The sequence below is a fragment of the Athene noctua genome, chromosome 9 (assembly GCF_965140245.1).
Source record: "Athene noctua chromosome 9, bAthNoc1.hap1.1, whole genome shotgun sequence".
Lineage (NCBI taxonomy): Eukaryota > Metazoa > Chordata > Aves > Strigiformes > Strigidae > Athene > Athene noctua.
The window spans coordinates 21,794,580-21,866,668 of NC_134045.1; the positions used below are offsets into that span (position 1 = coordinate 21,794,580).

General features: G+C 39.0%; 1 protein-coding gene across 2 annotated transcripts; it reads left to right on the plus strand.

Moving 5' to 3' along the window:
* Nucleotides 1-40,336: 40,336 nt before the first annotated feature.
* Nucleotides 40,337-52,078, plus strand: DYNLRB2 (dynein light chain roadblock-type 2). 2 transcript variants are annotated; one of them, XM_074913268.1, is made up of 5 exons: nucleotides 40,337-40,355; nucleotides 45,073-45,110; nucleotides 45,875-45,950; nucleotides 49,689-49,856; nucleotides 51,772-52,078. In XM_074913268.1, the coding sequence occupies exons 1-5, from the start codon at nucleotides 40,337-40,339 to the stop codon at nucleotides 51,813-51,815; spliced, it is 345 nt and encodes a 114-aa protein (XP_074769369.1). In that variant the 3' UTR covers nucleotides 51,816-52,078. The 2 variants fall into 2 exon arrangements, with proteins under 2 accessions (XP_074769369.1, XP_074769370.1); XM_074913269.1 differs by lacking the exons at nucleotides 40,337-40,355; nucleotides 45,073-45,110 and adding an exon at nucleotides 45,720-45,740.
* The last annotated feature ends 20,011 nt before the right edge of the window (nucleotides 52,079-72,089 follow it).

Here is a 72,089-nt window from a genome sequence, read left to right on the forward strand (position 1 = left end):
CTATGCATCTCCTCAGAAGGTGAATTTTAGTGGGACAATTAGCTAAATGCACAGGGACTGGCTTAGTCAAGAGCTCCAGAAGACATTCAAAAGAGAATGCAGGAGTGCTTTCTCCTCTTGTATACAGGTACCTCCTGAGAAGCTGGAGATAGACAAGTAACCATAACCCTTGACAAATCTCAAATTCTGCTGCAGCCTGGGAATTGAGAAGACATACCTGAGTTTTCACTCATGCCTGCCCAGTTCTCCTTCAAGGCTTTGAAGAACTTGAATATAGTATTTGGGCTCATCTCTGTCTTAAAAGTTGAATTAACCAGTACCTTGTTTTCCATATATAAAAGAAAATGTAATCTTCAGTCAGAAGCATAAGCTTCTTTCCTTTTACCCTTGCACTGTTGGCTTGAAAGCAAAACAATTTGTTCCAACTATTTATTTGTAAAGACTATTTGCTTTGTTTCTTCTTGAAAACATGGCCAGAGAAATTTTACTCCAAATTTCATATGCCAAAATTCTCTCCACAAATGAAGCTCGATGGAGTGAAGGGAACTAATTGCAAATTTAAGTATATTTCTTCTGTTCTTGCCTGAAAACACAGCAGAGACATTTTATTCCAAAAATATGCAAAAGTTACATTCAAAATAGAAACCTAATTTTAGCCAGGAAGTTTTATTCCTCACCTACCAGCTCCGCAAAAAATCGCAAGCATGTACAAAGAGAAGTACAATCTAAACTGAGTCTGCCACCAGCGTTTACAGTTTTTGCTACTGAGGAGTCCTCGAAATGCCAACTGCACACTAAGAACCAGCGGGAGCTACCACAGGCCACTTCACACTGAAGAAGTCCTGGTGGGATATTGTGACTGATCACTGAATCCCTACCATGGAAGGTGGCTCAGAGAAAACAGGCAAGGATGACATGTTCATGAAGCTCAGAATGGAACACAGGAAGTGATCACAGCCATCTAAAGGAAGCTGAACCTACCTCAATGCAAAGGGGATTGTAGGGTGGCCTCTGTTTTAGACAGACTGTACCAGCTGAGTGGGTCAACTGGTAAATGAACTTCCTTGAAATAATCACTAGAGAGTATTATCTTCCTGAATCAATCAGACCAGCGTGGGGAAGCACAGATGTGGCTGAGGTCAGGGTGTAAAAATTTAACCACCCAAGCGAACTTTGAAGAAAGCAACAGGCTTGAGGTGGCTTCAAGCCACACATTCCTTCCCAGAGACCAGGGATGCCAAGCTTCCCACCGGTCAGTGTGTAGAGGCCAGCAAAGGGTATTACACTTGTATTGTGATCCAGCTATAGGGTGCAATCACTATACTGTGTTTGTGTTGTGATTTCGGACTATTGCTGCATCAGTCCACTCAAAATCCCATGCAACATCGAATACCTACACCTAAGTAAGTTTTATATCAAACACTAAACCCTCCATATGTGTAATATCTAAAAACCTGTCCAGACAGTACTGACCCCAAACTGGAGCTCCTGGATGCTCAGCCCTCTTGAAAATTAGGCCACTGCTTTAGAAATCTAAACATAGGATAAGGATCCTAAATGTAGGCTCCTATTTTTGAAAGTCCTTGGTCTTTAATTTTCATAGCATGGTAAACAAAGCATCTTTTTTCTTCCCCACTAGAAAGTACTCAGAGTTCAGAAGTTTATTGGAAACATAGCTGACATCCAAATCAACACAGACTGCAAAAACAACAGGGCTGACAAGACAGAACACTTTCAAAACATCACACTGATCATTAGAACAGCAGAGCAAAACATTAATATCATAAGCTTTTGCAGTCAAGGACTCTGCTGTAGGGGTATAGCTCTTTAAGCAACAGAAACCTGGGAAAATAGACTTTGAAGATAAATAGATGGATTTGCTTTCCAGCAAACAAATACAGGATCAACAAAATTGAACACGATGACTATTCCATAGGCAACAGTGATGCTGCCATGCAGATTTTCAGAAATGTCACTATAGCAAATAAGCTTCTGTTTTGCTCTTGGGAGGAACAGAAAGTGAGAAAGTAGAGTAGATAGCAAAGGACATTTTGGCAAAAAATAGATGAAAAATAGAGAAACTCTCCCCATCATTAAGCTCAACTTTCAGCTGACTCAGTCTCAGGTCAGTGGTAGGGGATTGGAGCTTTAACAAAACAATATATTTTTAAAAATACCTTCAAGCAGAGAAGCCATTATTTTAGCACTGTAGAAGAGAGAAACAAACCCTCAAAAATAGTAATTCAGCTCTAATAAAGGAGGGTCTTACAAAAGATGTTTAGGAGTAAAACCAGCCCTATTCCCCCTAAATTCAAACTCTGAAAGCCTCATTTGTCTGATCCAGACTGAAAGAAATGACAGCTTTTTACACTGATAAGACTGGAGATATATTTTTTTGAACACTGAAGAAGCTTTCTTTTCAAGTTCCACATGTGAAATAACTCCCTACAAATATGAACTTCATACATTTTAGTGACATGAGTGCCTGTAGTCCTTTCACAAGCAGACCTACTAATGACCTCAATGGGAGTTACATGCATAGCGAATCGATACTGTTGACACTGAATTAATGGTGTGCAGATATACTATGTTTGATACATGAGCATAAGAAATAATAATTTGGCAGTTTGGTCTTCAAAGCTGATAACTTCTACTGGAGGTGCTGGGTCCTTCACTATTTATACTATTTCGTTATTGCATTCTTTTTCGGAGCAGTAACTCTGACCTGGCAAACACCTTTTCCTTGCCAAAGTATGCATATTTACAACAGGGAAACTAAAAAGCATTATTCCCCTAATGTCTACACAAGACAGTTTGGCAGTAAAGCATATCTTTATTATCGTGTCACACACTGTGCTGTTATAGTTAAATATCTGAGTTTGTCAGTATTTCCATTATAACCCTGACCATAAAAGTGTGTTTTGAGTGAGATTTAGAAGTCAAAGGCCCTGATTCTCTTCTCACTTGAAGTGACATAAATTAGGAGTCAGTGCACACATGGCATGCGTGAGAAGGGAGAGAGACTCAAGCTTCTGAGAACAAACAAAGAAAAAAAAAGAATAAAGGATTTTTTGCTCAATTTGCAGACATCTGAATATACAAGGGTGAGTCCATTTCAGCCCCATTCAGCTCACACATTCATTGCAATATCATCTGCGTGAGTTCTATGCATAATCTTCTGCATATTCAACAAATATGAAAATGCTGTGCTAACTCTAAGCTTACCTGTCTCTAAAAAAGTGATATCAGTTAATTGAACAGGTCAAGTTTGAAAATTGTGTTTTCAATGAACAGCAGATCTGATCCAGTGAAACAAACATGGGACTATAAAGACAGGAATGCCCAGATCTTTATCCCATTGCTGCCAATGATTTGATGAATCACTTTATGAGAGTTCACTTACCATTTAGATTATCACACATTCACCAATTTTTAACTGAGGATACTAGCACTTGCTTACTTTTCATACTGGGGTGTTGTGAAGATTCAATAACATTTCCACATGTTAAGCATTAGAGAAGTGCTAAGCAGTTATAGTGTCTGATTTAATGCTCCCTTTTCTGGAAGCTGGTATAGAGTTACAATTTTCATTCTAAGCTTACCTCATATTGCTTGTCTTGGTAGAGAAAAGGTCTCTCTTTAACTACATATCTCACAGCACATATTCCAAAACCAGAACCAGTGAGTTTCAGGCCAAAAAAGAAAAGATTTAGACAGCCCTGACGTGCATTCTGGTGAACTTTAAAGAACAAAACCAACCCCACACACCAATGTTTTATTCTTATCTTATTAAAATTCATTCATTTTTCCTGCATATTTTTCCATTTTTGCTGCCTTAGTTATTCTGTCCATCTCCATCCTTCACCAGACTCACTGGCTCAACAAGGTCACACTGCTGTATATGACATCACACGTCACAATCCCCATGGTAACCGACATGTTGTCACAAACAGTATCATAGAAAGAGGAGGGGGGGAACAGAGTTAGAAAAGAGTATTTAGACACAAATATCTTGGCAATCAAAAAGACTGGGAAAGGAAATGCACAAAAAAAGCCTATGACAGCTTAATGAGGTTTTGGTAACATGCTGTAGTTTTCCAACTATGTTCAAGTGTGATCTTGGTTCTTAAAATCTGATTTTCCTTACTTTTATGGACTTAAAAGAACTACATCCATTTTGCTCAGCACAGCAATCTGAAAGTTCACATGTCTGATTTTATTATTTAATGTGTAGGAAGAATTGCATTTCAACGCCTGCTGAAGAAACTGCCTTTTATAAAGACAGTCTACAGAGATATGTTTGGAATTTTAAATCCTAGTGTTTTGCTTTTGCTTTAATCTTTTATTAATGGTTTGTGTTCCCATTACTCCAAACTGAGCATTAGGTTGCTGGGGAAAAGCGCCAATCAAATGTGTACAGCGACTGGAACTTATTTGAAAATGAAGGAGGGTTAGCTGATCAAAATCAGTATTTCTGAGATTTAGGCCTGTGATGGACATCTTGTATTGGAGGAAAAAAAAAAAAAAAGAAAACGGAGAATCATTTTGACAGCAGCAGGTCGGGAAGCAGCAAGAGAGACTGGAAACCAGCTTCTGACCAATCTCAAGAGATTATGACAAAACCAAATTCAAATGCCATTTATTTTTTTGTGACAGAGATGGGCATAAATTAATTGTGCCAGCTGACCTGACCACAGCTCTTCCTAGGGTCCCTCCTTGCAACTCACTCCTGCAAAGGATTTGTGTAATTTGAATCATGAGGGATAATGGCCATGATTTGCTTATTTGAACACGGCCTATGAGAAAAAGAAAACCAAAACTTCTTCTGTCAATACTGACAGCTAAACCTTCATTTTCTGTCCTTCCGCTTCAAACCTAATGGCAAACAATTCCTTGCCATTGGGTTATAACTGTATGTCCAAAAATTATAGGAAAAAAATATGAAATAGAACCGTGCAGCAGTAAAAGGTTACTTTCACATACCCACCTACCCTTCCCAAGCACAAATGCAGCCCTGGTTAATCAGGTTGCACAGTAACCAAGTTTCCTCACTATACACAAAGTCCCAGGACAAGAGGCAGTAACTCATTTGCTATTTCCCCATAAGACGACAGCACAGAGCAGAGATGATGGTAGGGTGACATCCCTCTGCAATATGCCCTCATATTTGAGGGAGTGGAGATGCAGGTCTACCCCCTAGGGATTGACAGAACTATGTATATTCAACTGCTAATACCACTATTAGAGCACACTATTCTTGCTTCTCCTCAGATTTATTATTATTATGAAACACCTTATAGCATTTAATAGGATGTTTTATCACTGCTAAGGAATTCTGGATTTAAAATTATCTACCAGAGTCACTTTAATCTGGCCAGTGACAGTGCTCACCGTGTCCTGATTCTAAGGTCGCTGTTGTTTTTAAGTAATGTTAGGAAAATATTGACTTTGCTTTTTTCTTTTGCTCACCTGAGGAGCTGTGTGGGTACCAGGGTGTGCTCCACATGCGAATCATACATAGGCATAACCTTTAGAAAAGTAATTCATACAGAAGGAAGGCAGCTGGAGGCAACATCATAATATTCCCCTCCTCAGAGTTCACATGAAAAAAAGCTTGTTGAGGTGTTGGTCAGTGTGCACAGTGGTCACTTGAGAGGGGAAGGCAGGGTAACAGGTCAAAGATGTGCATAGTATTAAAAAGAAAGAAAGAATAATGAAATCAAGGCCATTATGTTCTGAAGACAACAAAAGTTGTTCACAGGACAAAAAGAATCCCAAACCAAATCACTGAGAAATCTTTAGGAATAGTTTAGCATTTAAGCACAAAAATACCCAAACACAAACCACAATTCCAATTTATATTTTTATCAAGAGCCTTAAGTGCCCAGGGAAAAAAAAAAAAAAAGGCATTCCTATGATGCTGGGTATTTGGTTTTAATTGAAACACGCATTACAGGTTCAGTAGTCACTATTTACCACATCCTACTTCAGGATATTCTCTTAAAACCTACCTTGTGTCTTTGTTTTAAAGATACATACTGTACAGCAAAGGATCAGCTTGGCCTACATAGAATTAGGAGCTCCTGAACTGCAACATACAAAATGTTTTTAAAACATATTAAATTAAGAAATTGGAGTGATTCAAACTGTAAAACTGGAGGGTATAAAAACAAGAGTTTGCTGCTCACCTAATTGAATTTATCTGTCTTTCACTATACATCTAACACTGCCTGCTTCCAAGACATATGGTAGTCCAATTAATAAAAAATTATATTGAACAGATAAAATGTATAATACAAAATAAAGTTAAAAATTCGGAGATGATATGATGTCTCCTGTTTTCCCAGCTAACATCTCCATGTTAAAGCTAAAAATGAGTAAAAACAAAGTAGTACTGTAGCAGTAATGCAGTGTTTGAATACTCGGATGAAATATTCTCTATTACATGCAACCTACAAATGATTGATTAAACACTACAAGATATATACTGACAAAATCTTAAAACTGTGAGGAATGACAAACCTACATGTAGCATGAGAAAATCAAAATGATTAATCAAAGATGAGGCGTGTTGCAATAAAAAATGGCCTTTAGTTATCTCAGCAAAATTCTACAGAAGTCATTTGCAGCTTGAAAACAGACTCCTTAAACATAACTAAAATGCATTTCTAATAAAACATTATTAAAAGCAGATATGCTCATAACATCCTTTTTTCTCATTTGGTAGTAGGATCAGCTCTCTGTTCTGCAAGTTTATTCTGCCCATAGAAATCTGCTCATTTTTCAGTGGTTGAAAAACAACGCACAAAGTGCTGTAATTGCACCCAGAGTATGTGAAACGTGATACAGGAGCCAGAAGAAGTGCAGAGAGTTTGAGCTATTCTACACATTTTTCACTGCTGAGTTTACCTGCTCACTTCTTCACCTCACTTTGCTGCTGCTGCTCACAGCTGCTGCTGTTTTGCTTTTGAATCTTCCCAGAATTTAAGAACATTGTAAGAGTTCAGACTCAAGGTCTAGACTTTGCCTACTTATGCACATCCCGGAGTGCCACAAAATCTTGTGAGCACGCATTTCTGTTGATCACAAAGTACCCAAACACGTCCCTTTAGATCCCCACACACATAACACAGACATTGATTTAAAGTGATATTAAACATCCCGAGTGTAGATTTTAAAGCAAACTCAGCAGCAAGTTTTGTGTTCTGTAACTACTAGTACACTTCAAAGGTTGTGGCATGCTACTTTGCAAGCATACATCACATTTAAAACAAACTATTTTGATGTTGTGATACAAATTTTATTCTGGATTCACCTACACAGCGCTGCACAGGAAAATCTACACATTGTAGACCCAGAGCTCAGGAATTATACAGTCTATATCCTCACAGGTGCAGAAAGCATTTCCAGTGGAAATGCATCTGTCCCTCAGGCAAAAAAAAGAAGGATTTTTAGGATCCAAGACAGAAGATGACACAAGTCAGCTGGTTTAACTGGGGGTGGGGGAACTCTGGCCAGGGGAAGAGCAGGTCAGAGGGGCAAGGGAGGAACTCGGAGCCCAACAGACCAACAGGGACACACTGTGGGTTTTCCCGTGGGGAATCAGGGACACAATTCTCTGACAACCTATGCTGCATAGAGTGATATTCTTATACGAAGACAAAGATTTTTTAAAAAAACTTTCATTAAAATTGTTAGTGGTAGAATTGAACAATGAGAGTAATTTATCCAATGAGGGGGGGGTGGGGGGGGGGTGGGGGGTGTCCCCTTTTCTTTTTTCCTTCATTTTGAGTAAATCATCTGAAACCATTTTTTTTCCCCTGCATATAAAGTCCTTCCTCTTAGCCCCCACAATGTAATTCTGCAAATACTTTTTTAATTTGAAGCGCACTGGTTTAACAGTTAATTTTAAAATACCTGCCTGAAATTTTTTATACCCAGATGTTGAGACAGGTTGGTGTGACAGCCATTTTCCTTGTTCTGAGTGGATGATCATATCATATATAGACTCAGACTTTCACTGTAACTCTTTAGGAACAGTAATTGGAAATATCATCTACTAATAGTCAAATAGCTCCTCTTAAAAATCCCCTGCATCCATGAACTTCCCCAAACTGATATCATTTGTGAGAGTATTCCAACAAAGCAAGAGCAAAGTAACCACACAAAGATCTGGGCTAATTCATTTAAAAGACAAACAGGTATTCACTGTAACCTTCTGCAGTATTTCTCCATCACTTTCTATACAGAAATGAATCAAAAACTCCTGGTATGAAGCCCTGTGTTCAGACTGCCTTTAAAATCACCTTCTCACACTCCTGTGAAATGTCACATTGCATGGCACAATTTCTTTTTCCAATTCTGAGGCTGAATAAAATGAGCCCTTTCAAAACATGTAGGCAAACTGACCCAAATATATTATTTGAAACAGTCAATGAAAGCCACGTGCAGCTGCAATAACATACAGTATTCTTGAATAAATTTTACTTTGCTCTAATGACCTGATAATGGTTATCAATAATCTTATCCTCACCTGAAAAAAGGGAACCTGTGGCTCACCCTAGTGAAGAGATTTGCCCAAGACCAGACACCACCAGTTAATTTTGACCTCCTAAATCCATCACCTCTGTGCTCTATCCACTTGCCAACAAAACTTTGTGCAATAAGAGATACTGTGCATCCCATTTAAACAACGAGATCATGTCATGTCTGACTTTTCTGAAAAGCGCTGCAGTTGAACAGTAACTTTTGCTATTGCAAAAGACAGAACATTTTCAGGTTGTCTCATGGCTTACTGCTTTAATCACCTGCGATATTTCTGCGATTCCAGGCAAGCAGCTTATCTGTATTACACAGGACATGAGCCTCTGCTCCACTGAGTCTTTTATTGTCTCACTTGGCTGAAGATTACGGATGGGCTTCCCCCCTTCCTTTTTGCTTAGTTAACTAATGCTGTTCCTTACTTACACGATTCTCTAATTCTGTAACATATTGAGCAGTCCTTGAGTGACCTATGCCAAACAAGAGTAGTGCTTCTATGAATTTACAGTACTAATAACAAAGGAAACACTACCATCTGGTGGTCTGTGTGGGGAGAAAAAAAAAAAAAAAAAAAAAAACAACCCAAAACAAAACACCACACCACATTAAAAGAAGAAAAACCAATCCACTGTTCTTTCTGGACTAACACCTTATGAAAATCCAGTTTCTTTTCCTAGGTCTGAAGAAACCTCAAATATTCAAATCAGAGAAGCATGCATCCTTTATGACATTTCTCCCTCTCCCTTCCCTCACCACCATCATATAAAAGATTTGATTGAAACCTATCCTGAAATACTGGGATAGCCCACATCTTGTACAGTTGCATTCAGTAGAGTTTTTACTTGCATGTTGCACTCACTCCACCATGGAATGAGTTACAAAGGTGGGAGAAACTTGCCTGATGTGACAAGCTCTCTTGTCCCTTGACATCGTGAGCAAAGCAAGGCTTCAGCAAGGCAGAGGTTTCTCTCTGGCAGATGGGGCTGAGCTGCCACACTCCTGCCAAACCTTCCCAGATGTACAAGACTGCAGGTTGCACGCTCCAGTCTGAATTTCACTGGTGCTACCATGACAGACTAGAAAACAACCCCCAAAACAAACAGGTTTAATGCAAGTGTAATTTGCCACAGGAGGTATGGCCCAGTTTGTTCAGTTTCAGTCCTGTTGCCCCATTCACACTACATAGCTCTATCCAGGCACTGGGAAATTTTACTTTTTCCACTTCAAGAAGCAACCTTTGCTGCACAGGGTTTTGTAATTTATTTCCTTCTAAAAATCTTATTCTTTCAAGTATACAAGGTATGCAAAATTCCGCACCACCTGTCAGTACCCAGGGAACAGCTTTACAAAGACAATCTCCTTAGATAATATAAACCCCTATTGTTTCTCTTCTTTAAGCCATTAACTATTTTCATACCCTTTACATCAGCTGGGAACTATATATCACAGACAAAGACAATCTCATTTGTTTTAATGGCTAAGTAAATTCAAAATGGAAATGACTAGGCAATTTGTTCTTGTGTTTTTTTAATTTTGGTCTCTTTACTCCCCATCCCCCTCACCATCACCCCCTAACCTGCTGCCCCCAAAAAATCCTTTCAGTCAAGGTCTAGACTTCTGACAAACCAGCTTATCTCCACTGAATTCAATATAAATCAAGTTTAAGAAAATCGAGGATTTGGCCGCAAAATTTCTTTAACTTCCTAGTACTAGGTTAGGATGCTTTATTACTGGCATTCTTCATTATAAGTCTTCAAAGTTCATCTTTCAAACAGTAATATCTTCTGTAATGGTTAACAGATAAAAGTATAATAGATAAATAAGTGTAGCAGTTGCTGTTAAAGCAATAGTTGTATCAGGTGCTGTGCAGGCAGATATAGGTCAGTCCCTGATGGATGCACTAGCCTGCCATTTAACTGGGGCACACTAATCCTTGGCAGGTAATTATCAGTCATCTGCCATTCCTACACTTGAGTTAATCTTAATCTGTGTTCTGCAGTGAGTGACTCAACTGGACTATCATTTGTTTTCAGCACTTCTACAAACTGAAGTACTTTAGAAGACAATCCAAATAGTAAGAAGGAAGACACGTTTTTATACCATTACCTAGAGATTCAAACATCTTGGAGACTCATGATTTTGTAAAGCTTTGTTTCCTTTTACAGAAGCTTCTCCGTCTCAGGCACATGATTGCTGATACATCCAGGCCTGTGGAACAGCAGATACACACTTCATGCTTTCATTATTTTCAGGCTACTTGGCACACCTTTAACTTACTGTGCACAACATTTCAGACCTGCACAAAAACTGATCAGAACATGCCAACAGTAGACTTTAATAAAACAACTACACAAGAAGTATAGAGTATCTCCGAAAACTGCTCTTTCATTATGATAAAACATATCAACCAGTTCTTGAGAACAAAGCAGTGGTCCAGCCCTCTACTAGAAGACGGACAACTTTAACAGATTTTGATGCAATTCAGACTTTGCCTGCCTTGAGCCGCTTACCATGAGACACACGCCTACCTGGCACTGGTAATATGGTGCTGCGCTGTGTTTCACACAGCATGGACTTAAACATACTGGTTCATCTGATTCATAATCAAACACCAGTTATGTACAGCTTGGTGTCAATTAAAGGATCTGAATTAGGCTTTAATCCAGTCAGTATACATGCAGAGAGAACCAGCCTTCATTTGAACCTAACACTGCTTCATATTCTTAATGTACTGCCATGCAGCAACCAATACTATGCAAACTGGAAGGAAAACCAAACACTTTTTTTTTTTTGTTCAGTCAAAAATCAGTCTGCTTCACTGGTGTTCATAGACTTTAACAGAAGAAAATTGAGGCCCAAAAGCCAAAGACAGGAAAAAGAAGTGTTAAGTGACTGGGTGGCAGAGGCAGAATGAGCAGGATACAACTGTTTCACCCCGAAGTACAAGACAGATATAACTTAGACTTGTTGAGGAAATCTAACAAAGATGGGTTTTTGAGCAGATGTACAAGACAGACAACAGATAACTGCTAGCATACTCAACTAAAGCCATATGTGGAAAACATAAAGGTACGGACAAACTGTGAAAGAGAGAGGTCATTTCTGAGCTGCAAAATGGATTTATTTTGATTAAGAAATAGAAGAAGGTAATACAGAGAGCAGTGACCAGAGTTTCAGATCATACAGCAATAGAAAAGGAACTCATAAGCCCCTTAGGGACATAAGGCTACCCACCCACACACAGCTTATATTTCAAGTCTTCATTTTAAGGCCATGACTTGACCTCTGTTCAGAGACATATTAAGGTCTTGGCACAGTATCAGATGCCTAGAATAGTGAAGTATCGTAAACAGATTTAGTGTATGGAATTTTACACTGGCCAAAATTAATTGGCCAAGAGGTCAAATTACAGCCGTTAATATTTTGCAGTAGGAGCCAAAGCCCTCCGATTGCCCTGAAGTCTATTAACTGTTTCCTTCGTTGATTTTTATGTCTCTAGTTACTTTGTTGGAAAAAGTCACAATTCTAAGGTTTTCTAAAAGTGACAACAAATATTAAAATGTAGCTCAGCTTTGTGCAAATCCTGCTTTCAGCCAGCTGCAGGAGTCACAGGGCCTGAAAGAAAGCGAGAGGACGCAAGGTCTGGGGTTTATAATACTAACCTAAAATCCTCGACGATCTAAGTTAAAACTGTTCTTGCAACACCACCAACTTCTTAATGAATTTAGGCAAGTCATCCAGGCACTAGCACCACACATTGCTGATAGTGAGGGCCAACGTCAAAGGCATCATTGCTCTCATGAGACCAATTATAAACTCCAAAACACAACTCTCTCTAGCAGTCCAGTCTGGCCCTGAAAGGTCTGAAATACTTCCAGATAGGTCAGCCCGGCTTGCTGTGGCCTACTTGCAGTTCAATCATCCCTAAATGCGCTTGGTGCTGACCCCTTCCCTTTCTCCTCCTCTCCTGCATGAACAGTTGCCTACTGACCAATTCCTCAGGCAGCGGAGCCCCTCACTTCTTAGAGCCACTCTGGAGTAACAGAGCCACACAGACATGGCTAGCTTTAGTGTAGGCCCCAAGGTTTTAATACAGATGGCCCAACTTCATGGCCAACACTAATTATCATGTAAAAGGATGAGGAAACACTTTCTGGCTTCACTGAAGTCAATGGCAGTAGTCCCATTCTCAGGATTTCAGCTTCCAATACTACAGCTATAGCCAGGTCACTTCTCTAAGTATTTATGTACTATTGGTAGAGTTGGGGTATATTTGAGCCAAATTCTAAAATTTAGACTTGGATGTACAGTAGTGTCAACTGTAAATTTTATTTTTATAATCAGTGATCCCCTACCTAAACTTTATGCCATATTTCATACCTGAGTAATGGGTAAGTTGGACCCACTTCAGTAATTGCATCTGTGCCTGGCTTGAGCCCATAAAGTCAGAGATGCTCAGGTTTATAGGTCTTGAAAGTCTGTGTATTCTAGGAACTGAATTGTTTCTAAATTCTACTTTGACTAATATGTTGGTTTATAACCATTAAGTTTCATGAAATTTACCAGCAAAACCTACTTCAAACCCAGGATGGCTCAGATGACCTGTACATTTTTTAAAGTAGCAGGAAAGTATTTAATACATGAGCTGTTTTGGATGGGATACTGAGATGACTGGGACATTAACAAATACAAGTTTTTTAATCGGCACCTCCTTCAGAGATGAGCACCTCAAAGTTCTGTTGAGGTCTCTTGTAGAGGAGTGTGCATCTATTCCTATCCATATCTTTCTCCTCTGAAGATTTTTGAAGAAAAAAAAAAATTAGGGGCCAAATCCCCAAAGCTATTCAGCAAATCCTCTACTACCAGCTTTGCTAGACATGCAGATGCTTTCCAATACTCTTATAGCTGTGCCTGTAGTTTTTTCAGATGGTTCTTATTACAGAAATAAGTAATATATGCAGGAAAACAAACTACCAAATTCTACTCAAAATAGATCACAAAAATATTTTTGGCCATACACCGGATTCCAAAGGAGCTGGAAATACAACTAAAATTAAACCTAGTCCTGAAGTTTAGTTGTTTCTATTCCTTCTCCCAGGTGCTGAGGGAAGCACTGAGCTGGAAGTGTTTGTGCAATGCCAGCCGCTGCCTCTGCTTCTTGGCAAGTACCAATGACCTGAGTTCTCTTCACTTCTATCAGGGCATTGCTACTTCTGGCCAAGAATCAGGGCTGTACTAAAAAGCAAACTAGTAACAACCCCCCCTCAAACCTCATTCTTGATACTTTATTACTTGGAAAGTTAACAGCATTTTTCCTGTGAAGCCAGGTCTTTGAATGGCTAACTCGCCTCACCAGCCACAAGGTAATAAGCAGATTGCATCAGTGCAGCACTCCCCTCCAATCGAGCATTGCCTAACCTCATTTCTGACTCCCAGCTGGCATCACACAATCATCACCTCACAATTATAGAACAGCCATGTGGTAGCCATAGCATCACTTGCATAAAGAATATAACCAAGAAAGTGTCTCTCCATTGTTGGTTGACTTAAAACTGAGAACAGATACATTCTTTGTGAAAGAAAAGACAGTCATCTGCTTCTCAATTCATCTTTCCCTCACACATGTTCAGTTTTTTTCTACCAGAAACAAGGCAGAAAGAGTGTAAGATGACCGAGGACATAACCAACACTTGGAGGGGTGGAAATCAAATAAGGGTTTTGAAATCAGGTGTTTCTTGAGCAGCCACCTTACCAGTCTCAAAGGTACTGTTGTCATCTACATATTCCAGTTTTAAAGGCCCAGTTTCCTTGTGCCGGTTCATACTTTGCTATAGAGATAATAAATTTATTTCCATGGTGCCTCAAGTCTTGACTAAGCTAGCGTCCCGCTGTGGTAAACATCACAATGAACATAATCTTGAACTGCTTATTGTGACTACCCTTTCTATGCCAGTAACCACAGACTTTGACTTCTTTAAATATGACTGCATCTATTTGATTGTGCTTTGTAGAAAGGTAAGAGGTGTGAATGCCTCAAGAGCTGTTTTTCAGTTCTCAATATTAAAGAGGATGGGTGATAAGTTAGATCCTACATGAAGAATTAACGTCAAAGCCTTTTGTTTCAAGTGATTTACAAATCTTAGTCTGTACATCATTATGCAAAATTGGAGATAACACATTGACAGGCTAGTCCAGGTCACTGCCATGCTCAGCTCGAAGATGAATGCACAAACTCACAACAAGAAACATAACTTCTCAATACTAGAGAAGTTAACTTCTCCTCTGCCTTTGCTGTTAATATTCATTAAAAAATTCTTCCAAAGGCAAGAATGACAGACCCAGACCTAACAACTTCTTACTTCATAAGGCCAGAAGGTGGAGTTATAATGTAGAGGGCTATTAGAGAACATCAAAAAGCTACACAACCAATTGAACACTAGTTTTTCCCTACTAGAAAAATATACTACAATTTTGTAGTCATTCAAAAGAAGCCACTGCTGTATTCATGCCTCTTAAATGCTAGCATACAGCACCACAGAACAACCATGTAAGAGCCAAAAACAAAGAGTACACCAGAAAGCAGACTAAAAAAAGCAAGCAAAACCCATAAATAACTAAAATATGTTCAGTTTTTACACAACTTAACTTTCTTTTAACTCTGAGTATTTTACTAACATCTGCAAGGAACTGTTTAAGTTACTCATTCATTGGTAAATGCATATTAGTAATATGTAAAGGCAATGCTGGGTTTTTTTATGTAGACCACTGGATATACATATATCTGTTGAAACACACAGCCAAGTAAGTCAGCCAGAAAACTATGCACTGAATGGAAAATTTGAAACAAAATCATCCTGTGATTACATCTCAACAGTGTCCCTTTAAGCCAAAATAAACATTTAGCACCAGTCCATCAGTAGTTAGTAGGAGGATATATTTACGCTGACTCCCATATATTGGCACCAGTGTAATTGGGGGTGGGATGTTAAATATGCCACCCTTTCCAGGCAGTGCTGATTTCCCATCCTGGACAAATGAAAATGAAAGCACATAACATCCCTGAGAAGCCCCTGAGCCCTGCACTCACAAATGAAAACCGAGTCCCCCAGTTAAAACTTGGCAGGAAAGTAACTCCCTGACATTCATCAGAGCTGATGCCGCTGGTGCAGCGACTGTATCATTTACATGAATACATTCGGTGCTCAGCTATCCCAGCGCCCTGGCTGCAGAGTTGGATATCCTTGGTTCTAGAATTAAAAAATAATTTAAAAAAAAAAAAAAAAACAAACAACAAATTGAACAAAAACAATACAATCTACCACCCGTGCCCCCTCCAAATCCAAAGTATCTAGAAGGTATTATGGACTGAGTCTTCAGACTTACTTACTACAAGGCTGAAGTAAGGGCTGAGAATTAAAGACAGTGAAAAGAGAGTTCAAGACCAAATGAATGTCAATTCTCAGAGAGTTTGTTTAGATGAATGAACACACTCAGTAAAAATTTACCAGAGTTGTTATTACAATTCTCACTTTAGACCAAAAAAAAAGGTCTTTTCTAATTTTTAAAAACACAAGCGAACAGAATTTAAGGAATATTATTTTCTGAAGAGGAAATGGGCTTTTTTTCATTGGACCAGACTATATCACTTTCAAAGCTTACTGCAAGTGCAGTTTTAAGCACAATCCAAACTTCCATTACCAAGACCAAAGCTTCAGCATAACACCACCAGCTGCCAATCTGAAAAAAATCTTAAAGGGAATGAATGAAAAATTTTTAAGAAATACTACTTTTGACATAGGAAATCTAAATCTCTGCACCAAGTATTCCATATTATATACCTGGCCCACATGTTACAGTGAGTTTTGGAAATGCTGAGGTTGGAGTTGTTACAGAAGTGCGATACAGTTAGTTACTGCCCTACTGGGGGAAAAAAAAAAAAAAAAAAAAAAAAAGAATATTGCCAGTCAGATCAGTATTTTAGGGCCTTTTCTGGTAAGGACTGCCACCATGTGAGCTCTGGGATTGGGAAGTGAAAGTAAGAAGACTAGGAATTGTAGACTTCCTTAAGGAAAAATGTGGCATTTGTTTTTGAAAAACTGAATCAAAATAGAAAAGGAAACTGAGCACTACAAAAAAATCATACAGCAAAACCAGAATCAATGTATACAAATATAAATTATCAGATAATAAAACAGAGGGGAAAAATATGATAGATAAAATGGCTGACAAAGAAGAATCTTACTAAAGAAAAGGCAGGCAGTTAGAAAGTAAAATACAATTTCTGTTGGAGTAAGTCATGTGCTCATGAATCCCAGATAACTGCAAGGGAGTAGCTTTATTCAGGATGAGGCTGGATCCTTTAAGAATTCTGCTGAACTGGAGCTTGTAAAAAAGTATAATAAAATAAATCCTTCAAGAAAGTATAAGTACAAGGAAGAAAGGTAATATTGAATGTAGGACAGACACCAAATGAAGTTACATGAGCAAGCAGATGAGTCTAACAAGCTCATGAATACAGGAATATAGAGGAGGAAAAAAAAAAAGATATATGAGAAAGATACAGCAGCAAAGATGTTAAGTACTATGGACTAAGGAAGAATAGTACATGCTGAATGAGAAGGGGAAAGGAATTAGTCACAGCAACTAGAATTTCCTTGCCAGAAACAAGAAACTGGGGAGGGAACAACACAACACAAAAGTTTCATCTGGAAGGATGAGAGGAGCAGAGGGAAGAGGTTAGAGATGGAAAGACAAGAGATGTAGAAAAAGGAAACTACTTATAAGCTTACTTTTTTGTTAATGACTTAAATACCTACTTCAAAAAAACGTAAATCTACAGTCGGTTAAATGTTCCTTAAAAAGTACAGTCTTCATTCACTGTATACTTCTTTCATTAAAAGATATTTAACATGGTTTGGGTTTAGTTTTGTTTGTTTTTTTTAAACTTAGATTCAGAGCATTTCAATTCATCAACTACTATATTTAGCAAAGGTCAGAAAATATTTTGAATAAAAGGTAGCATAAAAATGAAAAGTCAGAAATTAAGGGTTTTTTAAAAAAACAGCTCTTCTTGAAGTGATCTAACTCTGCCCAAGTTTTATCAGATGCTTAACATTTTAATCAGACATCTCTATTGTCATATCTTCCAATTATTATTTTACAGAGTGCTATGATAAGAATCAACTAGATCAGCACACTAGCAAACTGTTTCTTATTAGGGTATTTCCTACACTTAAAACAGCTATTACAATACACATCACAGAATCTCTATTATTCTCTGACGGAAATCACTGTAAGTGATAAAAATACATTTGAGATTCATTTTGAAATGTGTGGGAGGCAGTCAGTCTCTGTCTTTAAATGACAAATACCTAAGATACATCTGTTGTATCGGCTTAACCACTTACATTGCTTCTAATATTTAGGTCATATATGTGACTAACTTGTTTCTTTCATTTGTACTTTTTCTTTGCTTTTTCCTCTCTTCTTAAATGAACTAAAGTACCAGCATGCTGAAAAACAGGATAATAGTAACATAGAGTGAAGCCTTGTAAAGGGCATCACACTCTATTAATCTGTTTGCATCAAATCCACTGCTCAGCCAGTTTATCCATGCAGCTGGGAGCTCCTTTACCAACCAAGATTTCTACTGCAACAGAATGCACGTTTGCAAGATGCACAGAGATCCATCAGTCATAAGACTTCTTCAAACGGACCTCATGTAAGCACATACAGAGAACAAAACCCAGAGCACTTGAAAGGAAAGCAACATTTGCTTCTAACAAACCCTGCAGGGAATTAAGCAGGTGCAAGGGCCTACTGTCTGAGAGAAAGAAAAAATCTGTTAATATTTAACTCCCAAACAAATGCTGAGATTACTGCAGAAAAGCTTACAATTTATACTGCATTGAATCAAGCAGCTGGTGAAACATTTAAAAGCCTGGAAGGTAATGTGGTCATTAGGACTATTTAAATTCCTTTGAAGGAATTTAGCAAAAGATTCCTAGGCTGCTTCAAATGAAATACGCAAAGGCTCTCGTTGACAAGGCATAATGGGATGGACAGGAATGTTGTGGTGTTGATAAGAGGACCTTTAAAGCTGAAACTTGCTAAGGATAAATTTTGACAACCTGGATGACAGCTCTGAAGGGAGAATATATCTGAAGAGGCAAGAGGTTTAGATTCCTATCACCCTTCTGAAGAGCAGCAAACACCCAGGTTGTGAACAAATCTGTCCAAAGATGCTCTGAGCTGTAACAGTTTCACACGGATAGCAACTGATCTTTACAATGTGTGAGGGGCAGCAGATACTGCCTGTCAGTGGCAGGGCTACTGGATTACACGGATGGGAAACCTGTCTTACTATTCTAAAGAGATATCTATCAAGACCAGCGACCAGCATATGCTCCCCTTCTTTAATCAGTGACAGATCTGGACTCTCATAACCTGAACAGAACTTTCCATCTGTTGTGCTGTTTAACAAGTTTCAGATCGGAAATCGCTAACATTTCAACCTTATCTGATATTCAGTGCCCCACACAACAGACAGAATTGATCATTCTAGAAGCTGCATATTTTCACCCCTCAAAACCAAAACAAATTTGTAGTGCAGCACTAGGAGAAACTGTAATTAGTTAAGTAATACTGTTGGGCAGTATAAAACTAACAAGTTTTTCATTCCATAAATTAGAAGAGATCAAGGCAGCAGTCTAACATAGCCCAGTTTTCCATACCTTGGTCTCCTCTGGTGTAAATGCCATCTCCTCTGTTTCTACTTACGCTGCCTTCCTCCCCTACCCCCATACCCTCAAGCTCTTGCATGTCCTGGATCCTTCTCCACTGCAACACCCTAAACTCTCTTTCCCAGCTTGTCTCCACCAGGATATCTCCGCATGTTTAGTCTCGTTTTGCTTGATCTTCCAGATGGAGAGGAACAATGTTGGCTGTGACTAGACCAGACCTATACGTGCAGATTGGCCAAAGAGCTCTTCTTCTTGGCCTCCAGGCAAACCAAACACAAGAGCAGCCTTTCAGCTACCACAGGTCTGTCAGCTAGATTAGGGGGACTACAGCTCCCAACCTGTTGGCAGTCCAGGCTTGCTGGAAAAACTCAGCACACTTAAGGCCATTTTCACTTGTTAATCAGGGGGCCCAACTGACACAGAAGAGCAATACATAGGAGCGTGCATTCATAATTCTCCTCTCCTTAAGAAACCAAGATAAATTCAACAACAGGGATTTAGCACCTGTTCCATCACTTTGCAGCCCCTTTGTCCAATATTGATAACACTTTATCAAGAGCTACAGCAGTTGTTTTCCACTTACCTGTATCAAACTTCTTGTGGAAAGGGAATGAAGGGAAAGAAAGAGGAAAAAGCAAGCAAAATCGTCACACCTCAAACATGCACGTTCAAAATTTGAATGAAAATGTTATTTTCAGAGATACTCTAAATTCTGCAAAACCCAAGAAAAACATAAAAGAGAGTTCAGCTGGCAATACTTGCTACTTTTTTTTTTTTTTTTTTAAACTCAACTTTGAAGTATTAGGATAGGGAAAGGAGGGAGGGAGGTATCCAGTGTTGCACCAAAATAACATATCCACAAACAACTACATGATACTTAAATGAGAAGGGAAAGAAGTGTGATTTAATAAGAGCATCACACAAACAAAACAGTGCAAAGCTGCTGCCATTTTTGGTCAGCTAAAACCAGAAGGTCAGAATAAGTTGGAGACAGGAGGCAAAACAGTCTATTTACTAATGCCACTTGGGAACCACACTGTTGTATGCAATATTAAAAAGGTCTGATTTCCACTAACTCCTCTGTAACAGGTGTGCTATTGCTGCATTCCCTCCAGCAAGAGGCAGCTTCCAGGGCTTCACATTTCATAAGTAACACATTGGTCAGAAGAGTTCTCAAACAGAGGACCAGAACCCATCGTGACCTTGTTTTATTTCTTCATTTTGCCATTCCTATACCAGTAGAAAACCCTCGAGTTAATAGTTATGTAGTTTGCTAAAATATAAACTGTTAAATGAACAGAAATGTAGAAATCTCCTGAGTAAGAACGTTTAAGCATATTGAGCTTAATTATACAAGGTTTCACCTAAGGATAGAACATCCTTACCAATGAAGTGAATGAGACTGCACACATCTAGTCTGCTCAGACAAGTTTTACTTTCAGTAATGAGAGTTGTCACCAACCCAACATGGACAGCATCAAACTGACTATGTATTTTGTAGAGAACCTATACAAAGAGCTAAACATAAACCATGGTGAAACACACATATACGTAAAGACGGAAGTCCAAAAAAATGGCTCTACCATATTAGAGGTTAATATTTTAATGATCTCTCTTTAAATAATACATCATCTTTTGAACAAGCGAATACTTTATAGATGAGAATCTTTAAACCAAGAGTAATTGAGCTACAGTGTTTCTATAGTGGTGTCCCCTCATCCTGAATCTCTTTTAACACTCATTGATTTCTGCCAGACACTCACTGGAAGAATTAATTTATTTATGAACTTGTCATTACAAGTCATTGATTAAGATGTCCTTCCTTAAAGATTTAATTATGCCCAAAGATAAAAGATTTGCTAATTATTGTCTTTTATCTAATTGAAGCTTTGTATTACAAATAAAGTTCAAAGGTTTAAGACAGTTGCCCTTTCAACCATTTGGGCAAAGACGAGAATTTAATTAGAGGGGAGACCATGTTCTCACTAGTATCTTCAGATGTATTCCAGGAGCCGTTCTGGTAACAGAATTGATGACTATTGAATGTGCAGAGACCCCAGAAAATCTTTTAACCTTTTTTTGTCTTTCACATGTTTTCACAGCTTTGCTCTTTGTTTTGGATCCATCAAGCAATTTGACAGTCTGACCCAGACAGTGAAATATCTCAAATCAAAGATTAAGAACTTCCATGTTTCTTTTTCTTCCAGTTTTATTTTCTCTTAGATAGCGACAATGGGAACAACTCCCAAGAATGTGGGTTTTCAGATCTTCAGAAGACAGCACCAATAACCACACTTAAGAATTGTTTTTAATTGAGGACTAGAGTAGGTAAACATCAGTGTCCAAATATCAACACCCATAACAATAAAGAATTCAGAAAAAAAAAAATTTAGATAGGAAGTTTCTTTCTGCGTCATTAAACAAACTCAAGAACTTGTTGACTCATTTCATAATAGCACAAATCAAGAAATGGACACCTCCACAGAACAGCAAATCCTAACATACAAATGACTTAATTTTCAAGCTTCCTAGGATGAGACCACATTTGCACAAACCTGAAGCACAAAGCTATCCTGTTTGGTACACATATACATCTATCAGTACCGCATGCAAATATCACCTGCGGGAACAGTACTTGCAAACGATAGCAAAGATATCACACTGTGTTCATAATTATTAGGTTTTGCACACAGCTGCAAATATGCAGTTCTAAAGAGCTGGCCCACTGGGAACACCTTGTTCCCCCAACAGCATTTACTGTTCCATTACAGAGAAGCCAAGGCTCAGCTGACACTGCCACTACATGGGTAGTAAGACTTTGTGGCAAAGGCCCTGACAGTCCCTGTTAGACACAGAATGATTTCTCTGAAACTGTAAGCTATTCTGAGGAGGTATTTGGTCGTAATAAATGCCCACTAGACCACTACCGAATGAAACTGCTTGACATTTATATATATAAATAAAACAAGTATAATCAATCAATTCATCCATATACAAACCACGGTTTTGAAAGTCTCCTTGATTTATGTCATAGTTTATAGGAATAGAATATTTAATACTTCAGTGAGTCAGTGTGTTCTCACTTTTTTTCAAAACACACATATTGGACACTTGAAACAGTGGATGAGCTTTGAGAGCCCTTTACCAAAGTAACCACATACCAAAATATTCTTGAATTCAAGTACTTGGCCCAAATTCCTCTAATTTATTAATTCTGAGAAGAACTAACCAAGTACATTTACATGCACAGAGTGGAGCCACCCAGGCTGAAAGAGGGAAAAAGAGAAAGACATTCATTAAATTACCAGGTGATAGAAGATCCACAGTTTTTGCGTGAGCACTGCCATAAACATCAGTCATCTTCCACAGAAAAGGGAGCAAGATACAGGATCAAGGAGTTGTATTTTGAGTCAATGAGTTCTGTTCAATAGGTACATCACACCAAGTGTCAGTCACCAAAGCAAATCAAATGGCTCTGGAAGGATGGAACAGATCTGTAGATCTGGAAGTTTACTCTGTTCTACTTAGTGAATGACCACCTGGTATGCTGGTTATAAAGATCACATACTTTGCCCACAGATAACTGGATGCTGTATTACTCAGATGCTGCCAAGATCCAAAATTTCATCCTCTCGCCTCCACTAGAGAGTAGAGAATCTGGCCTGACTTAAATGTTACAAACCACTTCAAATTTACAGCACCGTAACCAAAAAGTTTACAAGAGCCCCAAGCCTAAATACCCTCACAGAGTTCGTCTTCCTCTTTCTGCGAGGCTTTCTGTTTATCAGGTAACCTCACACTGCTCCTAGCGTTCAGAGTGCCATGCACACGGTAGTTTCTAGTGTGCTGCTCACACTAGAATTGTCAATTCTTGTTAATACTACTAATAGTAAAAAGAGGTTTCTAAGTTACAGGAGCTGTACTTTTCTTCCTTACAGTTGTAGAATTACAGAAGTGTATCTGCCTATGATTTTTTTTATAATCATTTCCAGAAGAAATGCCTTCTTGCAAAAGTTATGAACCACTATTTTGCACTTAAACTTTCCAAAAATTAAATCACAGTTTTATATCATCAGGATGACGGGACTAAAATGGAATTCCAAAAGTGTTGAAGACGGTTATGATTCAAGTCTTAGTTTTGATCTACTGCTTTTGGATATAACTTTCAATGCCCATCAACTCACATCATCTTCAGCAGGAATTCAGTGAACTTTGCAACTCGCTGACATTCATATGCTTAAACCAAAACAAGTTTTGAGATTTTCTTTTAAAAAAAAAGTTGGCAAAATAAGCATGAGTAGGCACACATTTCTTCACTTCTCACGGTTACAGTTTAAGCAAATCTCAAGAGCATCTAATCAAACACCTCTCGAAAATCTTACACTTTATCATTCTAGAAAAAAATGTTATGGCACAAATAAACCTCTTCTACTTGGCAAGCTCAGGTTTTCCATCCCACTTCAATTTTCACCCAAGTGAAGGAGATGTCAAGACTACACTGGTAAACCAAACAGTATAGGTATCCAGTTCTTTACGTTGCCTAGCGTGTGCAACTCCTTCCACTTTTGCTGTGTGCAGAACATGACTATGGGTTAATCACCACCTCCTCAATGGGAAACTGGCACTGAGTGTACCATGGAATCAGCAAAATCCCATATATGCTTTAAGGTTGTGACTAGTTTACTTCCAACAGAAAGAAAAACTTAGTGGTAATTTTCTCTGCAATGTCTGTGTTTTTCCTCAAAATCTGACTACAGGACTCATTTTCTTTGAAAGCTACTATATCTATGCAGAACGCTTATGTTCTCAGCATGTTCCAAAGCATTATCTAAGAGGAATCCTACCCCCTAAGATGCTCCAGAGCACTTACAGAACGAAGAACACTAGTAACACTGGATTTGTGCACCACCCATTTCCTTAGTTCTTCATTTATGAGCAACAATGTAAAATAAAATTGACGATACAAAAGAAAGCAAGCTTTCCTTCCCTATTCTAAATTATGATTAAATATTAGTATCTTCTTTAAATGAAACAGTGGATTATCAGAAGAGAGAAATAAAAGCACTTGCTAAGACCTGAAAAAAAAATCCATGGCAGTTTACTGTAAAGCATTTGTCTTTGCGCAAAAGACAGAACTCATGAGACAGTGATTTGTATGTGCTCCCCTAGCAACATGCCACACTGAGCAAGGCAAATACAGTAATCTCTGTTCAAGTAATAATTCAAATTTTAAAATTACTCTCTTCAGTTCACTGCAGTACTGGTTTTTTTTTTCGCTCTCAAATATCCACACTGAAACCAAATTTCCCCACTGCTGAGGCTCACTATCATTGCTGATAACAGAGCAGGCAAATTCAGTGATCTTCCCAACACAAACTATGCACTTCAGAGTCTCTAAACCTGCTCATCATGTACATGATATCAAGAATTACCTGCAGCCTACTGGAGAAAAGTAGTATTAACAGTAAAATGTGTGATGAGAAAGTAAAAATAACCAGAACTAGAACAGCTCAAAATTCCCTAGGGAAAAAAAAAAAAAAAATACATAAGAAAGGAGCAATTCCAATCAACGCATTTTTTTGCTTTAGATATTGATCTCACTGAAGGAACGGTACAGCTCTCCAGCAGATAACTGGGGTGCTCATCAGAAGCTAATGCATTATTGCTATGAGCACCTTGGTGAAATTTTTATCTAATACTCCCACTGAAGTCAGTAGACAATCTGCCTCTCTCTTCTGTCATACCAGAATCTGCACTCTCACATTCAAATACTCTCAAATTTCAGATTCCAGAAGTTTCTGCTCAGCTACGTTTTTCTCCTTTCAGATTCAAAATTGGGAAGGGATACACAGCTAAGTACGCCTGCAAGAATTTTCCATCCTTGATGCTTTCATGCAACTTTACATGGTGATTTACTTCATTGTTTCTCAAGGGGCTGCAAGTTAAGGATGAGGACCTAGTCCCTGTATGACAGGTCCCGCTCTCAGAATAGAAAGTGAAGTGTCCTCATATGGAAGAGAAGCTTGCATCTTGTCAGATTTTTATGTGGTTTATTTATTTTCATAAGTAAGCTGTAGTATCTGGGCATCTCCTAGTATTATTTATAGGCATTTCTATAGAGCTCATAATCACAGTATCTGAGTGCCTCACACTATTTACGATATGCCATTTATCTCTAGAGGGTAGAACTCTCCTCCTTTCTGCTTTGAAGATGGCTTCTCATAGAGATAAGGTACAGATGATTAATGCCTTCTGCACTTGGCATCTTGTGACATGGCTGTTTGGGGAAATGCGAGTCTTTAATCACACTCTAAAGCAGAGGATCTGAGCTCAGTTTGATCTTTTTTGGACTGTGCCTTTTTCTCCAAATATAGAGAACAGTCAATTTCAAAAAAGTAGGAAGAGAACAGGAAAATCCATAGAAAAATCAGCAACTGCAGTTTTTCTCTCCTGAAAAGCCACACATGACAGAGTATCTTCCTTAAAGGAATACAAACGTCAACAATGTCTTCATGTCAGGTAGAGTCTGCTCCAGTGGGACTTCATTTCAAACATTTCTCTGAGCTCTCCAGTATTCCAAGGAACATTTTTTTTTTCCAGTCTGAGAAGGTCAGAATGTTTCCTGAGTGTCTGAGAGATGGAAAAATGAAGCATCTTTCATACTGACTGACACTAAGCAGTAACTTTCTTAACTGGCATGAGGTCACATATTCAGTGAGAGGATTCTGAATTGCCTTGATGAATGAACTCAGGTTCTTCAGCCTCACTGAAGGAAGGACTGAGATTTGTCCTTTTACATAAAACATACAGAAAAATGCAATCAGCTGATAAACAGCAAGTCTTTGATGATGACTCTTCAAATTTCAGAAAAAGAGTAAGCAGAAACCATTTCAAAGAGGTTGAGTTTTCTCATAGCTCAGTACTATTTTGTCAAAATGGACAAGTTTGAATTTCTGAAGAAACGTTAAGACTTTGAATGGAAAAAACATACATATAAACAATATATTTGGGTTACTAGGGAAAAGTTTTTTAATCCTAATTCACACCCCTAAGGGTGTCACTGATATTAGAAGACCTTGTTAGCGAAGACTAGAGAAACATCAAAGAAAGAAAACCATCAGTAAGGGTAACTTAGACTTTAAGCTCTTTGGCCTTCTTTGGTTATGTATCTTCAGTGTCTGACACACTGACCTTAAACAGAACCGAATACAAACAACAGGCATTTCCTCATTGGAGTAACTACTGAAAATCCTCTATCAATATTCCCTTCATTGATTAAATCAATTTGCATGGACTTTGCTGACACACGGATTTCTCAAACATTTCCATGATTAAGATTGCTGAAGGAAGGGCAACAGGACAAAATTCAGGAGAACATAAGTTAATTCTAAAGATATCTCTAAATAGCTCCAAAAGACACACTATGAACAGGCACTTTGAGAAGCTTAGCACATATAGCTTCAGGAAGCGTCACGAGAAGCATATTCTGAGCGAGGTGGTGTCAACTTAGACAGATACACGTTATTTCTATAAGATGACTCATTTACTAGTTGCCAGATACTTCCCCGTCCACATCTTCTAGTCCGTCAGAACCAGGAGCATGATTTTTCACATGACAGACACAGAAATGTTGGTTATAAAAGAGCTGAATTCTCAGATATCTGTTGAGCACTTGAGAAAAGTCTGCCAAACTAATCCTTCCAGTGTCAAAATAGGAACAAAGCTCTTCTGACAAATTATTTCCATAATGACGAATGTGGGGTCCTTTGGAAATCAGCCCCAGGGTTAGTGTTCTTTATGCTTCTTACTTCAGAAAGTCCTCAGAGGTACCACTCAATTTGAACATATCATGAATGTAAAATATATTCCAAAAGGAAAATAAAAGATAGCAAATAACTATGATGGCATGCCCAAAAAATCATATTTTCACAGCCTAGCAAGTTTTAAGTCAGAAATGCCACAGGATACAACTAGCTCAGATTCCTGAATGCATTTGTTGTCTTCATACACCCACATATGGGGCACACAGTGGTGCTGATGCAGGATTTTTTGTTTTGGTTTGGGGTTTTTTTGTTTGTTTTAACATAGTCCAGCAGTAGAAGGTCCCAGCCTTGGCCCATCATCTCAGTTTGTGGCAGCAGATTCCCATTTACTAGGTTACCTTCTACACAGACAGCCAAGGTCAAGCTTTGTTTCTGAACCCAGTGTTCTTACCCAAATTAAGTATGTAAGTGGGAAAGAATGGAATGGAGTCAAGTGTGATCTTGGAACCAAATGCAAAGAGAAATAATTCAGCCTAAACTACTGAAATCACATTGGTATGGAGTTAGGAAAACTAATGGTAGAATCAGCTCAGTATTCCTCACTAGGAATTTATTTCCTTAGCAGAGATATTTCCAGAGAAAACCATCTGGGTAGAGACAAAACGGCAAAAACAAGAGACATTGAAAGGTATAATTAGAGGTGCAGGATAAATCAGTTATTTAGGAATTCTGTGAGGAACAAAGTCTAATTTCACAATACTACGCATCACTCCATTTCCATTCAGTTCAGGGAAAACATTTGTAAAACTGGAAAGGTGCATCAGAGGGCAGCAAAACTAATTTAGTTTTTTAGAAAAAGACGTGATGGTGAGTGAAGATTTGCTGGGATTGGCCTCCATAGCTTGAGAAAGGATGAGTGAAGGGAGAAGGAGGATTCACTTTTCAATGAAGACTGAAAAGACAAGCGATGGGTTGATGTAGATGAATTGTTTCTCAGATGCTATTTCAAAAACAAGTGGCCATCAGCTGAAGCCAGGGAGAGCAATAACATACAGCAATTCAGTTACATTTCATAAACTGTGTTGGCACACCACAAAAGGCCAAAGTCAGCAATAGATGTAAGCAGCATAAATCAGATCAAGGAGCAAATGAACACACACAAGGCCTGATCTTCCTGTTTATACCAGCACACAGCAGGAGGGAATGCAGTGAAATCAATTCAGCACTGAGCACAGAAGTTCAGAGAAGAGAATTAGACCTCTGAAGTTTTGGCTAGTTGGTTTTGGTGGGTGGGTTTTTTTGGTTAGGGGTAGGTGTTAAAAGAGCAAAATTATAGGGAACCAGTTTACATATCCCAGCAAAGGATGAGATGCGGCATGCTCAGCTGATGTAAAGCAGACACAGATGCTAGCTGAGCACTCTTTCCTTCCTGTGGCAGAGGTCCCCAGAAGTATTCTGCCAGACACAGCACTGGAGCCTGCATTTTTCTGGTGCTGAGCCTAGAGGTAGAAGCAGTGGAGTTTTCATGCAAGACTACGTAAGCCAAGTTCTCAAGTGAAATCTATTCTAGATAATATATTCTAAACCAAGAAGGCTTGCTGGATTGCATGTGGAAAGCACAGGAAAAAGGACAGGACAATAATGGCAAATTTTTGGTGCCCTCTTGCACATTTCTTGCTAAAATGTGATGGACTTTGTGCTAATGCCATACTCCTGTGAAAGTGCCTCGTTACAGACAGAGCTGACAGGATGGCAGTCCCTGATGGCATTCCTGCTATATGATATCAGTCACAACTCACAAAAATACTTTTACAAGGCCTGGCCTGATGCTTTGCAAGTGCTAAATTTTTATCCTCTCATATTGAGGTGGGACAAAGAGGTGGTAGGTGTCTTCAGCCATTTTATAATGCTTCCAGATGCCACATTTCTAGTCTCACTAAGAGCTTCTCATTATCATAAAATTTACATGCTCTATGGGCTGAAAGACACTCTTCAATGTGATAATGAAAGGCATATTAATTTGACAAAAATGATCAAAAGATCATGTAAAGATGTTGTAGAGCATGCAAGGACATTGCAAATAGTCTTTCCCAAGGACTTGAAAAAAATAATACCAAAACAAAGCACTTGCACTTTTTTCCTCTATGTTCTTCACTTACAATAATCCCTTGACAACAATACTGAGCACTCAAACATCTCACACATTTAAAGCACAAGAACACTAACTGGTGTTCTGGAGCTGTCCTGCAGCTTGGTGTATGAATTCTTTGCTGCAAATACATGAAACACCCTTTGATTAGTGCATTATCATGGACATTAAGTAACACTTGAGCAGTGACAGACACATCCCCTCAATAAGGTCAGACTGTTTCAGTGAAAGGCCATGGTATACTTTTCTAAAAAAATTCCAGAAGCCATGCTATTCTAGGTTAGGACACCTGAAACACTATGTAGTAGAGATGCAGTTCAAAATACACTGTGAAAAACAAGTGATAAAACATCACCCTGACAGCAATATGTAAATTTCTCTAACAAGTTTATTTTCAGACATTTCACCAAAGCCTGGCTCAGGGCCAAGTGCAGGTCTACACTTACCTTAATATAGCAAAGGCACAATTACAAACTGCAAAACACCTCAGTCCTGTTAAACATTTCAAGCCAAAAAAAAAAAAAAAAAAAAAAAAAAGCAAAAGAAAGATATGTTTATTTACTCAGACCTAAAGACAGAAGTTAAATTCAGGAAACTCCTTGTAAATTCACAGGATAAGATACAGTTTCTTCATGACTGACCTCACCATTTTATCATTCCATATTTTGGGTCATCTTCTGATCTCAAGAGATCAATATTTGAGATTAAGTCTTTTTATGGGTTTTCTCCAAGCATCTAAACAGGCTTCCCAAGGTAATACACATTAAACTTGAGAAGCATTAACTACACAATAAAACTTTATTTTATGTACAACCATGTCAATGAACCATGTCTACTTTTTTCCAGAACTGGTATCTGTGAAAACATTTTAATATGAAATTTGAATTAAGGAAAGTTCTCATAACCACGTCACGGGAAAACGTACTATCTTTTTAGTACACTATCTACCTGATTACAAAAAAAAAATAACACATCTGCACACTAGAGCCATTAAACACTCAAATACTACTGATTCAAGGAGGACATGCCAGATTTATACCAGCTTTCAAGAATGTGGGCACCATGATACACTGTGGTTTGAGATGCTGCAGTTATTCCCATGCTAAGTATAAAAGATAACTGTGACAGTTCAAATAGCATTGCACAGTAACCATTGAGATTTTAATAACTTTATTAATAATGCAGTAAACTAATGCTGATGAAATCTCTCTAACATTCTTTTTAACTGCAGTGGGCAATAAGAAATTGATCTATTTAAATTTGCTTTCCTGTAAGCTAAAACGAACTCCATAAAAGCTACCTTTAAACTGGCTCTCACCTCTCGTGCCAGGGTAGGACAGTACTGAAACAACTGCACACAACACAGTATCCCAATAAGCAAAAAGTTCTCAAAAAGCTTTGCTGAAGAATTTTACTATGACAGACTTATGCTGGTGCTCTGAGTCAGTATTTCTTCCAGTTTTTCTGAGAGAGCCTAATAAAAGATGCTAGTTTTCTTTTATATGACTTGTTTCTTTAAAATAGAAAGGACGATTCCTGCAACCATCCTGGGTCCTTTTAATGAATTTTCTAAGGCTAAAGTGTAGTTTATTTTGGAGAAGAACTGATGACAACATGTGCCAGCTTCCAAATCTAAATCAAGAAATACACACCATTATTAAGATCTATTGTAGCATGGGTTTCTGGAGGTCACAGCATAACCTCTATTCCTTCTTGCTGAACAAGAAGATACCATTAACTTTGGCAGAATTCCAGCACTGCTAAATATTGCATTTAAATACCATACAATTTATCATGACCAGTAATACTTTCTTGACAGGTGTCAAGATTTTAAAAATCTTCTGATGGATAAAAAACCCACTACTGAAAACTGATGTTCATTAACAATGGCTTTCTCTTCCATAGCCTCTCCCCATCTTTTATCCATTACAAATTAACCTGATAATCCTAAGTATCTGTCAAAGTTTAGCCCAAATGAAACAGTTTTGCAGTTAAAAGTGTTAAGGTTCTTAGAATTATCTAGAAATAGAATTTTCATTAAAGGAAAAAAATAATCCATATTTTAGAAGTTAATTTTCATCTTTTGTAAATGGTGTAACTTGCAGTTAAATCACTGGAAATTATAACTAGCTCTACAAGTTGAAACACCAAAAAGCTGAGTTCTGCCAAGTTACTGGCCTATTAATCCAGTATAATCCACATCCTTAAAATAACATCTTCAGAAGGATTGTGGCTATATCCATCTGTTCAAGTGCTGAATATTTTATTATGTCTTACAGAAACACCAACGCATTATAGAAATGTCATCTAGTGATGTTTGAATTCTTTCTATATCTGACTAGCTGAAGACATCTCTGTTCCAGAGCAACAGAGTTAGCCGGTAAACTAACATCCTGCTTCCATTCAACAGGTCCCGGGACGTTTGTATTTCAGGTAGGATAAAAGAAACACTGGCACGTTCCAGAAACAAAAGTAGCAAAACCTATAACCCATCCTTCTCATAGGGTACTTCAACAGTGCTGCAGCTGCAAACCTTGTGTGACACCCAGCTTGTTACATGGGCAGTGCTCACAGGGAGGTTTCTTTAAACCAGGTGGGTAACACAGCACCAGGAGTTCTGAGATGATCGGTAACAGTATTACTACCTGAAAAGGAGGTACCACACAATCCATCAGGTAACTTACTGGTTCCTTAGGCACATTTGCAAATCAAAGACTTTGCAACAGCCTTGCCTACCAAACATATCGGAGGATTAATTCCTTCTCCACGGACCCGTACCTTTTCTTGCTACACCAGAATAAGCCAGTGGGGAATGCATTTAAAGCCAACATAAATATAACAAATTGAAGCCAACACAATCTATCAGAACAGAATTTTACATCTTCAATTCATTTAAGCAAATAGCCAAAGGTATTTACCTCAGTGGAACAACACTGGTGATGGAGTCTCTAACAGAGTCATACCACTTCAAAGGTGCAAATCTAGACCCAAGAAAGCACCTCTGAAATTTGGAGATATCTTGGAATTTGAGTGGAGCCTGATTCTCACTAATGAAACCTCATTCCTTGAGGAGTTATCACAGATATAGGCATTTAAATCCACTCAAAAGGACCAAGAAATCTAATGTACTTGCATATTAGACTGTCCCTTTTTATATGCTTCAGTTTTCATTTTAGGATTAATGGTAGATGGAACCAAATAGGGTCTGATACTCATTTACACTCCAATAGCAAAAAATGGTCTTATAATAGGCATCAGCATAATTGCAGTGCAACCAGAGAAACTCAAGGATAAGAGAGGTCAATTCCCAAAGATTTACATCCACGTTATCAACTCTCTCTACTCGCAGAAACTACAAAAACTTGATTAACGGTGATGAAGGAAACTTTTTTTTTTTAACATAAATGCTACTAAAAACATACAGAAATCAGTAGAAAATTATAACTACTTTAAACCAAGCTGTAGAATTTTATGGTAAGGATATAATTTTCTGCTAAGTTTTATAGACGTGCCCAGAAATAAAACACCAGGCCTCTATTGAGTTTTATAGGGCTTTTCTGTAAGAATTACAAACAGTGGTATTCAAACAATACTTATGGATCAGTCTGCCAGCAGCCCTGAAGCTAAAACTGCATTGCATAAACCAGGCATTGAATAATTTGGGATAATGAACAAATTCATAAAAAGTCAGTGGCTGTTTGTCAGTAATCTGTGAACAGACAAAGTGGTAAATTCATTGAATAAAAACTCCTGGCTGTGAATAGTTCACCCAACTTTACTGCTTTGCCTTTAAGGGACTGCCTGAAGGGCTTATAACTCCACAGCATTCTTGCCAGGTAATTTGTGCAGCATTTTTTAGAAACAGTTAAATTAAAAAGCCCTTATGGGAAAACTCAATGAATTTAATAGAGATGAAATCAATATGGTTCTGCAGAAATTACTCCAAAACCTTCAGTTAGATCCTCTCTCCCAGTCTCAGCCCCTGTACAGTGCACAGTACGGTCAAAGCAGCATAAGAGAATCCTAATGTGGTGATTACAACCACAGGGAAAATCTCCAGGGAAAGCCCTTCTGAAACCCTGCTAGAGCTTGTTTTGCACCTGGAAGAAGAGGACAGCATGAAACCGAGGACTGAAGCAGTTCTTTGAAAAACCCGAGGATGTTGATGCAGCTTAGCTAGGAACTAAATTATGGCAAGCAGCTCTCCAGTAGCTTAGTGCAAGAAAAGCTTAAATGCTTTTCAACACTGCATTTGAGATGGTGTCCCTTCTCTGAAAGAGTCAAGTAGCCCATAGAATTAATACAGGAATTCTAACTCAACTAGGGGACCGCAGCTAATTTAATATTGCCACAGAAAGGCTGGCCTTCCTGGATAAATTCCATAAAATACTGCCTTCTGCCACTCCCTTATGCTTACACCTCCTTCACTTAATCGGAAGCTAAATACAGAGAAGTCAACAATATGGAAAGCAGGACAAAGCCCACTCTTTCCCAGATGAATAAATACGTCCTGAAAATCCCAAGTGAGACTGAAGCAATCAAAATAACCACAGGGGGTGCAGGCAACATTGATGGAGCCTCATGAATACAGGGAGATCCTAATAAAATTCCCTTTAGGAACAAAAGCCTTCAACATGGGTGTGTGTGTGTGTGTGTGTGTGTGTATGAGAATAACATTAGTAGTAAATTTGGCCCTATTTTGCACCGGTATTAGGCTCAGCTTATGTAACAGTACACACCCACCACTCTCCCCTGTATTCAGTTTCCACAGGGCTGAAAAGTCAGACAGAAGATGGAAAGATAGTGCTGCACCTAAGAACTCCCGATCTTAACTATAACTATGCATTCTTCTCTTCCTGGGACACCATGTGGAAAAAATGGATTAAAGTCTGCAAGATACACTTGTTAAAATAAGTATAAAGTACCTAATTTTTGTCCCTTAACTTTTACACTTTCTCCTGATTACCCTTTAAAGCTCAGTTTTAGTATCCAAGTTCACTGAAGTGGATGACCAAGGGAATAAAGTGCAGCTGAAATCAACATGCTCTTAAGAGCTTAGATTTTGCAGCTTTGTTTAGTACTAACACATTCATTAATCTGTAGTTACCACAATAATAAATGTAGATATCACTAATTATAATACTAGATTTTAAATGCAACTTGAGTGTCTCCAGTGGCTTTTAAAGTGGTATAATACCACAGCCAATTCAAATTTAATTAAAACTATCAGTTTAATTTAGTTTGCATTTACAGCTAAAAAAAACTAAAAAACCCCAAACTTTACAGCCTTTCTATAATTTCAATTTCTCTATTCCAAATATTCATATTAGATATGGGGAAAATCTGAATATTTTTTCTGATAGGTAACTTCATTTATCTTTTTTTTCATCCATGCTTACATGTCATCTTATTCTTTGCTTAGCTTAGAGTGGAAAAATGCACACGCTTCCCTTTTCTTAAGGGATGTACATGCATTTTTCCACTCAATGTGTAAAGAATTGGACAAATAAATCCCACTGGTAATTACTGCATGTAATCTCATCTGAGGTTCAATCTGTTGCACTAAAAATCTCCCCTGTGACATCTAAAAGGGTAGACAGATATAATAGAAGATTGCTGGAGTCTGTTCTGCTGTCCTGCATCACTACAGCCAACAGCAATAGGACTGGTCTCAGAAAATTGCCTTAAGCCTCTGAGCGTAAAGCTCCGACTTTTAAAGGAGTCCATGAAAACTGACTCGTTCTTCTGCCCTTTTGAAATTCCCAACCCGCACCCCTATTTGTGAGAAGGATTATTTTTATTTTATACAGCGGTAGTATTTAGAGGCCCCAATAGAGATCAGGGCTCTGTTGTACTAGACACTGAGCACGCACATAGCAGAAGGTCTGTGCTCTGGAAAACTGACAGAAGAGACTGGGAGGGGAAGCAGAGGCACAAGGAAGTGAAGTAGTTTGCTCAGGATCACACAACACATCATTAACAGGCCAAGACCTTCTGGTTCTCCATAAGGTTAAGGAACTAAAGATCCCAAACATGAGGTGAACTCTTAGCACAGAAAAATGATACTTTCTTTTCAACACTTATATAGCAAAATGTCCCTCAACTGCCTGTAAAAACACAATATACAGAATATTGTCAGACACAAGATACTGGTCTGATCCACTATGAAGTGGTGATACTCCATCCAGCATTCAAAATTAAGGCAGATTTCAGGATCAGGTACTGACCAAAGAAATTCTGCATGCATTAGCAAACAGTGCCTGTCTTTGGTTCATCTTCACTACATCATATCCAGTCCTCTTCAGGCATTATAAATATTAACACCAATTTTCTGTTTTCCTGGAAGAGAAACCTGCACCAGCTCTCCAAAAACAGATGTGTTCCTGTTAAGATTATAGTGCTGCCATTGATTTGAATGGGAAGATAACTGAGATAGTGCCAAAAAAGGAGACTGGGATTTCAGCCTCACAGGTATATGACTTGACTGCCCCAAACAGCTATCCTCCTTTGCTCAGTACAGCATCAGACCCCAAGGAGAGCACAAAAGTTGTTTCAGGGTAGAAGTATATGCTGGGTAGCCCCAAAGAAATGCTGTTCTCTAAAATCTGATCAGGAAAAAACCCTACGAGTGGCAGGATTTGTACTTAATAATCTGCCAAGTCAATTGTTACAGCTTTTCCTAAGAGATTCTGAAGTTCGAAACGATGGAGCAGTGGAGAATCTGTACTAGGCTGGCTCCAATCTGTAGCCTCGGTTGGCTTTTTGTAAAAGACCATTCAGCCCCAGCTGGGACTTAAAAGGCTGCACAGAAAAGTCCAGGCTTGCTTCAGAGCTCTTATCTTTACCGAAGAGTGATCAACTAGACATTTATAAATAGTTTACCATTTTAGTTCATAAGTATGCTTTCTAGAAAACCTAGCGTGTGGCTAAAGTTGTTAAGATATTTATGCCTTAACGAAGTGCTCATTCTAGCACAGAACTAGGCCAGAAATAGAGCTACATTGTTGTGGCACAACTGGATGATTAAATCCAAACTAAAAGGTACTTTTGACCAAAGATGAACATTAATCAAGTGCGCCATTTATGAAGTAGCAAGCATCCTAAAATGTTCCCTTTCTAATGCTATATTAAAGCACTTCCGCCAACTGCAAGAACCACTGCATGACTAGTTCTTTGCCAGAAACTAAAATTTCCAGTAAAAAGTGTTCAGGACATTCTTCAAAGTAATGATTTTTCTCAGAGCCATGTATCGGTTCCACCTTCATCATGTTATCAGTAAAGGAGTCAAATGCACTGAAGACATGAGAGGTGTGGAGGTAGTTGTGTCAAAGAAAGCTTACCAGGACTAAGTGTAATCCAAGGTGAGAGGGGTAAGGTACAGAAACTTGCTTTAGATGTTGTACAAGAGGAAAAAAAACTTCAACCAGGAGAGCAGAGTACATGTATGTGTACACGAAGGGATCATAACAAGCAAGTGGCTGACTGCTGGAACACCGCCAGTGCCCAGGGGGCCAAACTACAACCTCACCTGCTTGCTTAACTTCTTCAGGAATGGAATTTAGGCTCACCTTCTTATGGCTCCACATTGTGTCAGTCTTGCTTGACCAGTAAGTGCTACTTAAACATCATCCCTAATGCATCAATGTCACCACTCAGCAGGTAAGCGACTTGCCATTGTCACAGTTCTCAGTAATATGCTGTCATGGACAATGTCTGCTGCATCACCATAAGCAAAAGCAGAAACAAACCTCACAAGAAGACTCACGCTCAACGTACAGTAGCAAACGTTTTAAATAACATGAGTGACACAGATTTCAGCTGGCACTGTGGGCAGCCAGCTCAGCACATCCCAGGATCAGTACCTGAGGTGGAATCCTAGCATTCTCCTGGCCAATTCCCATCTCTCACTCACCCAGAATTACAGCCAGTGAAGTCAGCACAGTTGAACCATTATAAGACTGGCAACTGAAAAGAAAATAAAGTTCCCTGGATTAAGACAGAGGAGCAGATTGGAATAAACATTAGAATGGCAGCTTGCCAGCATAAAGAGTTAAAAGCTGACTTTCTAAAGAAAATTATATCCATCTGATACAACTTAAGAACAAAACTATACTTGATTTTTTTAATGTCTATATTTTAGAAACTACACTAGTGTTGACTAATGGCTACATTCTACTTGCCTGAATTGCATACTACCTGCACAATGAGCATGCTGAAACCAAAACTTCACTTATATCCAGTGAGCTTACTCTGGCATCAGAAATAAAATTTTATTGGAATTTGGATGTGAAAGAAAGATCCTCTCAGATATCCTTTTAACGTTTGGCAACTATGACTAACATTTTTTTTAAAGGATTTTAAGTCTAAACCCAAAGCTGTTTATTACACTGACATGAGTCTGCAAGCAGAGTTTATTCAGTACAAACCCTTGGGTTGAACAAGCTGAAAAGGCTCACATTGACTTGTCACAGAGGAGGAAGACACTTTGACAAATGCTGTCAAACAGCAGACTCATACCACAGCAGACATCATTTCTTTAATCAAGAGAATCACAGTCTGAAAACCTGTAAATACCAGCACTCTGCTCTATCACTTACAAATTGTGGTAACAGTTTAACTGCTGAACTTATTTTTCTTATAATAGATGTTGTACATAAGGAAGTTAGCAACAGTTTAGAATTTTCATTCAAATTTAAATTTCAGTGGATGAGATGAGAAAACTTTTCTAAGAAAAAATACTTACATATTTAAAGGGTCAAAGAAAAACAACAACAAAAGGAGAGATTTGGAAAAAGCCACACACAACATAGGGTGTAATATGGGTTTAAAAGAACTGCTCAGAACATGGGAAACCTGCTGCAAATATAGAGAAGAGTTGAACCTGGATATTGCATAAAATCCAGAAAAGCTGTTAGGATAAAAGGAAGGACATCATCACCTTCTGGTGCTTTGGTATCCCATTCCACTTCTTCCCAGGAGCTCAAGGGGCTACTGGGATATACTATCCCTGCCTGTGCTCTCTTCAGGCACTCTGATAATCGGCACCTCCTGGAAAGGCCAATTTCCAAAAGAGATGAGATCTTCCCAAAAGAAACAAAATAAACCCCCCTACTCAGCTGCTGTGAAAACTTACATTCAAGAAACAGGGTATTTTATTTTAAGAAAACACTAATAAGATACATAAAGGAGGGGGAAAGGAGTTGGATTAGACTGAAAGGCACTTTCAACATTTGGCACCTAGCAGTAGCTCCTGCCCTCACATCACGGATCACTGCTATTGATGATGCACTGAAGTGTCCACTTGAAAGAGAACACAGAATCCCACAAATCATGATTGATGTAATGCAAGTTCTGTTTAGAGAGCACATACCTGTGTTCATACGTTGGTTACTTGGAAACCATGTGCCAATGGCTATTTTTTAATTTACATGTACAATCTCACAGAAACATTTCCACCATGTGAAAGACAGTGTATAGTATTTCACTGTGGCTTCTGGTTCCACTCCAATGATGTCAAAGTTGTATATTTACACTCACTTGCGAGCTTGCCAGTTCCAAGAGCACTACAGAAATTCGTCACAGGATGCTGCTTTGACGCCACTTTGGCGTACCTTTAGAACTATCATTCTGTTGGCATTTTTCTAAACGTTCTAGCTGTAGAAAGATTGAACTGAATAATGCATTTTGCTGGTTAGCTGACATAGAGATAAAGAAAGTGACTAAAGCATTTAAAGGTTCACTAAGTTTCAGTGACACACACAGGAAGAATGTAACTGGTGTGGCTGCAATCCTGGGTTATAAAACAACTCAATCTAGTGCAAAGCCTTACCCCTTTCAAAAAGCTTCACAATGGCCACATACCACCTCTAAAAGCTTTATGGTTTACTACTGAATTTATTTCTGGTTTTGGATCCAGATACATAATCTTCAGATGCCTACAAAGAAGGGTTAAAAAGAATAAAAAATTAACACCGATGACAAAAGAACAAGCCTCTAGTTGCACTAATTCTACTATAATAACTACAGGAAAATCCCAGAGTTTTCACAGTGGGCAGAAAGTTTGCAGCAACTTCTGTCAGACAAGTAATGGATGTGAATCTCAAAACAAGTGTGTCTACCAAGATCTCCCTTCTCTTGGCTCTCAGGTAATCCAGTTTAGGAGTTATTGCTTACAGCATTCTCCTCCCACACATGAGGGGCAGGAAAGAGTCAGTGTCAAGTATAAACATAGACGTTTTTCAAACAGATTAGTGATCTAAAATAAATTCTATGATTGCACTTACTTTTCTTTAAAACCAGGAATTCTCCTTTTTTCAGAATAACTGCAAATGCAAATTTAAATTTAATCTGCCTCATATTTCATTTAATCTACCTCACACTCACTTCTGTTATAACTGGCTTCCTCATCATTGTTCTATGAGCAACAGTCCCAGTAATTCTCACAATTAACTGTGCAAACTTTCTTTTTATTTAAAAAAGCCTTTAGAAGGAACTCCTAATAGCAGTCTTACCCTAGTAAATGAGCTGGTATCATTAGTGATGGAGAAATCTCCTGGTATCTAATTATGTGTGTACACTTGCTGTGGTGTTTTCAGATTTCTTTGGTTTACACTGACTCATTATGATATTTTGGAACTGCTACTTCTGGACCAAACCAAGGTAAAGAAAAAATAAATTAGAATATTGCATCATCAAACTACAGGTTACATTTCTGGACAGTAGCTTAATTAGGACTTTCAAGGATCACCCAGAACACTCAAGTAATAAGAAATATAGCTCTTATCCAAAAAATGTCAATAATATGTTTCATGCCAATTCTGTACTAGTTTCCTATCCGTTGGCTTTTGATGATTGTATATAAAGACACCAATGGAGCCCAGCTGTATCCATTCTTTCTCCCATGATGGCAGCTACAGCCAGGACAGTCTAACACCGTATCGCACATTTGACCACCACAGAGTAGGGAAAAGGCTGTTCTTGTTTTAGACCCCCAACCCCAGCTTTTATTAGCACCAACAGCCTGAGTCCCAAGGTCAGCCACTGCACTGCAGACACACAAGGTATTAAAACAGGCATTTTAACTTTAACTGGTGGTTAGCAGGGAACCATCTAGTTTCTTGTTATCTTTGTTGAACTTTTGAATGTGCATATGCAAACTTGGTACACAGAACAGGTCACAGAAGCTTGTGGTTTTGCCTTCAGTTCTTGCAAACTGAAATGTCTCAGCAAGATGAAAAATACACACGTAAACTTTACAGATGCGATGGTCATTCACTTATCTTCTGGAGTGAAGGACAGCTGTACTTTAAAGAGGGCAAGTAACATTAAACAGACATCTAAGACAGGAAGTAAAAATACTGAACTTCAGCTGCTGTCACTAGTCACCTCAGATCACTATTGCAACGTTTGACAGAAACTATAGCTGACCTTTGGACAGACTGCTGCTACCCAAAATGAAATCTGGCCAGTAAATAAACTCTCTACTCTATGAAGAATATTACAGATGCTTTAGTAGTGTCAAGTGAAGAGGACACCAGTATTTCATCTCATGATACAGAAGTACAAAAAGCACCTTAAATTATTTATTTGGAAAACGCTGACCAAATTTTGTCTAGCCTTGCAAAGAATCTAAAATGCAAGGTGTCAAATTAGATCAGAAAGGATGCAATTTTCCAAGTGAAATGAAGTTTTAAAATGCAGTTCCCTGGCTCAGGCTGCTCCTTTATTATTGTCTGAAAACATCTTTTACAGACAGATGTCTTATAAAGATGGTCAAGTTCTTTCTTATTCTTACAAAGCACATTTCAGATTTTGCTTAACTACTTCAGTACAAGAAAAGTTAGCAGAACGTAAAAAATTAATTTTGATGAAGTTCTGCATAAGCTTTCTGCAATTACCAAATAAAGTGCCTCTACAGCTTCTGCCTCACAACTGAACCAAGGTTATTATCAATTTGCTCTTGATATAAGAAACCAATTTTCATGTACTTACATCTGCTCTCAGAAGGAAGAGAAAATGGTTTGTGAAGTTCTCATTAGCATACAAAAGCAGCAACATCTGCTGGGAGTTTTAAGAGGCTTATTGCTGTCACTTAATCACCACCACAGGCTACAGTTGGCCACCTCTGCCCTTGTCAGCACTCAAGGTACGGTTTCAAGAGATGAGGGGATAATTTGACCACACAACAGTTCCTGCAAGACTTCTGTATCTATAAAAAACCGATCTGCTCTTACTTAGCTGAGGACGGGTAATCCACCTATGCTGATTTTTCCTTGCATAAACCTGGAAATAGTATCATAGCTGAAGTCATTAATCCTTTCGTACGATACGTGACTTAAGTGAAGTGGCATTTTAACAAGACACAAAACCTAACGGTGAGTTCACTTCCATGTGCTGTAGCTGTAGCACCATCTAGAGGATTTGAGGTAGAAATTCCACACACAATGGGCAAAAACCTGGGAAACTGCTCTTAAAGTTGTGAAAAAAAAAATCTTTACACAAAACAGTATTTTGAGCGGATTTTCATTCGAACATTTATCTACAGAGTAACTTCAAAATTGTTCATACGTGCCTACATGACACAGTTTTTCTTAAATACTTTCTCGGTTTACGGTACTTGGACTCATGGAGGTAATAAAGCAAGAACAAATAAAACTTTATCAACAGCCAGATTGGGAGAGATCTTGATCTCAGCCACTCTATATCACACGCTTGCTGCAAGACCTTTCTCAGGTGGAGAAAGGCAGGACCTTCCCTACAGTTTTATTTACAACTTTGCAGCTTGACTAACTTTACTCTGTTTTCCTTAATTTTCACCGTTCTAAATGAGATCTCTTAATAAAACCAAATTTCAATCAATCAGGGAAAGGGAAGAGGTTTGTAATTGAATATTGGAAATTGTGTATTTTATTACATTTCACACGTAGAAAGAGGGGCTGACAACTGATTGCTCAGATCAGAACTATTAGAAGAGGAGGAGATGGACAGGTACAGACCTAGAACCCAACTGATTATTTTTTCCATCCACAGATAACCCAAACCTCACTTCAACTACTTTCAGCCTGGTACACTCCCTGCCATAACTTAACTCTGCTACTGCCACAAAATAACACTTTTGCTCCTGAAGCCTTCTGGGAATAGTAAAGTTCAATTCTTTTGCTGCTTCTATGAAACTCCGAGCCAGCTCCTCAGTCTGAATGGCCAAGAATTAATTGAAAATATTCCCAACATGATTGCTCCACAGAGTTTGTGGGCAATAAATCCAAACTGTAGCTCCTGTTCATTGGTTGATATGTGACTAACCCTGACCAGCAGCATGATTTATAGTGACATATCCGCATTAAAAATTCAAACTTTTGTACACCTGAACACAATTTGTATTTTTGTTTCTCTCAGTATTCTCTCAAAATAATCATGCAATACCAAATAATCAGCCACTTATTTTAGATATTAGCAAAGGCTTTGTGCTAAGAATGGACACTAAGCTTTCAGTTACCACACCACGTTATCTGCTTCTACTAAATTTCCTTGGAGATTATTTGGCTAGAAATAAAAGCATAGAGGAAAAAAATTAAAGAACCAACTGTACGGTCATCAACAGCATCACTATTGGTCATGCATGTGCTCATTCCACTTTATAGGCCAACAAAACTGAAAACTTCTGGAGATATCCTACAGCATGGGCAAGGGAGCTATCGTAATAGCTGGCAGACCTTTACAGTTACTTGTAATCAAGATTACTGGCTGTAAAAAGCAAAGTTCTTCCTGAATTGATTTATGCTATTTCATAATGACTGGCAGCAAATCAAGATTGTTTACAGCACTTCAGTGCAGCTCAAGTCCCTCAGTGTGCTTCACTCCCTCCCTAGCTCTTCATGGGTCTCCAGGTTCAAGCAGCAAGGAAGGAATTAAATTCTCATGTACTTACAAGCAAAATCCTCTTCCTAGTTTCCACGTGGATAATTACATCTTCTGTCGTAGCTTGGGGGGCGGGGGTAAGGAAAAAAAAAAAAAAAAAGAGAAGTTTTAAGTATTTTCCATCTTTCTGTTGATTATTTTCCCCCCAGTGTCCTGCAGAAATTAGTTCAAACACCAGACTACAAATGCAAGCACCTGAAATTTAAACTCTTCACTTGCTACTTTTACCAGCAAATATTTAAACTTATTCACACAGATAAATATTTTCAAGATTCCATTCCTACATTATGAGGATTTTCAGCTTCTCAAGCAGCATCACCCTGTTCCTAATACTGCATTCACTACTGTATATCAAAAGAATAACTATGTTGCCTGGAATCTGAATTCTCAGTTAAATTTCAAGTAACCAAGAAAATATTTTCATTTGTTTTTATGTGTCTAAGTCTGAGACAAAGCCTATCTGACTGTCTGTAAAAGTCTGCATGTTTCAGTCTTTCATGCTGAGCATAAATAATGCTTCCAAGAATAATCCTGCATCATGCTAGCTGTCTTTTTGGCTGCGGTTCAGCATTTTTGCAAAGCTGAGCTGATATTTTTATTGGTTTTAAAAAGACACTTAGGCATCTTGCATCCATGAAGGAAAACAGTGGTCTTGAAAGAAGCCTTGAAAATTAAAAAATAGTAACAGGGCAGCAGAGTAAGTGGAAAAACTCCTTTTCATTTTACTAAATCCCTGGAATTCCAGTCCAGTTACTGGGGGCAGGATCACCACTATCCCTTACAGTATGTTATCCTACAGCGTGCTGACTTTAATTGGACTGTAATAGCAAGGATCCCTCCTGTGACCAACACCAACAGTAGAACCAGGTTTATATTGTATAATCTATATGTTTTCATTTAAGAGCATCTACTGACTGTATTAAAACAAAATTGCCCAGCAGATGTTCCAGTCAGATTCAATAATTGTGCACCAGTGCTTCAAATTGTTAAAAAAAATATATATATATCGGTAAAGATACCTCGTTTCCAAAAATTTGCAACACCATACTTCTCACTATAACAAAACCCACAGGTGTATCAATGCAAATTGCACTGCTGGCTAAACTGTCCACAGGTGAAACCAATTCACAGCTGATGCAGTGACTCACACGGACCAGCGTCAGCTACAGGCACACTGTTCCTGAGTGCCTTCCCCAGCATGTCACAGGATATTGGGTTAATGCCTAAAATAGTAGCTTTTGAAATAAATATGTCTGATCATTTCTCCCTTCCCTCATAAACCAGATTTTCAATTCAGTTATCTGAATATACAGCAACTTCAACACTTCTGATTTATGCTGGCCCCTGCCAGTCTGAAACTTAATAAATGCCTAGAATAATATTGTTGCAATAGATAGGGCAATCCCACACACTGAATTTATTTTCTCTCCAACATAGGGCCATAAACTGCATTAAATTATGTGCTGATATACTGTTGCGAGTTCCAAATATAATTAGGTCCTTAAAGAGTTGCAGATTAATAATTAGCTTGTTAACTTCTTCTTAAGACCTATCTGTTTAAAAAAGTGGGATGCTGCCTTCCCCAAACACCTAACTTTGTAACCTGGCCAACTTTGAGAGCAGAGCAGCTAAAAGTCACTCTAAGAACCCAAGAAGCTTCACATACACCACAGAAGACTCAGTAAGACTAGCCCCCTTCTCTTAAAAAGACATGTAAGAGCCCTTTGAACACATCAGTGTTATTTACTGTGTGCATAGAGAAAGATCATCTTGAAACATCTTGCACATGAAGTTTGTTCCCCTACTATTTTGGTAAAGGAGAATAGAAACAGATAGGTAACTTATTTACACCACAGCACTGTAAAAGTGGCCTATACCCATCTGAAAAGTCTAGTAAGCTACAGCAGCACAGGACATTTCTTATGAAGACCATTTCTCTATCTACACACAGTGATCACAGCACACTTAGACCAGAAATCTTCTACTGGTGAAAAACAAGCTCTGCTCACCCACACAGTATGTAATGCTTGTGGAAAAACAGAGTAGATGATGCTTGTACATAGGGAGAAGGAAAATACTTTTTTCTAACCACAGGAGCTAAACTTTAGGGATCTATGGGATCTTTGGGATATGGTATCTTTGGGATATGGTGTCAGCCTCAGCTTTAAAATACACTAACAAAAAACCCCTCTGCTACAACAATTAAGGCAACTTGAGTTCATTTCACCTCACCTACCAACCAGAGTCCATCAACAGAGCTCAGCCACGAGCCTACCCCAAAGCAGAAGCCACGTTAACAGCCGTAGGCTCCTTGAAAGCAGCCCAAGCCCCTACTGCCCTGACTGCCCCCACCTGGGGCCTCCCCTCACCTCCTGGGGGCTCCATTTAAGCCCGGGCCCTTGCTGCCCCCCAGGCCGCGCTGCAAGTGCCCTTGCCCTCAGCCCTCTCGGGGCACCTCTCCTGGCTACCCCTCGGGTGTAGCTGGGGTCCCAGCACAGCCCTCAGACCTACACGCAGGCCACTGGCGGGGGGTGCCCGGGCCCACCGCCATCGCCTCAGGGGCCGCGCCCGGCCCGCGCCGCCGCTACGTCACTTCCGCCGCTCCATAGCAACGGCGGCGGGGCCATGGTAATGGCGGCGGGCGGGGGGCAGAGCCCCGGGGCTGCTTTCGGGCACGGCCACCCCGCGGCCTCCTGCCGCCGGGCGGAGCCGCCGTGCCTGCGGGGTGCTGCGATGCCCTCTGGTGTCTTCTCTCCTCGCAGGCCGAAGTGGAGGAAACCCTAAAGAGGATTCAAGCCCACAAAGGGGTTATCGGGACGGTTGTCATAAACGCCGAAGGTAAAACGTCCTCTGCTTTCTCCAAGTAACAAACTTGGTAGCGGCAAGGAGTGTAGGAGCTCTTAAGCACAGAATTGCAGATTATGAGGTGTTAATACAATCCGCTTGTGATGTTTTGTGAAGATGGTGTGATTTTCAAGAATGCGTGTTTCATCTTAAAATGTTAAGTCTGTGGCCATTTCTTGAAGCTCGCTGCCTACAGGCAAACCAAATTTACAGTAACATCTCCACATGATGTAGTTTTTCACTCAACTTAATGAAAAGCAGCAAAGTCAAGAGCCTGGCCATGTCTTTTCTGAAGAAATAACCAAAAGTATCATTATCTCCATTTAACTCAAGGAGTTCCATGTTGTTACTTATCCCCCTTTGTTTAACTAAATATACTTTATTTTTCAGAACCAGATCTTGAACGTGTCTTGGGAGGTTACAGAAAGGGAGAACATGACGTTTGTGGGCACTTCTTTGGTCCAAAATTCATATATGCAAAAAAATTCACTGGCACTTCACTTTCCCCCTCTTCCTCTGATACACTGTAATAGAACAGAAACATCAGGAGAAAAGTATCTACTAAACAAAGCTGGTCTTCTACTGTGGGAGCCACTCCCTTCTCCTGCTAAATATTCCTAAATTCTTTAGATTGTGTTATGGTGTGTTGTCATAGGAGGAAGAGCAAGTCAGGCCAGCTTTGGCTATGATCCTGAATATTGCCAGCCAGAAGTAAAACTGGTCACAGAAATCAGTCTTCAGAAGCTAGAATTTTCAGGTTAATCTGTTTTAATCATTCCTTTACAGAAAAGACAACTCACTCAATTTACCTTGTCCATAATTTAGTTTACCCGCTAAAAAATCTGTTGCACTAGCAGCAGTTTAGCAACAGGAGAAAAGAACACTAAGAAGGAAGCCTAAATGTTAGTTAGTCTAGAAAACGTGGACAATTTAATTTGTGTCCCTAGATGTGTTAAGTAAAACATGCCTTTGTTCACAGAATAGATGATGCAGGTCAAGAGAGAAGTGCATAGCCTGGCAAATAGAAACTGAAAAGCTGCTTTGTGCCTGCACATGCTCCTATCTAGCTATGGCTGTTCACTAAGCTGAAATGCAGTCTGGTTGCAGGACAAGGACTGTTTCAGCCATTTCTGTACTCAGTTTCAGTAAATACAATGTGACTTGATCCAATGAGCACATGGACTAAGCTGCAAACAAGAAGTGAAAATCAAGCACTTGGATAACACAAATGATCCTTTGTGAGCTTGCAGACTGATACATTTCTCAAGGCAAAACCACCAATGTAATAGAAAAATAACCCCATCTTCTTATGTTCTGTTACTTGGAACAGTCTACTTCTTGGCACAATGTTGATCAAGTATGCTCCCCCAGCCAGGGGAACTCCTGCAGTCCGTCTTTACCTGTGGTCGTTCTACAGTGTTGAGGGAAAGCTCAGGTAGAGCTGGGCAGTATGAGGACAATAGCATGCCTTTTTATAAAGCTGGTTTGGATTCCTTCTGTCTCAATTTTGATTTGCAAAGGAGGAAGAATATTGCACTCCCTTTTTTTCGCACATTAGACTACTCACGGCAAGAAATAAAGTCCCCCCATGTCCTGTTCAAACTTCCTCATCCTCACAAAGCTGTAGAGTATGTGGCCACACTGAAGCCAACAGACAAGGCTAGTGCAGGAATTTTGGTTTTAGTTTATCATTTAGAAATGTTTCAACACCGGATGCCAGATGTGAGTACAAGAGAGTCTGTACTCCATGAGGATGAATTCAAGGTACCAAGAGGTTAGATTCCACACACTAAAGCTCAAGTAGGTCTGTAGTTTTAAGTTTTTGTAACATCTCCAAATATCCATAATTAGCACTGCTCAATCTAATTACTTCAAATCTTTCTGTAGAAAATTGAATTTCATTTCTCTCTATCCTGAAACATTTCAAACAAGTGTACAACTTAAATTAATCGCAGTAGAAATACTTGAACCAGTGGTGCAGTAGTGAGGTTTCTTAGGCTGTCCAGGTTTCCTAAAAAGAGGAAACCCTCAGTTCTTCACTAACACAAACAGCTAGTTGTCTTTACTAAGATTTTTGTAGTAGTGCAGGTACACTTAGGTATAACAGTGTGCAGGTGAAATAGCAAATTAAAGATTCCCAATACAAACATTGCCTGTCATTTATTTTAATATGCAAAGTTGATTTGTTCATTGAAACACTATGCTGAGTGTACCTTGTTTATTTGTTAAATCTCATAAACTGTTGCTATCCTTCACAGCTGAGAAGGATCACACTACAGCATTCCTAATGAAGGATTTATTTGCCTTTTTCTAATTTGGGTGGCAGAGGCAAAGAGAATTTGTCCTAAAGTAAGCATAGCTCAGCTTTAATCTAAGGATGTCACTAATGTCAACTCATTTTCATGTTATTATTAGACCTTGGAGGATCATTTAACATTTACCATTTTCATCAAAAGTGCTGTATTTGTTGAAGCAATCATTTAGATACAAGGTCGTATAAACTTGACACTAATTCATTGCTGCTTTTAAATGACTTACTATTTAATGCTGTGATTATATAGATATTCTCATGCTAATGCAGGGCTTGGGAACACCTGTTTGTTTCCATTAAAACATCAGTTTCAATCTCTGTATAATAAACATTAGACACAAAAGATGTACTGGGTCATTCTGTACACTTCCCTAACCACACATCCTACCAGTGCACAATTATTTCTCAAGTGACAGCACAGATTTGAAGGGATTCAAATAACTCTTTCCTAAAAAAATTATGGAATAGTCTAATATCCGAGGTCATTCTGTTATTTCTTTTACTCTTTTGCTTCTAATTCATTACCTGGCATTCACTATTTTTGCATGTTAATTCTTCTTTCATAATCGAACTCTTCAACTTAAGTCATATTACTCTATTTTTGTATTCCTATCCTGTCCATCTGGAAGAGACAATACAAATGTATGTAAAGAGAAAATTGCCTTGCCCGCTTGTAATCTATTGTCTTTGATAGTAGGTCAAATAAATTTTTTATTAGTGAAGGAAGCTTATTATTAATGCCAAACAGTTTTACACTTGTAGGATTAGTTTTCACCTGGTAGCCTATTAATACAAATACTATGATTTGACAAATCATCGATAAACAATGATTCATTAAATCATCCAAAATTAATCTTGACTTATGTGGTCATATTTTTAATAGCTGGGATCTATACCCTGTGTACTACCAATTGTCAGTATTTTGCCACTAATTGAAAGGGATCATTCCAAGGGTGGTTTTGTTTGCCAAATGCAAACACGCCACTTCTACCCTTTGATCACTTTTGGTATTTCACTGGGAATGTGTCATTTCTACCACTGCACATGCCAAAAGCTACAGGTAAAGCATGGGTTAAATTCTTGCAGCCAAGATACAAACTCAGTGACAGTATTTAAACTGATGAAGCACCCTAACTGGTTAAGTACTACAGAATGGAATTTGATAGGTATTTAAGAGTCTTAAATAGCAATTAGGCTCTTTCAAAAGTTTCATAAAGCAACTTGTGTTTAATTGCCACTGATTAATATAAATTATACTTTAAAAAGCATACAGATACCTGAAATCAACATAACTCCTCCCTGCTACAAAACAGAAAAAAAAGAAAAAAAAAAAGAAATCCTTGTTTTCTCTCTTATGATCTGCTGTATACGGAGAATACGCAACTTAACTGAATGATTATTAGAAAATTATTTGTTTGCAGGAATTCCCATAAGAACAACTCTTGATAACTCTACATCAGTCCAGTATGCAGGTCTTCTTCATCAGCTCACCATGAAAGCTAGGAGCATAGTGAGAGATATCGATCCTCAGAATGATCTCACCTTTCTTAGGATCAGATCGAAGAAGCACGAAATTATGGTAGCTCCAGGTAATATTTCTATTAAAATAATAATACAACTGTATGTCCTTTTAAGTGTCTTTTAATCCTTCACAAATAAGACTACCATAGAAAATGCATTTTGAAAATAAGTATATGAAAATATAACCATATATTCACCATGTAACCAGATGTGTTAAGATTTTAAAGTACAGAGTTTAAGTACTCAAGCTTGGAGACAGCCAAACAAGCCTAGGTCTGATTAATGTTCTGGTTTCTGTGGGTTTTCACAAAGGAAAACCAGGCAAATATATATCAAGTAATGTGTGTGTATATATATATAGTATTAAAGGTGGCAAATCCATTTTAGCTCCAGATGCAAATTTTTTTCTAAAAATACTTTTTACTTGGTATGTTATTGTGACTTCCTAGCCATGGGTGGGATTTGTGTCACAGATACGCAGTATTGTCACCAACATAGTAACGATTATTTTCCTTAAAACAACCAAGGGAACACTGCAACCTGTTTGTCACTCGTGTTAAATACAAATATATGTTAATCTGTTAGTTGTGTCTCTAAAATAGATAACAAGGCCAGATGAGCTGTGGGGGAAGCCGTGGTCAGGTGCCAGTACAAGGGGGATCAGGCAAAGTGGAAGTGCTTGGTTGGGGCTGAGATCCGACTGCGTGCAGTAGCTGAGAGGCGAACGGCGTGCAGGGTTTTGACAGCAACACCCAGTGAAGGCGTGCAGAACAGAAAGGAACCTTCAGGGATCTCTGCAGAGAGCCACTGGGGAGCCTGTGGTGTGGAAAGCCTTCACTGGGGCAGCCCTCGGCTGCTGATTTCATAGCAGATGTAGAGCAGAGGTACTGCGCTAGGTATGCAGTACCTCGCCTCGCTGGAATTATTTATAATGCTGCTATGAAACCAGTATGTGTGAAAGAAATCTGGCACTGTCATTAAGTGTTAACATTAGTCATCAGCTGATACTAAGATTAAAATTTTAGTTTAGTTTCTATTTTGGAGGATAAACCTAATGCATTTTTTTTAAATCATGTTTTTTGCTCATTGATTTAAACTGATGCACTTGATTCTTATTTTGCATTTGCCCTTCACTTATTTTTTTAGCGGTGACTTTTTGACTATGAACTATTAAAGCATGTTGACCTGAAAATAAGTGGCATAAAATGTGAAGTTTTTTTGCGAACAGCAAGATCAGTTATTCAAAGGCTTAACTGCATTTTACTATAATAGAAGGTGGCAAATGAACCACCTGTGATTTATATTAAGTTGCTTCTGGATGAAAGTGACAGTGCCTGAGTGCAGCTTCTTAACTGTCCAAACCAGATATGACCCTACTAAATGCACTGGATACTTTCAAGCAATGTTTCATTTTAAATAGATAAAGTTAAATAGCTATCCAACTGAATTGTTTCCAAAACTTCCCCAGGCTTTTAGAATTAGTAGGCGAAGTCTGGCATGCTTAGAATTTATTCACAGTAGAAGTCTATTCAAATCTTTTCTGCTTTTTTCATGTCTAAATGGGGTTCTCAATTTTGAAAAAAATAGTTAGTGAACTGAAAGAATTTCTCTGCACCTGCAGGAGAGGTTGCAGATGTCAAAAGTTTTTTATTATAACAAGTGCTAACTTCCAGGTGCTTATCTTGTGACTTTTTTTCATCTTGTTTAAATATCTTTACAACTTCTTGAAAGCAAATCTCCTGCTTACTAAAATAGTTTTAATATGGTGTAGTTAAGCTTTACGACACAGATTTATTTTTATGTATAATCTCAGATTTTTGTACAAAGTGCTTACATTTTCTAAATGGTTTTTATATAAATGCCATTGCTTTTGCTTATGTTATATAAACAAATAAAAAGTTGGAGAAGAATAGGTGACTAAAGAGTATTTATCAGGAAATAAGATAAAATATTTTAACTAAACACTTTTATATCTTTTTGCAGATAAGGATTATCTCCTGATCGTTATTCAGAACCCATGTGAATAGTCCTACTATGGCAATATCTTCAGAGACAGTGATGTAGTTCTACTTGTTAAACTAATATTACTTGTTAATATTTAATATCAAACATAGCACTAAGTAATTTTATATAAAGTGTAACTGTCATGACTGAAATGTTGCCAATTTAAAAGTTCTCAGTTGTAGCTGTATCAATTTGTTTGAGCAAATCATAATGCATACATCAAAATATTGTATGTTTATCTTGATACTCAGAAGAGCAATAATAAAGCAAAATGCTTAAAACTCTCTTTAACGGATGTTCAAGTTATTTCTTGCAATTAAGTCATTCTCTTTACACTTCTAACATTATGTTGGAGGAGAAGTTATACCCCATGGGAAGCTGTAGATCACGTATAAACATCTATAAATGTGTCCCTATGAACTGGAGGAACTGCAGTTACACCAACCAAAGAATACAAGTGTAGTGCATGTCGGTAATGACAGACTGGATCCTGCCCTGTCTTTAACTCCCGAGTTTTAAGTTTTCTAAGGGAAAAGTGAAGTAAAAGTATCTTTTGTTATTTTCCAGTTTCTATGGATGGAAAAAATAGCTTCATTTAGTGTTTTCAGGACTGGGAATTTCAAGCAGCCAAAGTTGAGCCTGCACTCTGATGTAGAACTACTGGTAGGTTGTTGGTAATGGGAAACATGCTTTTTGCTAACTACACTACAGTGCTACTGGATAACTGCTTAAGCCTCCAGATGCGATACACTAGCCACACACCTTAGTGACATGGGACAAAGGCTGGGGTAAAGCTCAGAATGTTTCCCAAATCAGATCCACGTTTATACAACAGCACCGGAGATCGGATACGTATTGTCGAGTGCCTTTTAACACAGATGCACTGCTAAAAGGCTGCTGTAGGGTTAAGCTACCTACAAATCCATTCTGTTCAGAAGATGTGCTGTGCCAGTGCCCTGGGATGAGGCTGGTGGCTGATGTACCCTCCTGGCTGTGGGAGGGCAGTACACAACTGGGTCCAGCACCCTTGTCCTGCCCACACCAAACACCTCGGGCAGGGGTAAGCGTGGCTACAGTCTCTCTTGCCTCAGGAGCCCAAGGTCATGCACTCGAGGATGTGTGGAGACAGTGTGAAAGTGCAGGGAGTTTGAGCTGACCCTGTGCTTGAAAAAATATCCAGTACTACAAATCACCTCAGATTATATATAAATTTTATCAATTATTTAAACTTTAAAACTTTAGATTGTTTTCAGTTGGTGACAAGAAGGGGTTTTTTTTCTAAATACAGGAAGGAAGAACAACAAATGTGAGGGGTAGCTATGAGGATGGAAGGAAAAATGAATCTGTTGAATACTGCTCCGGGACCTTTGTAGTATATCATATGAATTGTAGTTGAGGTTATGAAACTGATAAATCATGGAATGTCTCGGTGGATATGGAGTCAGCAATTTGCTATTAGGACTATGTTATGTATCACTCAAAATTTACACAAAGGAGAGTATCAAAGCCTGGTGGTATTTTTTTTCCAAATCTGAGTGTTTGCTCTGACTTTGCTGAGCAGCCTGGAAGGGCTGTATTTCACTAAAAAATCTGGGAGAGTTGATCCTGCTCCTGGGAGCTGAAGGTGTCTGAGCACTGAGATCTCACAGGTCAGCAGAGAGATTCCACGCCCAAGCAGTGGGCAGCAGGGACCACAGAAGATTCCGTGCCACCGTGCAATGAGAGGAAGGGAGCCCAAAGGCACAGAGGCCCAGTGTGATGGAAATCAAGCACAGCAATGCAGCTGGGCAGGGCTGTGCAAACGTTTACGGATATGGAAATCAGTGGGACACTACTGGTGACACTCGCTGTAGTCAGTGGTGTGCCAGAAGAATTTCCTTACCACTGGAGGGCTTTTTTAATTGTGCATTGGAAAACAACCATTTTAAGTTGTTTGTAATGAACCAATATATTGGCATGTGGCAATGCTTTTAAAAAATGAATTCTTTATTTATTATCTTCTCTGCTTCTGTTGTGATAATTTAAAAAATCCGACCTATCTATTGCTATGCATTAGTGAACATTTATTCTACTATTATCCTGGCATGTCAAATGCCTACCAATTCGAAGCCCAGATTTTTCATTTCAGCACATACCCAAAACTATTGCTGAACTCCAACTACTATTAATGTGTATTGGGGGCTAATAGTTTTGATTCTGTAGTTTCCTTTAACAACATTAAATTCTGTGGAGGTTTCACTGTGTAAGTCCAAACTGCCAGAATTACAGTCTCTGTTGTCAAAAATAATATTGGTGTTGCAATTTCCAGCATCGCTGAAAAATGTCCTTCAGCCCCAAGAACACAGTAGTGCATTGCAAAGAGAAAAGCTTAGTGTCTGGCAATGTTCTTTCATTTTTGTCTTTCAGATACATGTGTTAGTTCCCTTTACAGACTTTAATCCAATATTTATTAAGCAGCTGATGATTGCCGTAGCTTGATAAAGCACTCAAAAAGACACTTAAGCCAAATCATTAAAATTAAACACATGCTAAATCATTTTGCTGAAAAGTGTTTTTATGTGGAAAAATGGCCTTAAGCAGATGTGTGTAGTTCTCCAAGGGTCACATACTGCTCACAAATTACTTTCTTTCCCTGTTCCTATGAGAGGCATAGATGCAGATAAGAGGGCAAAGTTTGGTCCATCTATAATCATGTGCATAGTAACAAATGCTATGCAAACACATGGGCTGAGCTGTGCTGCTGCCAGCTACTCTTACCAGGGCAATCTCTAATCGGGTTGCCTTGAAAGCACTGTAGAATTACACCGTTTTGGCAACAACTTCACTAGGAAGCACAAATTGAAACATTCCACTTCATTTCCTGGTAATTTGTTCCTATTTTCTGTTAGGAAGAGCAAGATGAACACATGTAAACTTTTCATTTAGGTCTTCAGTAGGAAATTAAAGTAACAACAGTTAAGTCTCTAACAGTCCTAGTGGAAAATCCTCAGCAGCACATTGATCTGAACAACGGTGGGCCATTGAACAGGAATGGAATCATCCAGACAAAATACAGGGAAATAAAGCTTTAAGTTATTTGAACACCACAGAAGTGTTACACCAAGTCATTTAAGCTGTCATTTATGTGAATCAGCAGAGATTTTACTAGTTAACAATTAACTGGGGTAGGTTGAGGAAAAAAAAAGTAGCATGAAAGAGATTAATTTCACAGATGATCATTTTGTCGAGTGAATGTTGAGAATGTCAAGAATGGCTGTTGTTCATTGAAAGGTGGCGCTTGGGTTGAATTGTAACATGCTAGTTAGGCAATCAGCCAAGGAATAAATTATGTCAGTACCATGCATTTGAGATCCTCAAAATAAACTAGAATAGAAAGTTCTCAGAGAGAGAAAATAAAGTACCTTGGATTTTTGTTAATAATAAAAAATATTTCGTTAATAATTTTTCAAAATGCATGGTCCCTCATGGGACAACAGCTTTGGCCAGCTGATTTAATCAAGGCCGTTCTGTATTTTGCTCATCTGCCAATTCAATACTTCTAAATCGTTCATTTAATGCATATTCAGTGCATTTGGTAGTCTGGCTTTCTGTGAAGTTACTTGAGTTTCGTAGCTATGCGATTATCATTTAGTCACATTACATAATGCATACAGAAGTATCAAAAGGTGTATTTTTCAGTTACACTTTCAGCTTAACTCAAGACGTACATAGATCTGTGGTTTTACGTTTGTACGTTATTTGAATGAACAGAACTGTGGGATACAATGAGACTGATTCACAAACTGCAACTAATAAAGCATTTGTAAGGTAATGAACTACTACTTTTCACTTGTCCAGACTTGCAGGAATTTATGTATTTGTATTTTGTCAGGTCTGGTAAGGGCATTATTGTGACAGGATTCTTAAAAGGGACAGTAATGGTGAAGAAGGTGGTACTAAATATTAAGTCAGAATGGTCTCAAGTGGACAGTATCCACTAAGGATGGTCACAGTCCATCTAGGAAGCACTAAGATGTTAAATACGAAATTCTCCTACTGCCAATGAATGAATTATCAGACTGTATTTTGCCATATATTAATTGTACTTGCCAACACCATTTCAGTGAGAAGTTTCTCAGATTTACTCAGAAGTCACAAGGCTTCAAATACATCAGTACTATATATGTGATGGGCATATATATGTGTCTACATGTATATAAAGGATGTATATATAATGACTGTTAACTTCCTGAGAGGTGTTTGTTGGACAACACTGGATTCTCGGAAGAAACCATCTGATCGTGAGTGTTAAGAGTAATGAACCTGAAAAGGGCAGATTAGTAAAATATCATCTGAAAATTCAGTTAGGAATTAATACTATTTTCAAGAGTTACTCAGTTGGTTTTGGAACTAAACGATGACAGCAACGCTTTCAATACCAGAGGGTTTCCCTAGCAAGAGGGATCAATCCCAGCTCCACTGTTTCAACTCAGCAGGACACACATTCTAGGGTGGACCCACCAAAAAAGTCACACTTTTCCTAAATAAACTGACATCATCCTTTTAATTATGGTTTAATTATTAAGTTACAATCTAGAGACAGCGAGATAATTCCCCTATTGATTTTTTCAAATCTCAGGCAGCTAAATTAAAGTCACCAGGAGAATTCCAAGTTTGTCTTCCCTTTGCCTGGCACCTGAACAAATTAAATCTCTCAGTTTGTAGAAAAATTAGGTCATAACAACAAGGTTCACTGTGGGATTTCACAGTATCCACAGGAGAAAGGAAGGCTGATGCTTGGAGAGAAAGCCTAGAATGTCCTAAGTTAATTAAGCGTAACAGCAGAGGTACATCATATATCTGTTCAGATCGTGGCATTGATTTGAATCTCTCCGAATTGCAGGACATTCACATTTGGGAACACAGTGGGACTAGAAACAGAACCCTGTAAGAAAATGCGTCAACTAGTAGGAAAGTGAAGGCCACAGAGAGATCTGAACTGATTCCCTGAGCTTTGCAGATAATTTGAGGGAGAAAAGGTTAATTCTCCTTCACAGTGCAGAAAAATCAGCTAGTCCAAATACACACAATTTTTGGCCACCTCTACAAATTATCCTTAAATAATAATGAAAGCAATCAGAATTTATTTCTGAAAAATTTTCAATAGTTACACTGAGCAGTGTTCACTATTTTTAAAAGCAACACCGATTTAAGTAAAAATTTTTCAAAGCAGATGCATAACAAGAGGGCATGAGTTGTAACTGCCCACATCCTACTTGGACAGCTGGGGCTCTCAGCTCTGCATATGGTTTTGGGTGGTGCTGTAGGAAGAAGTATTCTTCCTCTTTTCCTACAATACATAAGTCTGCTTTTGACCTGAGTACACTTTTAGTTGCCCTGGCTCTGCACCACTGATTTCAGTGAGATTGCTTCTATTTAAAGCAGTTAAAATAACACACAGAAGATAGCATCACCTTGAGTCTATGCCAATTGGGTCAGAAAGAAATCTCAACGTGCTTTCACTGCTTTGTTTGGAAAGATACTGAGCAAGAAAACAACTGTATAGACCATCCTCTGGTGCAGATGGACAGCACTCAGCATTAGTTACCTGCTGGCCGTAGGTTTACAAAGCATTGTTCAAAGGCCACAACTGCAAGGAGCAAAATTGCTAAACAGGCTAAGAAAGTTTGCTCTAATATGGCTCATCATTTAAAAAAACAGCACTCAGTGGCACTTTGCATTTTCAAAGCACCATAGGAATGCAGAGAAGAATGTTGTACTGAAGTACTCCAGGTATCACAGAAGCTAGAAGGAAAAGGAAAGATTCAGCTTTCTTTGATATTTATATATACAAACTCCACAGTTCAATCAGCGAAGACGACTGCAAAGTATGACAAGAGATGCATTCATAAGCACTATTCAAACTATTTAAAGTGACTTTCCACACATGGAAGGAAAATTCTAGGATCCAGTGAATTATTCCTTCCCTCTCTTGCCCCTTGTCCTAAGGAGAGCATGCATTTGTCAGATGAATCCATCTGTTTGTCAAACTTGTTGCTAATTTTGCCAAAGGCTACCTCTAGAAACCTGTTTTAGGAGCCGTGTCTGCTTCTTACACACCAAACCTCAGTGCCTACTGTACAACTGCTTCTGCTGAACATACTTAAACATACTCTGCTAAGATCAACTGGAAATCTCATGATCACCTTCTACAAGATTTCTGAGCTATGAGTGGCTTGCAGTATCTCACTGTGTCTTGGTTCAGGCTAAAACCCAGAACAGTACAGTCAAATAGAGATAAAAAGAAAAAAAATTATAAAAAAAAATTAGTAAGGAAGCTGTACCATTTCTGTAAGGATTTCTTACTGTCAGTTGTGAAAAACTGCCAGTTTCCTTGTAATTTATTAATTTATGAGAGAGAGCGCCCATCACTAGAATTACCCTTTCATCTGCAAAAAAAAAAAAAAAAGTCACAACTGTAAGTCTAGAGCTCGATATTGGCCAACTGTGTGACTGCCAGCACGTGTGTCAGGATTGTAGAGAAGAAACTGGAAATGGTCTTGTCTCTAAGCAAGTGAAAGAGTGGAGCTAGATGGAAAAGTGAGAAGTGTTCGTAGTTAATAAGCAAAGGTTTTATTTGTTGTGACATTTTGTTAAAGGAAGTTTATAGCTAAACCATAATCCAGACAAAAAAGGGACTGGGTATTTCACAATCTTTATGATTCCCTATTATTGTTAATTGTAGACTAAACTAGGGGGACTTTCCAAGTGAATTACTCCAGGAGCATTCACAATATACTCGCCATAGTCTATCTCACCATCCTTGGCCTAAAGGGCTAACAGTCTGCAGGACTGGTTTTCTTCTTTCTACAGTGTTTCAGCAGAATAACTTCACTGACTTAAATGAAATTATTCTGCATTCACACGAGCTTTACTTTTCCCTTGTGTGTTCATTTTGGAAGGATTTCAGAAATAAAAGAAAGACTCATGGTTCAGCAAACCGCAAAACAGGAGAAGTTACAGTCAGGAAAATTTAGTACCCACACATATCACTGCATTTTTTTTCAAGCAGTTTTATTCCTTTCCTTTAGAGAAACAGAGGAACCACAAACAATTTCTACCTATTTACCCTACTGCAATCCATTAATAAGATCAGTGTAACTCTCCCTTGGCTACCAGTAGTATTAATTTCCCTAATTTGTTGAGCAGTGCCCATGCTAATGCACCAGTACAAGACATTTGTGCTTAGCTGAAAAGATAGGGTATGAAATAGGTTGTGGTCTTTAGAAAGGGCAGCTATGAAGCCACTAGCCTATTGAAAAGACTAGGCACTATTGATATACCATCTATTTGCAAAATTCCATACATTGCAACTTCAGTGAAGTCGACGCTACGGTAGGTAGCTAACTGATAGGCTTCTCTCTGCAAAATGGGGAACTTCTGCTGGGTTTTCGTGTATTTCACACCCACATTATCTCACTCAAGTAACTCATTTCACCTTCTGCTTTGGGTTAGAACATCAGAAAACACGTTTTAAAGACATCAGATCTTGTTTTCAGCAACTCGTAGTTAAGCTTTTCACCCATTCTCCCTCCCCTGCTGATGTTCTCTAAGATAAGTTATGAAATTTTTCCTATTGTCACAGTTTTATTACTCAGAAATTTATTTTTAAGTGTTCCATTGATCACCATTTCCTGCTGAAGGAGGTAATGTCTACTTGCACTATTTGCATTCAAAACAAGCAGAACTACAAGGAGAGAGGAATTTATTCACACACACCATTCTTTCAGCCAGATGCCATACTGGAAACTGCTCTAATTTGTAGCATTTAGACTGAAAGTATCAACCCCCCCAAAAAATTCATAAGCCCTTTGGGTGTGGAAGTAGGTTCCCTGAATTCCCAGGGAAAGGTAGTAGAAAAAGGAGATCCATATTCAGAGAGAGAAGTTCCATTTTACAGAGTCTTTTTGACTTCTGCTGTAGATCATACTCAAAGACAATATTTACTCAGTGCCTGTGGATCAGATAAAAATGGAGAATAATGGATATACAAATATTAAATGTGCACACTACCAAAAAAAAAAAAAAAAATCCTCACATGAAAATTTGGCAACTGAATGCTTAAATTAACATTAGCATATTCAAATCAGGGCTTTTGTGAGCAAGCCTGCTATCTTCAGCTTCTGTTTCACAAAGAATAACAAAAGTGGATATTTTCTTAGAGCAGAGGAAGGCATTTCAAATAACATGAAATTAAAAGGCATGTTTCCTAAACAAATGCATCAGTATAGGCAAGCAATGGTCTTTCCTTCACCCAGTATCCTTTACCACTTATAAGTATTAATGTTGCTCCAGGAGATAAAGGAATCTAGAAGGTGCTTCATAATTTCAGCTCTACTCAGACACCCTTAGTGACAGACGGTTTTAATATAGATAAGAAAGATGGAGCGGATATTAAAGCGGAACATCTCCCCATCTATTCTTTGTTATTCTAGCAGAGATTTACCTCGAGCACTTTCTCTGTGCCATGGAACGTGGTGTCAGTTATTGCAGATGCCACTGTGGTCTGCCCGAGAGGAAAAGGCATAGGTGTGTGTTAACATTCCCCCCAGTGAGAGATCTTCTATATTGCACATTATAATAAAAGAAGAGGGGGGGGGGGGGGGGGGGTGTCAGTGGAGGGGAGAACTGGAGAAAAGAAGGAAGACCAGAATTGTTCACTTGCTCAATAAGTAAATAAAAATTTAAAATGTCTCAAATTATGCATTTTCATTCATATACAGACTGATATTTGCTTTCAGATATGCAATGTTTAAAAACAATACACTGCAAGCAAAGATGGAAATTGTTTTCCAGTTTTTAGCAGTTTTCTACTGTGGGATCACACCATTTTTTAATGGTAACATAAGCCCCTATGTAACACACTTAAAGCTGTGAGCAAAAGCTTGCATTTCTTTTTATTTTTATGTATATTTAGCTCAAGAATCCCTGGCGATTTGTAGCCCAGAGGCTGAAGCGGAGTTAGTTTGCTTTCTGGTCTGGCCATTAGATGGCAGCCAGCTGAGCGACCATTGCTGTGCGTTGTGTCCTTGAGTTTATGAAACAAGCAGGAAAATGCCGCCGTGCTCTAAATTAGCTCGCTTCACATCCACTAACGATAAAGTACACTGCATCCCAAAGGCCTTCAAAGTCTCTTTCCTTCTTTTTACAACCAAACCATACATTGCAGCAAGCCAAACCCTGTCATAAAAACACCTAACAGCCATTCCTTCCTCTTTCCCTGACAGTCAGTCGCACGCAACTTTAAGCGGAAAGCATCACCCTAACCTCCATTCCCTACCATTTCTGCACTCATGATTAATCTCTGCAATGAAGTAATTGGTCTCATCTGAACTATGACTGATTTCCCCATGGCAGGATTTCTCAACAGTATGAGAAAACGCCTGATGTTGCTCTCCTGCTAAAGAGCTGTTTAAGCAAGGGAGTGTAACTGCACACTCATAGCCTCCTTTTTGAATCAGCACTGCAATATCTGCAAGGGCATTTAATCTACCTGTGCCAAACAGACCTTGTTTTTAACAAGTTGGTGATAACATCTACACACACCTGCTGATATCCGAAGCACATCTTCAATGCGCAAAGACGAATATAAGCATGGAAACGTCTTATAAATGCAATCCATTTCTGTTCTTCTGATAGACCCATATGAAAAAAAAAAAAAAAAACAAACAAACAATTCCTGGTGAAATTGCATTGTTAATTTTCAAAGAATGACAAAAGATTAATGGAAAAATGCCCCCCCCCCCCCCCCCCCCCCCCCCCCCGTCACATCAACAATAGGAAATTTCCATCTTTAGTAATTTGAATGAGGTGTGACTGGTAGTGTGACTTTCTCTCTGGTGACAGACCTGTGAACATATGCATCAACAGCACAAGAGACCTTCGCCAATATAAGCTGTGGAAATAGCATTGCATATACATCCTGATTACCCATGGCCTCTGGCCCATGCAAACGGCATCCAATCAAACCAAAAAAACCCCATTCTTGCACATTGCATTCTTGCTCAGCCTTTCACTGAGAGTTTCTAAATGGGAGTCCTGCATAAACGAAGGCTGCTATAAAACAAAGGAGTATCGGGTTTGTGTGAGCTTTTTCAGCAGCCCATCTTCATGATGTGTTTGAATAACGTCAGTGTGAAGCACAGCCAAGTGTAAGTTAATGGAAGTCTTTATCTGTGGGATACGTTCAGAGTGGGGATAATGCAAATACGCACGCACCCGCACACACTGCGTGTAGTATATTCCTATACATCAGCACTGAAAGCAAAGCCAGCTTTAGCAAATGCGGTCAGGGTTAAGTATCTACAGGAGCAAATTTACAACAGGGTAGGAGGCACTATAAAAAGTCAGAGTGATTTACAGAACTACAAAAATTATATCAACAGACATCAACATAATCTGTAAGTCATTCATGAGCTGTATCCTATCAGACAAATGGATTTTTTCTTTAAAAAGTCCAGGACACTTCACAATCATCCTAAATTCAGAAAAATAAATGAAAGCTTATGAGCTGTTACCTGAAACATGGAGGGGCAAGTAGCATAAAAGGGATAAAACCTGACTCTAAAATTGTAAGAGGAGAAGCCTAACATAATACTGTGCAAAAAACTCTTTCTCCAGCTATGCTTCTGCACTTTAACTTCTCATAATTCTATTATTTGGAGAGATGTTGGACTGTAGAGATCTATGTTGGTTCTGCATGCTCAGGTCAGACTCCACAAGTGCAAGCCTCCACATAAGGACCCAGGATGCGGCAAAAAATTGAAAAGGGGCTACATTAAGAAATGAGAGGTGGGTAGATACCATATTGCCCCGCTATGAACCAGGAAAGCCCATTTCACCTTCCTCCACCAGCTGATAGTCAATTGATCAGTGCGGGTCACTCACCCACGTCCCTTGCTTGCTCCCCATGCCAGCTCAGTCCTTGAGCACGGCTGAATATTCAGAGAACAGACACTACTCCTGACTCAACGCTACCAGGGACTGGATTGGAAGTTAACCAGCTAACACCCCATCCCTCACTCAACACTGAACCACGCATCGAATCAACCTTGCCTGCCTGCACACCCTCTTAATCGATGAGCTGGGCACTCACTTGTCTGCTGCAGAAACAATCACTTCTGCATGTTAAACTCAAGGGCTGTGCACTACATTATCCTGATCAGAAATTAATACTCTGGCATGCTGAGATTTGAAAATTGGCCCAAGAAACGGAGACCACAGCTGCTAGTGCCTAGTAATGTGCTACATGATCTTTCAGGACCTGTCTACAGTTCAAAGTTTCTCGCACCATATTCTCCAAACAGAGCACAACGTACACCATGGCCAGCCTTCGCACACACTGCTGTCAGCCTCTGGATACAGACTTTTATGTGCTGCCATTGTGGAATCTGTCATGTAAACGTGGAGCTTATATTTAAATTCTCCTTGTGGGTAATGAATAACACTATTTTATTTCATTAATAATGTTAGGAGATTAGGAGGTATTTTATGGCCTGTATTCCACATGCTCTGGAAGTAATTTTAACAAATACTATATCAGAGTAACTGTGCTGCACAATAGATATCATCTACTTATGCTATCCTTCCATATACAGAGGGATAAATATGAATCCCACACGTGGGAAATTGTTAATATTATAGCACACAAGAAATCTTAGTGAATAGTCTCATAATATATTATTCATTACACATAGTGCTTGAAGACCAAGAGTTCCCATGACTACGGTATAAAACCAGTTTACTCATAGTATAAATTATGAGTTCAAACACATGTCCCAACACCGCTAGCTACCCTTTAAGTTACCACAGAAAAGTGCAACAACGCAGGGTATTGTTCAGTGCAGAATGACTAAACATGAGCAATGCATATCGTAGATGTGATCATTTGCAGATATCACACTTCGCTCGTGTTTTTTTGCCTCATTGGGACTCCCATATCCCAGATTTCTAGACTCTTGCACCATTTCTAACTTTTGCACCATGATACCACTATCCCATCAGACCCTTAGTTCTTCCCTTGCTTCCTTGGACCGTAGGCATAGATTATCTTTTAATACATCTTTATTTAGCAGCACTAGAAATTTTAACTAAGTTGAAATACACATTGCATACATTGCTGAATTGTACATGCTAATGCTAGTTCAGTGCTGCACTATCCTGGAAACACTTAGAATGTGAGCCAGGATTACAGTTTTCAAAAGTGCCTACATGACTTTAAAGCCCAAATGTTTGAATCGGTTTTGGCATTTTTTCTCTGAGACTTTTGAAAGCCTGACCAAATTTTGAACTTGCAATTTTATGGGCAAAACTATTCCGGGTTTAAATCTGCATCTTTAATTTAGCCCAGTTGGATGTCTTAAAACTTTTCTACAGCATTAGTATGCATGTGCATGTGTTATCACTCCTGTTACAAAAATGCTTACATATCACCCTTTTCTAGTGGCTCAAAAGATCTCAGCTGGATATTCATGTATAATTATTTTCACATAGTCATCCTCTGCCTGGGAGAACTTACACTGGCCTGTCACTGGAAATAATTGCTGTAAATTATTTTTGGCTGACGTTTTACACATACAATGAACAAATGCACAAAGACCACATGATGGATAAATTCAGTTAAAATCTTTTAAAAGCCATTATTCTTAGTGCTAGACTACATGCGACTGATTTACCAATGTTTTGATGATGGAGTGGGGGAGTCCCTGTAGCTCCACCAAGAAAAATACACCCTCCTATTGCAGGGCATGTTTCCATCCACGTATCTGAATCATTAAATCAGCTATCACTGTTCTAAGGTAAATGTTCACGACTTCTCTTCCTACACCACCCATACTGGTGGATGTATTTCCCTTTCTATCCTCATGCTTTTCTCAGACACTGGCTGGGTTGTCCACCTCATTTCTACTCTTATAACTTGACTGGTTCCTCTCATTAATACATTCATTTTCTCTTGCTACATCATTTTGGTGCATTTAGTTCAGATTTTCCTTTCTGTCTTTTTTAAAGCGTTTGGCTTTGGCTATTTACAGGTTTGGCCAAAGAGTGGAATGTGAGAAAGGGGAAAACGAAGAAAAAAAATCTCCACACAGGAAGACACAGCAAAAATAGAACAGGTAATTGTTAGTACATCGACTAAATCCTTTTCAACAAATTCCTTTAACACAGACCTGAAAAATAAAACCATTATTGTCCATTAAGTATTTAACTTTTGTGCTTGGCTCACAGCAGCAGGAAGAGCCACTGCCTCTGACCCAGGAGCCTCCATGCAAACACCACTTTCTGCTGCATGAAGACAGACCCCGGAGAGCAGGACGTTCCCAGCTCTACTGACATGTAGGTGTTAGTGCAGGACTTTTTCCAGCACTTGCTTGCCTGTCGTCCTTGCTATCTCTGTAAATCAAAACCACCCGGTTTTGTAAATGCAAACCGGAACCACAGCACCGGTACCAAAGGCTGTGCAGACACAGTCAACGGGGCCACGTCCTCTGTGCCACGCTCTGGATTTGCACGGAGAGAATGTGGTTAAATACCTCTGAGCGTCTGCCTGGGTGTCTGGTTCTCTCCTACTTCTTTCCAATGGACCAATATTTTACTCTTCAAGCACTGACAGTAAATAACAGGTTATCTTCCTAAACACTGTGCAGCCCTCTGAATCTGCAGATACACAGCAATCACCCCTGGAAGTGTAATCATCCATGTGATTACAGAGTTTGTATATAGGATGTGCATTATGCAAAGCCAGGCGTGATGAGGGTGGCTGACCAGACTTTCAAAGACTGTGGAAAGACACCGTTGCTTCAAATGTAACTGCTGTGACTTCCTCCTTCCCCGCAGTCGTTCAAGCCACCAGAGGCAAGCTGGTGGCTTGCTGACCATCTTCTCATTAAACTCAAAGAAAATTTGCTCTCTGACTTCATTAGGAGCTGCCTCAAGCCTTAACAGCTTGGAAGAAAAGCTTTTAACTGCATGCTTTTTCCTTAAATTAAGAAAGCATCTCAAACACCCAAGAATTTTTATTTTGAACTACTTTTAAAAAATTAAATGGAACTTAGAGGAATATTAATTAGCATTAGAGCTGAGGATTTGCAAGGCAATTTCACCTTGGTATGGCTTGAAATGGCCGCTTTATAAACCCATGAGAAAGGAAGTTTCTGACGTAAATAGCAGATAGTTTAAACTTACCGCTCTGTTGCGGCAAACAAACAAGAAGGACATAAACAATGTATTTTGCTTGGTTAATTGATACTATTCTGATAACTGTTTCCATGACCACCAGCTGTACACTTCTCCCTGGCTTCTGCTTCTGCCAGCCTTTAAGGGACTAAAATCATCTCACTTCTGAGCAGGTAGAGCCCACCCCAAAATTCTCTTTAGAAATTATTACGCCTTTAAAAAAAAACTATGCAGTTTTGTTGTCATACCAATCATTATGCCTTTGGATTATCTCAATGACTAATAGCACCTATTATGACTTTTAAACTTGACAGATGTCAGCTTAGCATCATATTGAGAAGATAATCATGTGTAACTTATGCTGTAACTAAGTAAATTGCAGTAAACAAGCAGCAAAAGTCACTGTCAGTAAACAGAGCAGACGACAATTCTAAAACAAGGTCTGTGGTTTCCAAACTGTCTGCATTTCATTTTAATCTTTCAGAAGAAGTGGCACAGAATAGACCTTTGTTAGTGTGTCTCATACTTACTCTTATGGATCATTAATTATAGTTCTAAAAAAAAATTATTCTGAATAGAATTGGCTGAATAATTCATAAGTTACACTTGTCTGCGAGTGTTGTCTGCAAGTAGATCATGATCATCTTAGCTATATTCATTATTTTAAATTATTTGCCAAATACCTCCTACAGTTAGCTCTTGTTCTGTAGTTATTTGGAGCTGCTAGTTGCAAATATTTAGAATTTATATACTGGGCATGCACAGCTTGATATTTGGTCAAAAACATACGTCTAGTCATTTGCTTGTGTATGCAATTACCGTGCAGGCATTCTCATGTAAACATAGACCTGAACGAGTAAGAGTTAGTGCCATGAACCTTCAGCACTGACCAGCAAGTGTGTCTGTCAGGCATGAGCCACGTGTTTCCTCCTTGAGTCAAGACCCTTCTGCTCTGTGGATACGCAAAAAGAGAAAAGATCTTCTTGCCTAGAAAAGTGTCACACAGCAGAGACAGATGGCAAGGACGATACAGAAACATCACTGAGATCCTCTGCATGCAGGGACAATTGGTTTGGGAACTAATTTTCAGAGATCAGAAAAGGAGGTGAACTGAAATGACTGAATCCTGTCTTCTCATGCATGAGGCAGAAAACTAACTGAAATAGAGAAGAACTGTCAGCTGGAACGCCAGGACGAAATCCCTAGGAAAGAGATCTAGCCAACTTGGCAAAAGCAGGTGTGTTCCAGATGTGTATCTTTCAAAGACTCTTTGTTTATGCAGACAACATCCAAATATTGCAGGAGTCTTAAGTATTTGATGAGCCAGAATCTGGTAGCAGATGCTTCAATATAAACCCATCTTCCACCACTGAAGCCACTGGAATTACTCTGGATTTGCTACAGCATGAGGGAGATGAGAATGTTTCGGAGTGAGAACTCTGTTCCTTGATGATTAAGATGATGACATATTTCTCAGAATTACTACAATTAAAACTGTGATCTATCATTCACATGTATTTGAATGCAAACCACCCTTTCTGCTCTAGTTCTGTACAAAGCCTGTTCTCAGCGAAGCATTAGGAAGAAAGGTTCTTGTTACTCTGACTCCCAAGGTCTCAGAAGTATAATCTGAGCCATAGATAACTACAGGACTGAACAAGCAGCACATATAAGCAATTTGCTAATCTCTATTTCTCCTGCCCAGAAAGAAGATGGAAAGAAAGGTGGTAACAAGAGCCTAAAAAGCAAAAGGACAGTGGAAAGGCAGTACTGAAAGAAATAAGACTCCCAAGGCAAAGAAGGAGGCCAAATTATCTTGACACAGCTCTGAACGTAGACTACTGTATCACACAGAGACCACTGACTTTAGCGGGATCAATGTATCACCCAGAAATCTAGTGTACATGATGTCTTCTACTAAATGGAGCAGTAAGCTTCTTGAAATAAGCCACAATTATTTCTAGTGTTGTTACAGCTGAAAGAAACATCCCCTGTACATCAAGTCAGGAATTTACACCTTTGGTGACAGAAGAGCCTAATCACCATTTTACATATATTAACAAGACCTTAAACTTAGAATGAGTCCCACCAGAAAAAATATTGATCTGTACAGATATTTTCTCAATGTTTTATTAGGTACAGAATACTAAATGGTCTGTCATCCATGTAACTGCTTGTGCGCCATTTGCCAGATGTTGTTTGTGTGTCCACAGCAATGCGGTCATATTAAAATGTATGAAACTTTATTTTTGCCGGCTGCTCAGCAAAACCACAGCCTCCACTGAGCATCCTGGCCTCATGCAGGCTTCCAGCAAAGTACAGTTAAACAGACATTAACTGTAGATTTCAATTCTTCATTGACCTACAGTACAAGTCAATTAGTGGCTTAATATTGCTCAGACATTCATTAAAGCTTGAAGTGGGCAGAATTTCATCTGTTTGATTCTTGCTGTTTACGAGCGTCCAGGGAGAATATTTACAATTGGTCTGTTGTGACCACCTACTTTTGGAGGAAAGCCACAGATTTTTTTCTGCAGTAAACAGTATGTTATCCTGATAAGAATTTGTACTGAGTCAAGATATGGAGATACTGTCCCATTATTACTCAGTGGCCAAGTTTTACTGTGGTCTTAGAGAGGGGTTACTTCTGTTACCACCTGCCTCAGTTAATGTATTACACTTTGACAACTCCTGGCTCTGTAGCATCCCTTTCTGTTGTCCACCCCATTATCTGATGGTCTATTAACACCACTTAGGCAAGAAAATGGTCTTTAGTGGTAAGATAATACCAGTCAATAATTATGTTTCCTTTTAAGAATTAAAACAGAAAACATTTCTTTCTCTGATATTATCAAACTGTTACATGTTTACATGGATTCAGTTCTGTCTGCAGCCACTGTCATTTGTATTTCTGTATCCTGTTAGAGAGATGCCCCAACACTCTTGATGTGATACATGGCTGCAGATTCAAATTTGTCAGGAGCTGAAGAGCATCAGGGCTTAGCCTAGACGCCATCTGCAACAATTATAAATCATCTCAATAGGAAAAGCCTGGAAAGTGCATTTAGGAGTATGCAAAGTAAATCAGACTGGGCCAAATGCACCCCGTCTGTTCCCAAGCACCAACTCTCATCTCTGTATCCACTGTGGCTGCTCAGCTCCTTTAGCTCTGCCGACCTGGACCCTGCTGCTTCTCTCTCTTTGCCAGGCAGGCATTAAGTATTGATTTTCAGAGTACATCTTAAGAAATGCATGTGCTGTTATGTGCCCAGTCGCTGTGAACGCACACAGCTAATTAAGTGCGTAGCAGATCTAATGCACAGCTACTGTGGTTTGTATGTACAAATGGCATCATCCAAAGGTTTTGCATGCTGACCCTGCTTCAGCTCACAACTCCAGCACAGCAGGGACCTCACGCTTTTGGTCCCTTGCAGAGAAAGAACAGAAACAGAAGGAAAAGGGTGCAAACTCTCATATGAACATATGGGGAAGAAAGAGAAAGATCCTCTACTGAGCTCAATAGAGCTATGATGATTTATACCCCCTGCAAATGAGCTCCTTAATCTACAAAAGCAGGCTGTCAAAGGGAGGCCTGGGCAGCTGGAGCGAATACAGCTGTGTAACAGCCACTCTGCTCCATTTTTGCCTCAAGCATCATTTGCAAAAGCAGCTGGCAACAACTCCAGTTCTCACCCCGATATTGATTGTGGTGGTTGCTGATGTATGAAGCAGAACACAAGTTAATTATCAGATTCCGGGTTAAATTCGCCCGACTGGCAGTCAGAGGAAACCTTATCTTGATGTGTAAACTCAAAGAATACGTTAAGGAAGAGAGATGAAGGAAAGTAAACACAGAGCGCAAAGACCGCAGCCAGTGGGTTTGCTGCCTTACACACGCAGCCCACAGTCTGCAGCCTGTTCCCTGCAAACAGCGTTCACTCCACAGTTAAAACTAGCATATAGAAAAGATACTATAAAAAGCAACTATATTGAAGATTTATAGGTCTCTGGCTAACTGTTATCAGGCATGGAGGGTCTTATCTTCAGGTGATTTGTTCATGGCGCTATCTTTACAGAACAGTAAAAAGTATGAAATACCTGTCATGATAGCATGCAAATATCCCAGACTGTCCCCTCTTTATAATGGATGACTGAAGACAAGGAACAGCAGGTAAGGAAAATTAATGTCTCAAGAGGAAATTAATAAGGCACTTTTGTGAGCTGAGGAAATGACCGTGGATCCTTTCCTTTATACACGCCCCACCTAAAGACCTGTATCTCCCATATGTTTAGCTATAGATTGAGGTTATAGCTCCATGGGCACTAATGACTTCACCTATGAGAATACAAAGGATCTCTTATACCAGGGGACCCAGCCCAGCAGGGCAATAACAATCTCCAACTGTCCCAATGCCCTTCCCCGATAAGACTATTTGCCCCTAAAATTTAGCCTAGCTTTTACTTTCTCAATTAAATTCCAATAACATCACCTCTGACGTAGTATAACTACTATAATACTTGGGGAAAGTGAGTGAGACACAAATCCAAACTTCCACAGGTAAAGGAGGTACCAAACACCAGCTCCAACAGCCTGACAATGGCTCAGTCCATAGGCTGCTGTAAGAGAAGGCAGCTATTGCTGTGATGCCTGTTGCCCCTTGCCAAGCTTTAAAGAAAGCACCATTTATCAGTGTATTCTGGGATGTAGCTGATCAAATCAGGGTGATACGTGTTCCCCGAGAAAGTCACCCAGGTCAGGCCTCTAGGTGACATGGATGGAGAGGCACCTCACTGCAGATCAGGACCAGATGCTCGGTCTCGTCAACACATTTTGATGTCTTGGATTATCAAAGACTTTGGGTGGCATGTAAGAGGTATTTTTGTGTCTTGCAAGGAACTTTACAGAGAAAGGAGTTAATTCAAGAGTTAAGAGAGCTAATTCCAGAGTTACAGAGTTAATTCCAGCAGAGCAGGTGCCTACCCAGGATGACAATTTTAGATTGAACCATTCCTGACTAGTGGAGCTGGAAGTGGGACCAGTTCCATTAATTCACCCTTTTTTCTTTAGCACTTCAAAAGAGGGAGAGTATATTTGCATACACTTGCCACCCCACAGCCAAACTCCGTGCCTTCTTCTGTTACTCCAGTGGCAGTGAAACCCTTCTCGGCCATACGGCACACACCACGAAGCAATCCTATCCGAGCCGCGTAGAAGGGGATTGTAACAAAAACCTGTTCTCTGCCAGGCTGGAACACAAAAGGTTCCTCCGACGGCTGCCGGAGCCCACAGCCCTGCTCCTACCAATAATCCCCTCCTCCATAATTTAATAAGCTTCACTGTGGAGAGGTTTGCCCTCCCCCACCATGCAATTCCCTTTCCCATTCCCCAGACAAGCTATGACAGCCGCAAAGAAGAAATATTCCCCGGTGCATTGTTAAAGGCCTAACTCCCCAAGCCAAAGACAGGCTCGGTTAACATTAAAGCCTTTTCCCTTGTGAGCAACCTGAGCTGAGATTAAGGAATGAGCCCACACTGTCAACCTTAACCCTGATATGAGGCTGGTAACTAGGGCAACAGCATCTCACAAATAAACCGTGCCATGCTATTTTGTCTTCCTACACTGCCACACAAAATATGATAGGTAACTGGATGGGTACATAAAAACCGAACATCGCCCACTCCCGTAGCTCACATTTTAGTCATGAAGTTTACTAAGAGCTATGAATGGTTATTTATTAATGCTGATGTTAATGGAAAAAGATAATATTTTTCGTTCTGTATGCGTGGCGTACACCAGATGATAGTGTGCTCCTTTCTCACTTGGACTCCAGTGTGGTTATTTGCAGAAGGTAGCACAAAATGATCTTCCCAATATTAGACTCAAGCTGCTTGTCTAGTTTAGCTTGATCTTTATTTATAGACACTGAGTCTGAGAGCTTTTTGTATGTGGAGCAGGACATAGTGACCTACTCTGGCTCAGTTATATAATAGTTTCAAAGCAGATTTAGTGTAAATTGACCCTAATCTGATCTTGAATTGTAACACATTATAATTCCAAAAATAAATCAGCATTTATCTCTAT

What these genes read in the sequence shown, in the direction of transcription:
- DYNLRB2 (XM_074913268.1), top strand. An exon ending in GGTTGTCATAAACGCCGAAG is followed by an intron (nt 45,951 to 49,688) that starts GTAAAACGTCCT and finishes ATTTGTTTGCAG; the next exon opens with GAATTCCCATAAGAACAACT. An exon ending in CGAAATTATGGTAGCTCCAG is followed by an intron (nt 49,857 to 51,771) that starts GTAATATTTCTA and finishes ATCTTTTTGCAG; the next exon opens with ATAAGGATTATCTCCTGATC.